General features: G+C 40.8%; 3 protein-coding genes and 1 long non-coding RNA gene across 8 annotated transcripts; 1 reads left to right on the top strand and 3 right to left on the bottom strand.

Annotated features, from left to right (window-relative positions):
• Window positions 1–4208: 4208 nt before the first annotated feature.
• RPF2 (ribosome production factor 2 homolog) lies at window positions 4209–15117 on the bottom strand. 3 transcript variants are annotated; one of them, XM_056486332.1, is made up of 10 exons: window positions 15051–15117; window positions 13855–13987; window positions 13066–13103; window positions 12441–12480; window positions 10587–10668; window positions 10419–10495; window positions 10007–10106; window positions 5966–6068; window positions 4901–5045; window positions 4209–4602 (listed from the first exon to the last, which is right to left on the bottom strand). In XM_056486332.1, the coding sequence occupies exons 1-10, from the start codon at window positions 15071–15073 to the stop codon at window positions 4423–4425; spliced, it is 921 nt and encodes a 306-aa protein (XP_056342307.1). In that variant the 5' UTR covers window positions 15074–15117; the 3' UTR covers window positions 4209–4422. The 3 variants fall into 3 exon arrangements, with proteins under 3 accessions (XP_056342307.1, XP_056342308.1, XP_056342309.1); XM_056486333.1 differs by having other exon boundaries at window positions 13855–13983; window positions 15051–15105; XM_056486334.1 differs by lacking the exon at window positions 15051–15117 and adding an exon at window positions 14951–15034.
• Window positions 15118–17035: 1918 nt separating this feature from the next.
• On the bottom strand, window positions 17036–23491 carry GTF3C6 (general transcription factor IIIC subunit 6). Of its 2 annotated transcripts, none has more exons than XM_056486335.1 (6): window positions 23360–23491; window positions 22319–22399; window positions 20034–20097; window positions 19443–19487; window positions 19195–19308; window positions 17036–17678 (listed from the first exon to the last, which is right to left on the bottom strand). In XM_056486335.1, exons 1-6 carry the CDS (start codon window positions 23423–23425, stop codon window positions 17383–17385), a joined length of 666 nt encoding a protein of 221 aa, XP_056342310.1. In that variant the 5' UTR covers window positions 23426–23491; the 3' UTR covers window positions 17036–17382. The 2 variants fall into 2 exon arrangements, with proteins under 2 accessions (XP_056342310.1, XP_056342311.1); XM_056486336.1 differs by having other exon boundaries at window positions 19195–19305.
• A 38-nt stretch (window positions 23492–23529) lies between these two features.
• LOC130250559 (uncharacterized) lies at window positions 23530–44540 on the top strand. 2 transcript variants are annotated; one of them, XR_008840002.1, is made up of 3 exons: window positions 23530–23615; window positions 33671–33863; window positions 44154–44540. It is a non-coding gene; the product is annotated as an uncharacterized LOC130250559 (long non-coding RNA). The 2 variants fall into 2 exon arrangements; XR_008840003.1 differs by lacking the exon at window positions 44154–44540 and adding an exon at window positions 34382–35641.
• Window positions 40510–58013, bottom strand: AMD1 (adenosylmethionine decarboxylase 1). The gene is made up of 9 exons (XM_056486331.1): window positions 57449–58013; window positions 47470–47556; window positions 46490–46616; window positions 45933–46035; window positions 45133–45175; window positions 44903–45047; window positions 43830–43922; window positions 43589–43744; window positions 40510–42659 (listed from the first exon to the last, which is right to left on the bottom strand). Exons 1-9 carry the CDS (start codon window positions 57577–57579, stop codon window positions 42519–42521), a joined length of 1026 nt encoding a protein of 341 aa, XP_056342306.1. The 5' UTR covers window positions 57580–58013; the 3' UTR covers window positions 40510–42518.
• Between the last annotated feature and the right edge of the window lie 1755 nt (window positions 58014–59768).

Here is a 59768-nt window from a genome sequence, read left to right as displayed (position 1 = left end):
ATGCCTCAGAAATTTCTTGATCAGAGAACATTTGCTGTGTTCACTGATCACTATGATAGATGAGGCCCATGTTATTTAGGACAAATTTTAATCCCAGATCACCTACAAATTTTTCACTATGTTCTGTATAGCTGTGTGACAGGAAATCTGTTCTTCCTATATAGTGCTAGTCATATTGCTAACTTGGAACATTCATCCATTTAGAAAGGCAATCCTACAGAGACTTCACATTCAGAAGTCTCATGTCTCTTTTCCTTGTACATTTTTAGGAAACCTGACTTCTGATGCAACTGACCTATTTCTCAGCTATGTTTTTGGATTGCATCTGGGATGTGTCAGTACTGCTAGAGGCACTTTAGCAAAGTTCAAAGGGAGGAGATAAATTGTACTGGGAGACAGGGCAGAACTCTCTGCACCATGTGTAATACACATGTTAACATGTTTTATGTATGGCTATGTTATATAGATTATGCACAGCTAACATTTTCCACTTTCTTCTCTTTAATAATGAAACTATCTCTAACAGAGTTCTGCTCTAGTCCCTTACCCCAATCCCCTGCTCTGTCATGTTAGATAGCATCCAGAATAAGCCTTTTTTCCCCTGGCTGAAGGATGCAGCAGTCAGTGTGACACCCAATGTGGCTGCCATGTCCTCTTTTCATGCTCTTTTCTAACCCTCCTCAGCCAGTGGTGGAGGGAAACCCTCACAATCAAACCCAGAAAGCACTTACTGAAAACAAATAAGGTTGCTAAGGAACTGTAAAGATAAGCTCAAACCTACCAAATCCAGGAATAAGAAGAGAGTTCATATGCTCTTTTCAAATACATACCTCTCATTGCTCTCAGTGCTCAGTCTGTCACATTATACTAGCACAGAGCTAAGGCTGTGATTATGTGCACCCAGGACAGATACCCAAAAATGTGGGAATCCCCAGAACCTAGCAGGTTTCAGCACTCAGTATCTACCTCTCTTCCTACGTTTTATAATTCCACCACACCTAAAAAGAGTCAAGAAGACTTAAATCGCACGTAGGCTGTATATTATATGTGTATCATAAGTTACCTATAATGACAGGAGCCTGGTTAATAGTAGCAGTAAAGCCACCAGCAGCACAACATCAGAGGCAGCATCAGCATAGAGACCAAGGGTCTACAGAAGGCACAAACTGTACCCTTCTTGCCCTTGCCATCCTGCCAGTTAGACTAAAGAGAGTGTGGGCTTGACTGCCTATTTGCATCTTCACCTCTGTTTACCTGCACAGGCACAGCCTCAGAAGCCACGCTTTGCCCACGGGTATTTTCTTCAAACCAAAGTTGTTACTAGGCTCAACCCATAAATAAAGCTAACGCCTCTGTGTTGGGAGGTAAGTAGATGAAAGCCAGAGGAAAGAGATGAACATGGCAGTTATGCCTTGCCTATGCCAGGCAACCCCTAGAGCCATGTTTATGTGTTTTCAGAGCCTGGTGAACTCTGGAAGCAAGGAGCAATTGAGGTGGGGCAAGCCCCTTTCAGCAGCTGCTCTTTGAGTACTGCACATCCTGTTCCCCATGCACACAGCTACAGACAAATTTACCTACTCTTTGAAAGGCACAGGGAAATAAGAACATTCCACTAGAAAGGTTATATTTAGCCCTCCTATCACCATTCACCTTGATCAGATACTCGGAATGCAGCCATTGCCCACGGAGCAGATGTGTGCTTGTACCTGCTGTACCCCTGAAATCACACCAGCCACCAGCCTTGTGGCTTTATCAGTGCTTCATAGCAAGGCTGAAACTTCTCTGGAGGGCATGAGGTGGTCTCATTTGTTAACTCAGCGTCATCCTATCTCGTCATACAGAGATCAGAGCACCTCATTTCTGCTGTGAAAAACAAGAGAGCATTTCCACTTTACACTCAAGAATTTGCACCAAAATGGCAATGCTTTGAGTACTACTACAAAGTATTTATCAGAAATACAGTAATTTTTAATCCTTGCTAACAACATAACCTGAAAGTAACTGGCCTGAAAAAGCATAACCTAAATATCCTTACAGTATGTTCAAAAGAATTTATCCTTGTCTCACATATCTAATACATTTTGTCCACCACATAGCTGTATTTATCAGTAAAAAAAGCTACATATAAAAGATTATTCACAGAAACAGCCACAGGTGAGGGACATCAGGCACTTCAAATCTCATCTGCAAAGGGCAAATAAATGCACCTGGGTTCTCCCCACTGGCTGATTTTCCATGCTCAAGGACTTCTCACCTACTGAAGCTTTAAGTAACCATACTCAGGTCTTGGAAAGTGAAGTAGCCCTAACCTGTTCAAAACTCCCCTACATAGAAGAAGCTAATCAGCAGCAGCATTTAAAAAAAAAAAAAAACATACTAGAACGCAACAGCTTCTCTCTGAGGGCTCCTACTAAACATCTGGTTCACTTTTTATGTTAAGAGGTAACAGGATTTTAGATGGTCTACATTACTGGTAAGAAGTTAAGTTTTAAAACCCAAATTAAGCACCAAAATTAGCTTCCAAATTAGGAAAATCTTGAAAATTAGTCTTTTAATCTTTGGGCATGCTTTCATGAGTTTACAGTATTTTGCTATTACTTTTACAACTCAAACCTTGTAAAAGACAGCATTGCCTGCTAGTATGTTCTTTTACAGCTTTCAGACAAAACCCTAGTGATTTTTACTTCAGAAAGATACAACGGGAAATACAAATCTGAAGAACTTTATGGAATCATCAATTTCTCAAACATAAGGTTATAGATTAGAGAAAAGGGTTTGGAGAGAGCCATGCAAATACATTGATGATAAATATGTTGTGCCCCCAAAATGAACCCAAACTTTTAAAGTCCTTCCTTTTTCACATTACAAATTTTATCAAATAAGCACTGCAAGAATGTCATGGGTGGCATTTGTACAGCTCCAGCTCAGACCTCCCATAAGGAAAGCAAAGCCGCCCAACAGCTTCCATCCAGGATGCAGAAGACAATTGAAAATAACAAACCACCAATTTCTGATGTGACACTTCAGCTGATTAGAAAACTAGCAAGAAAATTATTAAAAACATAAGTAAGACGAGCAAGCTTGCTGTGTTCATGTATATAGTTCTATAACAATTATGATTAAAGGGCAGAGAAACAGCTTCCAAAGAGACAGGAAGATTTAAAAAACTGAGGTTTTTCAATGTGTCCTAAAACAGAGCACCACACCAAAGTCTTACTAAACTCTTCAATGCTCACCCCCTTTATGCAAGTCTAGCTGAGTAACTCATGAGCACAAACTTGGGAGGAAAGCAGGGTAAGAAGAAAAAATATCTGAAAAAATGGACCTTTAGTGGTTGCTTCACATACTCCCATTCTGGGCACAGATCAAGCAGCAAAGATTGAAATTCAACCTGTAAAGGTTTCATTTATACCTAAAGTAAATATCAGGTACTTTGCTACCATGGTGATGAACACAGTAAAAACACCTTAAGCACTCCCACTTCTGCCAGTGCAAAGCAAGACCTGGTGCAATAGTCAGAAGCAAAGCCTGGCCATCACACATGTATTGAGCTCACACTTTAGAAAATGGCTTAAAGTTTGAGTGCAGCAGTTGTGCAAAATCTGAAATACATAAACAATAAATGAACAGAGCTGTGCATATTATGCACATTCATTGCTCTGGTCATGCACAGAATATGTAAGAACTGACTGATTAAGGGCTCCCAACAAAACAGCAATAAAACTAAAGTTTCTGGGGGAAGGGAACCTAAATCCATCCCACTCTGATTTGATGCCAGCAAGAGATGCCCAAAGCCTGGAGAGGGACTGCAGGTCAACAGGAGAGCACCTGAAGGGCAGCACAGAGAAATTTAGGCCTCTCCCACCAGCAAGTTGCTTCATTGGAGACACAATTTAAATGCCTCTATGCTGAAAGAACAAAGCATGGGGGACATTAGGAAGAAATTCTTTGGAGTGAAGGCACTGGAACAAGTTGCCCAGAGAAGCTGGGGATGCCCCAGAGGAGGTGTTCAAGACCGTGCTGGATGGAGCCTTGGGGAGCCTGGTGTAGTAGAAAGTGTCCCTCCTCATGGCAAGGAGGTTGGAACCAGATGATCTTTAAAGTCCCTTCCAATTCACTCTGTGAAACTGTCCAGGAAATGAGTCACCTGTTTGACTCCCATAAATTGCTAATACCCAGAAACAAACGCTCAGTTTTGGAAAACTAAGAAAGTTTTATCATGTTTTTTATTTTAAATAACCAAGCTCCATGTTAAAGCTCAATACCCCAATGTTCCCTTTAAAATGACAAATGATCAAAAAGTTTTTTTGTTACAAAACTAAAGCTAACAGCAGCTCAGTCTTTTATGTATGACAATTTATATTACAACATATATTCTAAATTTGAAAGTACAAAGAGTTTTCAAAGCTGTTTCAAAGACTGTCAAGCAGACTTTAATTTTTTGGGAGTAGCCCCACCATCTTCAGCTGACTTCTCTGCTGGCCTCTTTTTTAAGCCTTTCATTTTCCGTGTCTGCAGTTTGCTAAGATCTTGCTTCTGCATGTGGATTCGACCATAAGTTGTACCAAACACATCATGGGAGATATTCTTTTTCTTCTTAGGCTGCAAGAGAAGAACAATGTTAATATTTCTGAGTACAGTCCCAGGAGCTCTGGTGAGAATGAAGTGTCCAAAAGCAAGATCTCATACATTGGTTGGAGTTTAGAGACTAAGATCTGTGCTATGTGTGCTTTCAGAGAAGAGCCTGGATGCCAGCTGAGCACCACAGAAGAGCTGTGGGCCCAGGACTGTCAGTTGGCCTTGATGAAAGTGAGCTCTGGTCAAACACACAAGTTATTCTTCAGCCTTTGCTCTTCTTCACAGAGAGATCTGAAAGCAATGCCCTTTCCAAGGTACATACCTTCAGGCCTTTTGGCTGTTTCAAAGACAGCTTATAAAGGTCATCTGAGGCTAAATGTGTCCTCCTCATAACCAGATCTAATGAAGGTCCCATCTCTTCCAGCTCAATTCTGGGTATTTTACAGCCAGATTTCTTCAGAAGCACTCTAGGAGGAGAAAACCAACCAAAGTCAACATTGTCCCCTGTGCTAGAGATTTATCCATCTTCCTTAAGAATAGGTTCAATCCTGCAGTTCAAAATACAATTAAATCAACTCCTACCACTAACTCTAAAATTGAAAAGGCATCCATTAATAACAATTTATAAGCAATCAGTCCCATTACAATTTGAACACATCTAAAATATGATGTGGCTAATATAATTTTTTTTTTTTTAACAAGATCAGTATAATCAGTATCACTTTTAAAACTCAGCCCCAGTACCCTGAAAGCCATATCACTTTTCAAATTCAAAACAGCACCCTGGGTATTATTAGACATGAAAAATATTCACTATAATTTACAGCAAAATAACCTGAGCACTTATCTGAGAAAGTGTTTTGGTTCTTTGTTTTTAAGAATGAGGCTGATTAAAATGATTTTGTATTAAGAGAAATCCAAATCACATGGAACACAAGCTATGAATGTTCACAGCCTCCTAAGGCAGGGAGTGACTGTGAGGGTGAACACGAATGCTACAAGAAAGATTTCCCTATCCTGCCTTGTGCATCTCTGTCTGCAGCCTATTCCCTGTTGTGCCCTGGCAAACACCTAAGTGAGGAGAGTCACAGAAATCAGCCTGTGAACAGACTAAGTCCACCAAGTCTAAGACAGTACACAGAATTCACACCACATTTCTAAGCAAGCCATATGGAAGAGCAATCCTCTGAGCCAGGAGAAGCTCAACAAGGCAGGAGGCAGCAGACCTACAGCTCAAGTGTTTTCCTTCTGCTGTACAAATTACACTGGAGCACCTCTACACATTGCACATTCTAAATGCAGCCCAAGCCAGTTCAATTTCACAACTACAGATTAAAGTTGACAAGTGTACCAAACCCCCAGACAAATAGATAAAACACATACTCACTTGTAGCTTCTCATGTAAATTTTCCCATCTACAGCTGTGAAATGCAGAACATACTCCAAACCAGCCAGACGAATACTGGGTACAGTGGGACCTCTGAAGAAATCTGAGAGAGTATTCAAAAGGAGTAAATGCCAGGTTTCTTGGCTGAAAATAAAGCCAACAGATGCCTGTAACAAATTGGCAATGTAGGCCCGTTTCACAATAGGAATCTCACAAAATAGCCACTACTTAAAAGTGCATCCTGGCCAATACACAGGACAGAAATTTAACATTGCACATGTAGTGTGCACTGGTAAATCCAAATGTGTGTGGATACATATATATATATAACCTATACATAAGTGTACAGAAAAGAGCAAATACACTTCCAGAGCAGTAATTTAGCATTATTGAGCTAATGTGAATAATTGCATTGTCTATTCTTTTGAATATTCACCTCTAAAATTATCATATTTGGTGTTTAGGGCAGTCAAAGTGCTCAGACAAACACAGATCTGTACAGAGAAGCCATTTCCTCAAGTATCTGTTTAAAGACATCATTCAAACCTAATACTTAAATCTTAATCATAGCCAGATTTGGAACACTAGAAAGAGGGATCAAAACCAGTACACAGCAGATCAAAACTGCACCTTGTTCACTCTTACCTACATTTTTTCTCTCTGACTCTGGGAAAAAGTTTAGATATATAATTTCTTTCATATCTCCCTCACAACAATGCACTTCTGTCCTCTAGGTAAAGCAATATTTGTCTATTAATAAGCAACACATTTATGAAAATAAGACACTTCAAATCCTTGCCCAGTTTGCAAAGAGAATACTGAAATACAGGTTAAATACAAAATGAGCTGCCTCTAGCAAGGTTCTTATATCAGGCTATGAAAATATACTGTGCAATCAGAGAGCCTGCAATGAGCACAGCAAACTGTCCAACATATGCAGAAGGTGGAGAAAGAATGTGACCTTGACCACAGGAACAAGGTGTGCTAATAAACATGACAGGGCAATGCTGAAACATAGGACTGCTAACGTGCAAAACACATCACCCTTTTCTGCTCTGTCCTGTTTTCAGATCCTCTGGCTACTTGCCTTTTCCTTCACTACCTTTTTGCAAGAGTATCAGCACTGGAAATAATTTGGCTGGCAAATACCAGATGGAGTCAACCCAGGAAACTTTCTTGGTCAATTAAATACTCTCTTATTTCGAGTCTAACTTGCAGTTAGGGGAAAAGTTGCAAATAAAACATTCTGTTTGCTTGTGGCATATTTTTTTCCCCTTCAATTAGTTCTCTGCAAGTACACAAGCTTACATTCAGTGATTTTATTGGCAACACCTCCCTTTCATATTTTCCTGTGGCATCATACATCTTTTTACCCACATCTCTTCCAATAAACGCAGGTGGTCAGGAATTTGTTTCCTGGCAACGCTGAACAGCTGCAGAAACCTTACACTTCAGTACACCCAGAGAGTTGAAGTTTTTTTAACATACCCTTTATTTACAACTCTTGCTTTGGTTGGACTAGAGACTTGCTTTCTCCTTTCTTTCCATTCCTAGTTCTCTTTCCACCTTGTCCTCAAACATGTTTCCAGAAAGTCTAATATACTCTTTCCTACAGAGAGCTTTTCAGAACCTTTCTATTTCCAGATTAAATTCCTAATTGATTTTGGAATGTAACTCTTTCTGTGTCAATTCATATCCAAAAGCTGGTAACACTGTATTCTATGTAGCTTTGGTTAGCATGAATTCAGTTCAAACATTTCCCAGCCACCCCCTTTCCTTGCCAGAAAAAGCCCTCAAATCTTTTCAAACACTCAAAAAGAGTCTGTGTGAGGAAGGCTGTTTGAAGACCAAGGTGACAGCCAATCTAACACTGTGGAGATCTGCAAACCAACGTTTTAGAAAGTGTATAAGCAAGCCCTATAGCGACCTGGCCATTTTTAGGATAAAATAGATGTGCAATAACAGAACTAACAACAAGCAGGCAGTGTTGTAAGAGTTGAAACATCTTATAGAAACAGGCACAAAAGATTATTAGAATTTCATTAGATGCATTCCAAGACTTAGATCAATTAAATGAATGACACTACCATGTTGGATAGCAATAAAAACCAAAAGAAAAAAAGTAGCATGTTTTTGTCTTCCAGGTCTCCAAAGAAAATGCATCTGTCATTTATATCTCCTAAACAGCTTCTTCCACTTCATAGTTTAACCAGACTATAGAATTTGGTTACCACAAAGACAATAATTCACTCTTGCCTTTAATTTTACCAAGAAACTGCTGTAAGATGATTATCCAAACATGCATAAGCCCTTGTGATATCACAAAAGCCAAAGTGAAAGCTTGGTTGCTCCTCAGCATCACTGGCATCACACTGCTTTGGCAACAAGAAAGTGTCAGCTATCTGATATTCCCTCTGGGATCCCAACAATACTGGTACAGCAACAAAATATTTGCAGCTCCTGTTATAAAGACATTCTCCTATCTTTCTTAGCAAAAGTAGCAGCTTAAGGGTACTTTCTTTTTCAGAAATAGACAAATCACTTCTTCCTTATTGGTTAAGGACAGTTTAGAAGCAGGTGAGATTAATATCCAAACGATTTTAATTTGTTAGTGATACCATCAAGCCTTTATTCTCCTTAATCTTTTTCTTTGTCTATTGTTTTGCATCTGAGTATTTCACAGAGCTCAGCAGAACAATTAAGACCTGGAGTACCTGGCATATGTTCAAGAAGAAAGACTGGGTGTGGAGTACAGTTGACTGCCAAGTCATTAATGGCTTATTAATAGGAGAGGAGAAAGGGCAGGCGAACATCAAGAGAAATAGGAAGGACTACTAGGTTTGGCAACTATCTTCCTATGCATGTCTCCCATTCCAGCTGTTTGATCATGGGGTGTTTGAGCACATCTAGATACCTATCATTGTGCAGATGCCTGAAAAGATACACTTCAGCAAATGTCCCTGCCTCCTGTGTAAATACTCATTTACAGTGACACAAACATGCAGCAGTAAAACTCACTCAGTTACCACCCTTTCACCCATCCCCAAGAACCAATCAATTGCATTGAGAGGATGAAAATTTGCTCCTCTCCTGCTCCCTTACAGTCTCATTCCAGATGAAACATCTTGCTTTAAGGAATAATACTAAGGAAAAAAAAATGTCACTTTAAGCGTTTTTCTAAAGAGCAATCATTTACCCGTTTGCTTTGAAACCTAAGAATGGAACTGAAAGAACGAGATTGTTCTTATTGGGCCAGGTTCACTATTTTCCCAGAACTTAAAAAAAAAAAAAAAAAGTAATCTACTTTTAGGAAAACTACTACAGAGAAAAATCACTCTGCCCTACTTACTAGATCTAGTTTTGCCAAGCGAAAGACATTTTTTAAGTGTCAAGAGACACAATATCCTGTATATTCTATAATGCTACAATGTGCTTTATCTTCCAGAGCCTCCAACTATAAGATAGTAAAAAACTTCAGCCAGTTTGTTTCCTAAACTCCAAGCCTGCCTTAAGGTTAGGGAACAACTTACAGCTGATTTTACTCTCTCCAAGTATCCTAAGCAACAGCATGCTTGTTAGAATTGGTGGAATTTCCAACAAAAAATGCTTTCATTACAAAAACAGAAGCTGAATTAGACTGATTTGACTTTTCTGTAAGTAAAAATACCCCACTCTCTGAACTTAATCCACTGACTTCAATTTAGATACTTCAAAACATTATTTGGTTAAAAAAGTGATGACCCACGAAGGCCAAGACATTTTGGAAAATGACAGTTTTTCCACACTCAAAGTAATGAACTCTAGTGAACATGAAGTTTCATCGTCAGAGTATTTGAGGACATTCTTTTTTCCTCCCTTTACAAGTCATCATGATTAGTTAACTTTAGTTGTATGTGACGTGAAACCTACAAGTGCTCATTCTTGTTTTCCTTCTGTGCTGAATATAAGCAAGCATTTATTGACAAACTATCTTTTCCCTTATTACTATCACATTACTACAGATCCATGCAATCCTACTGTCCAAATAATCAATGTACCGACCAATAAGAAGGCTCTTCAGTCTTCTGTATTCTTCATTCACATCAAACATGTCACCAGCAAATATCAACATGGGTTTTGTTCCCTCAGGACACTTACTGTTCTGTGGAATAAGAATTTTAAAACAACAAAAATTCAGACAGTTAGGGAACATATCATTGACTTAACAGGTGGCCAGCCATGAAAGAAAAACTGCTGTGACCTGTGATCAAAAGGGACAGAACAGACCAAGCAAACTAAATTAAAAAGTGGAGCATAAAATTAACATTCTGGAGTACACAAATTACCAATCCTCATATACTGCATGAAACGCTTTTTCAAACAATTTAATTCATTTCAGGGCACAGAAAAAAGTGCAACAAAAAAAAAATCCACCAGTAGGTGTCACTGAAATACTGAATTAGCAATTCCTTACCTTGATCTCTTTCAAGGATACAAACTTCTCAACACCCAGTTCAATCATATCTAGCACGTGGTAGTCAAACATGCAACCTGTGAGAGTAAAAAAGACAATCCAGGTATTCAAATATTCACTGAAAACTACACCTGTCATCCCAATAAAAACCCAAGTGAGACTTATTACCTATTACCAGGTTGTTAGGTCGCTTCTTGTTATGAGAGCCAAAGAGAAACAGAGAACAATCTGATTTCTTGGAAAAAAACTCCTGCAATTGAAGAAAAGAATCAAACTTCTAAGTTGCAGTTCACAGGGTTTAAAATATTCTGCAAAGGCACATGGCACAAGCACATGAGTTTAGGAGCTGCTTAATGAGAAGAGCAACTGCACTTACCAGAAGAGTTTTGAGCATGTCATGAGTGTTTTTCAGCTTATACGCTAAAACTGTTAGCTGGATTCAAGATTCAAATAATTTCTTTTTTAACTTACTATTGCATCTCAAAATACAAGTCAGGAAATTTTTTTCTTGCCATTTTATCTTTACTACCCTTTCTTGTAATTCCTGATTATTTGGTTTTACACAAAATACTTTCAACCACTTCTCCTTGCGTGATGAGTAAGTATTGGCAAGCTGGCTGCTGTTGTAATGTCTCATCGTAGTTTCCCAACTAAGCTTTATGCAGCATACTGGCTTTGCCTGACAGCTTCTGAACAGCTATCTGCACATGGCTATAGTAGGACAAGAATCATATTACAGAACAACTTCATGTCAAATTTATTATTTTAGACTAAGATGCTGCCTAAAACCAAGCCGGTGGTGACTATCACAGACCTTTTCTCCAGTAGGAACAGATTAGAGAACCTATTATGGTACAATGTCCAGAGCCAACATTACAGCAGTTCTTTCTAAAGATGTCTTTTTATGCACTTCTGCCTCCAAGGCAGCTCCTCATCTTGTGTATCAACAGTGGCTCCATGATGTACCCACACACAACTTATCCAGTGCGTCCCACAAGAATATATCTGCACTTGGAAGTTGTGAAGCACAGAAAGACACTTCATCTCCCACCCCTGCGACAGCAGCAGCTCAGAGAGGACATTGCAGCTCTGCCCCCCTGGGAGGTCAGAAAGACACTTGGAGAGGCTGGACTAATTGCATGTACAAATCACAGAGCTCAGCATCAAGTTTTACCACCAGATCCCTGAGAAATGCTGACTCTAGACAGGCCAAGAACAGATCAGGCCAAGAAGTCCACGTGCTCCTACAGCTCTGGTAATCACTGTGTTGTTGATATCTGTACACTCTCTAATAGCTGTATACTTTATTAAAAAGATGTAAAAAACTCAAATGCTTCAAACATGCCCTACATACACCACAACAACACATATATTACGAAATTGTCCTTTAAAAAAATGTCTCTAGCCAGTCAGCCAGGACTGCTGCTGAATGATTGAAAGGGGTTTGGTGAACTTTTCCACCAGCTCCCTAAGCACCCTTGATGGATCCCATGGAGCTACAAAGACGTGTGTGTCTAAGTGGTGCAGCATGCCATCAACCATTTCTTCCTGCATTACAGGGGCTTCATTCTGCTCCCTGTCTTCCAGCTCAGGGTACCCAGAGAGCAACTGGTGCTATTATAGACTGAGGCAAAGAAGGCATTAAGTACCTCAGCATTTTTCTTGGCCTTTTTCCCTGTGTTTCCCTCTGCATCCAGTAAAGGATGGAGATTCTCTTTAGCCCTCATTTTGTTGGTGATGTAATTGCAAAAACATTTCTTATTGTCTTTTATGGCAGTAACCAGATTAAGTTCTAGATGGACTTGGGCCCTTCTAATTTTCTCCCTGCCTATCCTCACAACATCTTTGTGGTCCTCCTGAGTGGCCTGCCTCTTCCAAAAGTGATATACTCTCTTTTTACCCCTTGGTTCCAGCCAAAACTCTATTCAGACAGACTATTCTTCTTTCCTGATGGTTCATCTTCTGGCACACAAGGATAGCATGCTCAAAATTGTTGTAAGAGAAAAGATTGTTTATACTTACCAATGATGTTTGGTCCTCAAAAGGCCTGGTAATATTTTTCCTGAGAGAAGGAGTAAAAAACAAGTTTTAAAAAAAAACTAGAAAAAACTAAAAAGAACAGGCCCAGACAGCCACTTCTTATTAATTCTCTGATAATAAAAAGTTTTGCATTTTACCAGAAACTCCAGCTCAGTTTGTGATCAAATCACAAGTTATATTACTACTGCCAGGAACGCCTTAGTGCCCTCATTGCCATTCTAAGTACTTTCCTCCAAATTTCCTGTCTCCTGGGGCCTGATCTGCAGAAGACCACCATTGCCTATTTATTCACTAAATTTAGCTATTACAGTTTTTTCTGCATTACATTCATACAGAAGGGTTCTCATTTGAGCAATAGGTTCCCATTTTGAACAAGACTTGGAGCTGAATCCTGCTCCGTACTACCTGCTACAGAACAGGGCTCAGCACCAATGCTGACTACACCTAGCTTGTTTCCAGTCTACTGAAAATTATGATCAGTCATCTTCTGCACCCTGGTCATTGCTCAAGCCCCCCACACTAGCCTGCATCTCTATTCATGCCCTGAAACTACCAAAAGCTGTCTGTGTGTCAGAAGACTCAAAGACATCAAAGTGAGATCACTTACTTTTTATACAGTACAGCAAAAGGCTTCTTCACAGCATACTGCAAAACACCAAGTTTAACACATGTCATCTCTAAAACATGCACTACACTGTTGTTTTTACAATCCAATACCTTACAGGATCACATGAAACAGTAACTATGCAGAGAAGGCATCTCAAAAGGCCTGCCCACAGTAATACCCTTTGAGCTGGTGACAATCTTGTTTCCAAATTAATTGAATAAGAAATTATTGCAGAAATAAGAAATAAAAATTAACTGAGAAATAGCTGAAATCAAAGCCATGTAATGCAATCCCTCTGCTTCTAAGGGGCATAAAACAGGGAGGGAACAACAACTTGATTATAAAAAGCATATAAGAATAGGAAAGCAGCGAAGCAAAGAGAAAAATGAATGTAGGAACAGCTATAATATTTTGAGCTATGGAGTTAGGACACAAGATTGGTAACTTAGTTTTAGGAGAGGCTGAAAGCTCCCTATCAATACACACAGTCATCTTACAGAATTCTGGGGTATGACTGAGCTGTGTGATACAGTCCCAGTTCTAATCCACTTGTTTTCAAACAGACTTGGCAACACTTCACCACATATACTAGACAATTGTGAGGAAATAAGAGAGTAAGCTTAAAACTTCTGACAAAGAAGAAACTGGAAGAAAACAATCTCCATTAAGAAGTACTGGTCATTCCGAGATTTGGGGTACAGGGAGAGTATGAAAATACTGATAGTGCAGCAGAGAAGGCAAATTGTAAGAAAGAGAGAGGAAGGTTGCATGTTATGTCCAACAACTTACAATGTCTTTAAGCACTTCAGTCACTGTTAAATTTGCATTTCCTCCTTTTATGAGCATAGCATTTTTTGTATTTTCATTTAGCTTGGGTTCTCTCTTCTCAAGAAATCTTTTTGCTCTCTTAGTTTTAGGCTTTCTGCAACAATAAATTAAAAGTTAAGAGCTTCATATATGTAATATATTAATATATGTAACAAGACACTACAGCAAACAGTGAAGTCAAACAAGAATTGGAATAAACCATGTTCAAGTAATTTGTTTCAATGACTCAAACTAATCCCACCCTGCAGAATTACAATCAGTGCCAAAAGTCCTGTCTCAGGTGAATGTATTTTTACTGCCACTCCTCTTCCTCTCTGTCCCCCCAAATTAGCAGGGGTGATTTTACTGAAGAATTCTCCTCACACCAGCTCCCTCAACAAGCCAGGAACTTGCTTATGAGAAGAAAACAAAGTTCCTCAAAGACCACCAACAGCCACCAAAATAAAAGCACAGGTACAGCACATTGTCAGGAGCCAGTGAGCAGTGCTGGGCACTATGCAGGTGAAATACCACAGCCTTTGCAGGGGCACAGACCTTATACATGTCAGTGGCTACTTGGCTTAAGAATTACAGTTCTCGAACAGATTATCGTCTCAGTGAAGCATTAATTTTATGTTCTTCTAAAACAAACAATACCCGCCCACACACAGAGGTATCACAGCATCGTCAGGGGTGGAAAGGATCCCTGGAGATCATTGAGTCCAACCTCTCTGCCAAGGCAGGGTCACCTGGCACAGGGATGAGTCCAGATGGGTTTGGACTGTCTGCAGAGAGAAACACTCCAGGATCTCCCTGGGCAGCCTGTTACCCTTCATGTAAAGAAGCTCCTCCTCATGTTGAGGTGGGACTTTTTGTGTTTTAGTTTATGGCAAGTGCTCCCCATGCTGTCACTGGGCATCACTGAAACTTCAGAAATGAAAATAATTTTCTCAGGTGTACGGAAACACACAAATTCAACACCAGCTGGTCAACGCGGTTACTTTAAGCTACCAACTGAGTAAGGGCTGTTCGGCCACCACTAAATATACGGCAGCGCTCGGTTTCCTGTTTCGCGCACGTTTTCCATAAGGCTCTGGTCTCTGCTGGCTCCCCCACTGCAAGCCGCCCCGGGCGCCGCCCGCTCGCGTTTCCCGGTGCGGAATCCCCCCGGCACTCACACGACCCGGTCCAGCGCATCCATCGCTGCCCTCACGTGCGGGAGCCGCCGTGCTGCGTCACATCCGCCGGGACGGCGGGGCTGGCGCGGCGCATGCGCGGGGCGGGAGCGGCCGCGCAGCCGGGCCGAAGGGCGTGAGGGGAGCCCGCGCAGGGAGCGGCTGAGCGCGCTCGGGCTCTTCAGCCTGGAGAGAGGAGACCGAGGGGAGACCTCATGGCAGTCTGCGGCTTCCTCCTCAGGGCAAGAGGAGGGGCAGGCACTGATCTCTCTGGTGACCAGTGCCAGGACCCGAGGGAATGGTCTGAAGTTGTGTCAAGGGAGGGTTAGGTTGGATATCAGGGAAAGGTTCTTCACCCAGAGATTGTATGGTTGCAAAAGTTAGGGTTAATAATAATAGAAACAAAACTTCGATCATTGGAAATAACATTTAAAATATTTTAAAAACCCAACATTATTATGAATGTACTCATCGTGTATGACATACATAAAATGTTTTCCAAAAATACTGATTACCAGATGAACTAGAACAAAGAAACAGCTTCACTGTAGCACTGAAAAACCAGTGCTGCTGGAATCCTCCTTGTACATAGGGAGAAAACTTCACACACATAGTGCCAGACTAAGTAACCTGTTAAGAAAAGATGAAAGAGTCGCTGTGTCCGCATTCTCAAACTCTTGAGGCGCCTCTGTGTTCTCTCTGGAGCAGCCATAGGCAGAGCCCTCTCTGCAGGACGCTCCGCTGCCACCAAGGGCACCGCAAACCCTCCCTCCGGCACGCGAGAGCCTGCGTATTCCCAGGATCGTTATTCCACTTATAATTGTCCTCTATCTATCAGCACCACACAAATCAAGCGTGAATGATGTTTTCAAACTTCCATGGTTGCAGTTAAATCCGGAGGGATGGCTGTGCGGTATTCTTGAAACCTCAAATGCAACACTACCGTGTGAAAGATCCACAGCCAGGCTGCAGGCATGCAGAATATGTTCCCCTTTTTTCCTCTCCCTGCCTCCCTTTCTGCTAGGATTCACGTTGCTTCTACACAGGGGAAAAAAAAAATTAAAAAAAAGAAAAAGAAAAAAAGAGAGAGAGAGAGAGAATAATGGGATTGATTGTTTGAAACTGTTGCCGTTTTAATGACTTCTCTTTACTGACGCTGTGCTGTGAACAATGCTGTGGGTGAGCTTCTCCTCTGATCATTACTAATTAAAGTATTACATAATTATGCTGGGATTAATTAGGTGTTCCCATCCTCACAGCACTGTTGCAGTTACAGTGTTTTGAGGGAGGCAGAGAAAGGTAGGAAAGAAGAAGGGTCTGAGAGAAATGTTTTATGTTTTAAAATTGTTGTGCTTTTGAAAACATTATCCTGAGTGCACCACACACTCAACTGTGATACAGAACAGTGTGTGGCAGTATAAATAATGTAGCAGTATCAACCCACAGACTAGCTAGGCACCACAATACAGTCACATGGACTAGTCTGGGAACCACTGATGCATGGTACAGGACCTTAAGTATAAAACGCTTCAGAAAAATACCAGAGAGGAAGATTAGAGCCAAGAAGTTACTATGAGGAAAAAGAAAAACAGGATGGCTACACTTCCTTTTGGATAACACACATTATATTATACAGAAAATGGTGGTAGCAACATGACAGATGCCTCTTTGAGACCTGGATTTAATTTGCTGACAAGTTTGCAGGGGTTTTCAAGACTTGAGTGGACAAAGCCCTGACAACTTGCCCTGAATTTCAGTGTTGACCCTATTTTACATAGGAAGCTAGATAAGAGAGTCTCTTCCAACATGAAACACTTCTAAAGCCCATCAAGGAGACAAAGGACACTAGAGAGAATCTAAACCAAGCAGTTTGGTGAGTATTCAAACAGTCAATAAAAGCCACACTTATTTGATTTCTTTTCTTTCAATAATTGCAGTACAAGAGCAGACAAAGTATGTGTCTGAATACGACACACAAGGTGAAGCTATACTTGAAAAGTTCAGAACTTTATTTTAAACAATGGTGTTTCTTTGTTTTTACAAAATGTTTGAGATTGTACAATATATCAACATTTTTGTAAGGTAGGAGTTTCTTTAATTATGTAACCATTTCCACTTGTTCAGTTTTGAGGTAGGGATACATACATTTCCAGTCAGTAATTTTAAAAAACACTTAAGTCCTTCCCACTATAACTCAAACACAAAAGCATAGCACAAGAACATAATGTCTGTTTTTCCACTATTCATTTTTCAGATAAAGTGGAAACCATGTCATGGCCTATAAAAGTTGGCCCATTAGTTCCATGAAGAAACCCTGAAAAGATCAGAGCTAATATCATGGAGGTACATCCTCTGAGGCAGCATTTCCAGAAGGAGATTCCTCTGCCCCAGAAGCAGAGCTGTCAGGCAGAGGAAGAGGGGCATCTATTTCCAAGGTGTGCTGCTTTTCCAGGTCACAGTTCATGTCAGAATTTCCTTTGCTGCTCACCTCTCCCTCTGACTCTTCAGTCAATTTATCTTGGGCCTGAGCTGACTCCTCAGAATCATCCTTTTCAGGCAAAAAACTGCAAATCATATTAAGCCTGCTGTAGGAAAAATCTCTGTCCTTGATCTGCAACCACTCTACTCCACCTGATGTAAAGAAGGAAAATTCTATTAGTGACAAAAGGAGTTAATAGGAGTTTTTTCTTAGTTTAAGTTCATTGTTATTAAGGCTGAGTCTGACCAAGGTCTTACCAAGTGGTAAAAGAATCACTTTGAAATGAAAGATGTGCATATCCCTCTCCTATTACTTTTCACATATCCATTTAGTACTTTTCATAGTCAGAAAATACAATGCATCTAAAAAGATCTTTCCTCTTATCCAGTGTGGCAGTTCCTGTTGTATTTAGCTGTCAGATACCACCCTTAGGCTCTTAAAGTAACTTAAACATAAATCAAAATGCAGAAAAAATATTTAATGAATGCAATGAAGAAAACAGAATATTTGTTCACCTAAATATTAGATATTCTGGCAGTAGGTAATGGCATCAGAGACAGGACACAAGTTCTTGCACTCTCTTTAACTCAAGTGTAACAACAAGTTGGAACAGGTTGAAACCAACCCCAAATAGAAATGGGATTCCACTCCCATTTTGATTTTTACTCAGTACATGTTTTCAATTCACAAGTTACTTGTTATGCACAAATTAAATTCCTGTCACAGTACAGAAACAAAGTGGTTTTCAGTACTTATCATCAGTATTGCCAATCCAGAATAAAAAAGGCCTTTGTAATAAGCAAAATACTCTCTAGTCTCAATTTAATATTACGTATACTATCACAATAATAGTTTCAGTTTAGTATTACATAATTCTATAGAGAGAAGTGGTACTTGGTGTTGATATGAATGTTAATATTTGATTAGATTCTAGATGATATTTCATTTTATGCTTCCTACGGCCAGTGTCCAGCTGACTGCTCATATTTAAGGTAAAATGTCTATATATATGTCTATATATTCTTAAAATATGAAGCAGTAAAACTTGAGCAAAAAAATAACCCAGCTAAAAGCAGTAGGACAGTTCTAATTGTATACTGCTACATATTAAATATACATATAACTCAGTGTTTAACCTGGTAGAAGTAATGGCTTTTGTACAAAAAAACATAAATGAAGCAAACATATGAACCCCAAGTTCTGCATGCAGAATATAAATGATCTTCTAGGTATGTCTTAGCAAGTAATTTAAATTAATTTCCTTTCAATTGTAAATTGAGTAAGTACAATTCAGTTCTTCTCAACAATTAAAGAGACTCAGAAAGTCATTAGAAAAAAGTATGGAAGCAGGAAAAAAAAAAATCAACAAAGAACTAAGCAGCACCTCTGATTTTGAAACTTTTAGATGAGAAAAGAAGGTACCAGGGAGCATCAGTATACGTTTGCCCTGCTCTTACAGTTCTTCATAGTGATCTCCTAATAGCCATTACTGGAGGCAGCACTTGTCAGAAACATATTTAATTTTTAAATTTAAATATACATATATGATGCCTAAAGAAGAAAGTTCTTTTGACTTCCTGCACACTCTTGAATCAAACACTTAATAAATGCTGACACTCCCAAGCATAATCCACTCATATGCACATGCATAAGAGCAGAATCACTCACCAACATTCTCTTCTCCTTCCTTCTTTTCTGTCAGAAGGGTCCGTGTCATGTTCAACTTCTTCACTGTGTGGCACTTGTATTTCAGCTGCACTTTTTGGTTGCCTTCTGCATCTGCTAAGAAGAGAGGAGAAAAAACAATACCCAAGCCCCAATCGTTATAGTGAATTCCACTAGCAACTGAAATACGATAAATATTTTTAACCTCCCCAGCTACTGAAACAAACAGAACATCATATCACAATTATTACCTTGCTCTGTGTTTTCTTCAAAAACCACACAGGTTCCCAAGGTATCTATGAAAAACAAAGTGAGAAAGTTTGAGAGACTAATTTATATCAGCTGCAGATAATGCACCCACTGGCCAGGCTGTGGGAATGTTCTGACTTCCAGCCCCTCACAGCACTGGTAAGGAACTCAGGAACAGGCAGGAGTACCATAGTCATTGGAAAACATTGTGAGGGAGGATCCCAGACCATTTTCTTCCAGACCAGTATTGTCACCATAGGGCAAATTAGAGAACTACAGATTGCACAACGTATCAGTTCTGCTTACACAGGAGACAACAGCACTTTAAGGCATTTTATATCCCACATTTTTGTCTGCAGTGATACTATCTAGTGCACCCCAGAGTCAGCTTCCAGACATACTTTCCTGGAAGTACCGTGGATGCATGGTTAATTTAGCAGTGAACTCAGAGCAGCAGCAGTCTACATGGTATTACACAGCTACCCACAACTTCAGAGTCTCACAGGACCAATCTCAGTAAAACCATCTCATGTTAAGAAAATTCCTTGGGTCATGTGAAAAGGGAGAAATTGTATTCATATTAGTTTTCCTACCTTCATATTCTCCTGCAAATACGTATCTGTCCACTTGTAAAATGGGCCTCTCTGTCTCTATTCCCTATGTAAAGAAGGATAAAATTGCATAATGTCAGGTTTGTATTAGTGAAGGTGAATTTCTCACTGTAAGACCAGCAAAGACAGACATAGCAGAATCCAGATTATAGCAATTCCTCATCATACATGTTCATTTAAGTATATTAAATACAAAAAAACCCAGATAATTATCTTTTTGCCACCATAATAAAGCCTAGTATAAAACTGTATGGAAAATGCTCTAGAATATTACAATAAATTTAGATCAAACTGTTATCAACAGTCTATATACGTTAAAGAGCTGTTATATCCTCTAGGAAATTATTGTAACCTTCATTTCAAATTAACAAAAATGTAAGTGTTTGCATGAAGATGATGTTATTTTCTAAGCTTCAATTAATACAAGTTCTAGAAAGTGGAATAACTTTCAAATTGGAAAATACACAGGGTGAAGAAGCCCAGATAAGGCATTACATGAGCATGAGAAGAGCCACTGCAAGACCACAGAAATTACTGTGATTACTGTGTATCTATATTGTGAAGGAGTTGGAAATTGTTGCTGTTTTATTTTTTTAAACAAGGAGTGGAATAGTAAGGAAGCGTTTCTATCAGCTCATTCCGTTCCTCTAGAGTGCAGGTTTTACACACACACAAGCCAGCATCCCATTTTTCTTGTACAAGATATACCTATATATTGTATTTTTATAAAAATCAATCAGAACACACTAATTAAGACAAAATTACTTTGAATAATACCTTGTGAACATCAGAATTATTCAGGACATGAAGACAAGCACACGCTAAAAGTTTTGAAGATAAGGCATTATGTGGTAAATTGCATAAAATACAGAATATCACACAGGTTAATATGAATTTGTGCAACTATCCTCTTAGATATTTCTATGTTTCAAAAGTACAAGATCAACAAGATTTAAGCTCTGGGATTCTCTTTCTTCTGCATAAATTGAGAACACCAATAACAGCAAACTAACATATTGAACATATTTTTGTAGGTTTTTTTCCTTCTACAATAAATAAATAAAAATAATAACACATCAATACTAAGCAATAGCATTGTGGGGGTTTTACATTCAAAACTTAGTTTCTTTGGCTGATTTGCATTCCTTTGTGGACTTTATGTGACAAGCATCACAGAAAACTTGTTAAACAGAGTAACACAGAACAAACTCTTTAATTAAAACTTTAACAAAAGTTGTCCCTTATGAAAAGTCTCAAGGAGTGTTTACTCTGTGGAGCTAAGGCAAGTAGACGTGGATACAAGCAGGACACAGTATGGATACTTTAACCTTTTACTAGTAAAATTACAAGGGAATCTCCAAAGCACAACATTTAAAAGAATCCCACCAGCTGTACTGAAGGATCTGTTACCATTCAGCCATCAATATGAATTATACATGTAACAAATTTCAAGAGAATTAGATCAGATCAAGGAAGGAAACCTGCTTAGAAAAGCATATCCATCCAAAGACTAATATTTTATTAATTTTGATTGTATTTCTACTTCTGAGACATTCAGAATTGACTTTACCGCTCACATATATTGTGGTCAGTGGCACACTCAGATGTTCTCTTTCCATCTTTTCAGAATATAACAAAGGTCTACTTTCAGAAAGTATTTGTAAATCAGTAGTATTTGTACTACCTATACAGCTCTCATAGTCTACACCGGTTTTGAAGGGCAAATAAAATCTATAGTCCTATACAGATAAAGTGATTCCTGAAAATGAACAGGACAGGGAAACTAGATTCCTACAATAACCTCTCAGTGAAGCAAACAACATCTAAAACCACTTAACGGTTTATCAAATGCTTAATACTCAGTCCTTTATAAGACTTGAACTTGCCAGGACACATCTGCAAAAAACCCCATTGTAAATACAGTGCAAATCCTAAATGTTTTGCTTTACCTCTCTGCTGTATTCCAGTCATTTGAAGAAGTGTGATTAACAATTTTTTTAAATGTATGAAATACATAATTTAAACTACATAACTTGAAATCAGAGCAGATACTGGCCCAAGCTTATATATATGTCTGAAAAAGTTTCCTTATATTTAAGCAATAATAGATTCAGACTTTATGCTGCTTCTGAAAGAGAGCCCACAACATGCAGCCAAGTACAGCACACATAATTCTCTATCAATGTCAAGAAATTTAGAAGCATCCTCACTCCCTTGTTCACATCCATAATAACTTACCCCTTTCCTATTGTGCTGTAATCACTCACCAAAATCTTGCACTTGTTTTCACATTTTTCTAAGAAGTCTGAATCAATAATTCCTGATAGCTCGACCATGACCAGTTGCTCCTACAAGAAAAGTTGATAAAGTACAGCTATAACAGAATATAACAGAACTCAGCGGGGAAAAAAAAAGCCCCAACCAAAAGCAATCTACACCAATAAGAACTGCATACAGAGATACAGCCTTTCAGGATAAATAGACTCCTAACTGGAGTTTATGCTGCATTTTGTCAAGAGACAGAACTCTTGTAATACCCAGGGAAATTTAGTGACCCACTACTCCGTAAGACACTTGTTTCATACTCGAATTTTCTGGCCTTTCCTTCCTAGCGAGCAATGGGAGAGCACCCTTGAAAAATAAGCATCAGTATTGCTCTGTATTGCTTCAATACAGCACCTTCCAGTACCTAACGAGGGCCTATAAGAGAGTAGGAGGGGGCCTGTAGTGACAGGATAAGGGGTAACATTTAAATTGAGAGTGGGTTTAGATTAGATATTGAAATTTTTATTAATGATTTTTTTTTTTTTTTTTTTTTTTTTTTTTACTGAGGGGGTGTTGTGGCACTGGAACAGATTGCCCAGAGAATCTGTGGATGCCCCATCCCTGGAAGTGTTCAAGACTAAGCTGGATGAGGCTTTAAGTACCCTGGTCTAGTGGAAGGTCCCTGCCCATGGCAGGGCATTGGATGGAAGTAGGTGATTTTAAAGGCCCTTGCAACCCAAACCATTCTCTGATTCTGTGATTTTATGGCGATACGAAGCAACAGAAACTGGAAGCTCGCTCTCTGACCGCGCCGTTTTCCGGGAAGCCCGAGGAAGAACAGCCAGAACCACACAGCTCTTGGGGACGGGACCGCTGTGGGGACTGAGACACCCGGCCGGCCCCCTGGAAACGCGCTCGGTCCGCGACCGGCTCCTCTCCCTGTCTGCCCCGCCGGCCGGGCGGAGCGGGGCCGGGCCACGCCCCGCGGGAGGCCGGACCCTTCCCCCAGGCCTGCGAGCGCCCCGGTGTTGGCATCCACCGACCTCCACCTCGTCGTCCTCCGCTCCGTCGCTCCTCCCGCCCTCGCTGCCCGCCGCCGCCGCCGCCATGTCACCAGCGCCCGCCCCGCGCCCGCCTCAGCGCGCACCACGTGGGGCCCGCGCCGCCATCTTAGAGCGGAGCGGCCCCGCCCTCCCTCGGAGCCGCAGCGAGCGCGCCGCGCCGGCGGTGCTGGAAAACAAAATCGCGGGCTGCTTTTCGGCACTCCCGAACGCTCGGCGAGCTCTTCTTGAGTCTCAGGTGTGGTACTGGAAATGGAAATCCCTAAAAGAACATCCTTCTTTTTTTTTTTTCTTCCCCAAAACAAGGGGGCTACCAGACTCATCTTATTATTAACACAAATAATGTCCTTCTTCTGGTACAGACCATTCGTTTAGAAAGCTTTTGTCCGATAGTGAAATATGTAGTTCCTTCCTACCACTCGTGTCCTTTGCATGATGCTTTCTAGTTATCTTGCCAGCTTCAAATATATCGAATACATCCTTCTGAGATAATGTGTTAATTTATCAATGCAGCATGTTGGTGTCCACAAAAATCGGATTTGTTTCCCAGTGTGCAACAGTAATTGCAGTATAAACCAATAATTACACACGTGAGAGAGACATTGATTATTTTATTTCAGAGTTCTGCAAGCCTGGGTGCCCAGTGGAATTCCACAAATCAAGCCGAACAACTATCAACTTTTTTTTTGCTATTTATACATGTCAGCAAACAGGAATTAGTGTTCGTTTGCTACAAGTTTCATAGTTCTCATATTAATTAGTGTTCTGTTTTCTGTTGGTTAATGATTCGCTTCTCATGCTAATCAGTCCCACGGTGTTTCTCTTCTTTTGGCCCGATGGGTTTCTGGGCCAATGATCCCTGAGTCGGTGGTCGGGATCTCCCCTGCAGAATTCCCTTCTACCCAGCCACAGCTGACCCAGCACAGTTCCTGGGTAAGGTTTATTAGTTTCTTCCTTACCTTGGGGCTTCTGCTCAGTGTCCTTGTGGCCCATAAATTCTGCATTCTTTGTGTTCTGCTGTCAGTGGTACATCCTTATTCCCAATTTTAACCTCCCTCTGGGTGTGAGATCACTGAAACCTGTCAGGCCCTAAAGCTTAACAAAAAAAGCTTAGCAATTCTGCCAACCAGTAATTTGTCTTTCTAAAACCTGGGCATCACTTAGAGCTAGTGGGCTGCTGTCTGTTTCAATCTCTCATCTTGTTGATAAGGCTTGAAAGTATACAAAGATCAAACATTACAGAACATCCTTTCTTGAGAAAGTTTTGCATATTCCACACTTTGCTACATTATAATTCTAGGTCTAATTCTAGGTTTTGTAATTTTCCCGTTTTCTTTCCAGATACTGTATTTCTTATTTTGTATCAAAAGTGTCTCCCTACTCATTGTGTTGAAGTCATTAGTTAAAATGTTAAATAAAAACTGTTTGCAAGGGAAATTGCTGAAAATTTGCTTCCAGCCTCTCCTTAACTTCCATAAAATAGACATAAATATCTGCATTGCACCATATCAAGTGTTTAACTATGTCCAGATAGCTGTGATGTAGTGCATTTCTCCTTTTCCTAGAAAAATTGCAGATCTTAATAATATAGCAGGGTTTTTCTTTGGCTTTAGGTTTTTTCTTACTTTCTGTTAAGCTTCACATTTTTAATTAGTTTTTCTTAGGTCTTGTTTTGGAATATTGCATACTACTGTGGTAAAAACAGCCTATAAATCTGTATTTATTCTAAATACAGAAAAAGATGCTGGGTCATGTTACCTTTTCACCAGGCAAATTGCAAAGGCTTGAATTTTGACTGCAGGGAATAAAAGCTGTGGAACAGATGTTTGGAATACTACAAGTGTTGATATTCAGATATTTTAAAATAACATTTTATATCATTGTCTGTATTTAGCTTTAATTTTTGCACCAGATCTTCTTTACTTTAGATAAAACTTTTGTTGTAAAAAGAAGTTCTACCTCAATAAAGCAGAATCAACTCTATTTTGAATAATTTTCTTTAAAATTAATTGTCATAACTGACAGTGCTTCTGTAATGTTACATTAATAACGTCCTTCTCTTTTTATAGCTGGGTGGAGGTGAAGTGATACAGTTAAAAACTACAGAAAGCCCTTGCAGGAATGTAAATGTGTGCCAGATCAGCCTGTGTTAATCAGACTGGCATGAACTGCTGTGAAGGAGCAAGCACATTTATTTGCTTTTAAATCAGCCTCAGTGTCATGTAGAATCCGGGTTCATCTGAGTCTCCCAGTTATGGTGATTCAGGGCGTGCAGTTGGATGACGGGACATTTTTGGTGCATTAGTGCCAAAGGTATTTTAGAAGAGATTATCGTGTTGTCAGGCTAAATTTGCCGTGGGCATTAGTGGTTTACCTTGGTCTTTCCCATCCTGGCAGGAGTATTTCCACAACTTATCTCTTAAAGGAGACTGCCCTTGGAGTCTGCCAGCAAGATTGAACTGCCTGATGAGATAAATATGGAAATACACATCTTGAGGACCCAGATTTTGGGTTTCTGAGGCCTCAGCTAACAGTCCTGTCAGTGCTTGAACAGATTTGTGTGCATGCTGCCAGAGGCCAGTTCCTTGGTGGCACTTACGTAATTCTGAGTCAGTGAGAACTAAATGGTCAATTTAAAATAAATGCTCATGTTTGAGATATAGGTTCGTAATATGAATACAATGGTTTCCATGGGCTCACCTCCAATTTAAGCATGTTAATATGTATTTTATTTTGGGCAATGTAGTTTGCAAATTTCGCTTGTGGAAGTTGAGAGATCAGAGGCTTGGACTATCTGTTTAGCAAATGGGCATTGTTGCAGTTAAGGTACATTACAGGAAATCAGAGAAAATTCACTGAAACACAGTGAACAAATTCTGGCTTACTACCTTGTCTCATTTTTCCATTTTATTTTGATTTTTATCTCCATGTTTGAAATTCTTTCTCAATCCTTTTGCAGAAGGAAAGTGCCCTTTCTCCATTCCCTCCTGAACACATTACTTTCTCTGTGAGGCCCTGGCACTAGTCTATCCAAGTAAAAGGTTAAATGTTTTGTAAAAGCACAGAGTAAGATAAGAGTCTTTGTTTAAGCTCTTGTGGTTTTTTCTGTCTGTTTAGATAGTGAGTTAAAAGCCTTTTGTATTATGTGGTGAAAAAACATAGGATTTAGCATTCAAAAAATTATAATAGATCATGTGTGTGCAGATATACACATAGAACTTGTACTTAATCTTTGTATCTGTGCTATTTGCTGAATTGACAGCCTCGGGAGAAGGGCATTGTAGTTCCTAGGATTATTTTCAGTTGGAAATGGAACTAAAAGCAATGATGACAGAAGGCGATTGCCTGTGGATGTCAGAAGAGACTCTCAGTAAAATGCTACCATGTGAAACATCTAAATGCCATAATACAGCATTGCAAGGTACAGAGAGATGCAGGAGAAAGCTTGTAAGAGTCTAGTGTGTGTTTCTGGCTGTAGCTGGGGTTGCAAAAGGTAAGTCAGCCCCCAGGACAAAAGTAATTTGCTGATGGTATTACAGAAGATGATTTCCATTTCTCTGCAGCTACATTGCTGAGCCTCTTCAGCTAGGAATTTGCAAGCCAAAACAGCTCACAGGTATTGACAAAAAAAAGCAAACCAAAAAACCCCCACCAAAACACCACCTGCTTGTTTCCTTTGCATATGTGCCTTTGTCTTTTCCAGAACTCCTTAAACATTATGTAAGGAAATCCTAGGAATTCTATTAAACAAAATAAAGAAGGGTAGGTACAGTAAGGGGTACAGGTTCTATTTACTATGTCTAGTCTAAAATAGTGGAATGAGATTGTATAGTAGGAAGGGGAGGGGGAGCAGTGAGCTCACATTTTCCCCAGTCTTTCGTTTGTCCCCTCCAGAAGCACTTCTTATTGTCTTTGACATCCAGCTGGCTTCAGTTCCAGCTGGGCTTTAACTTTCAGGACTTCACCCCTGCACACCTGAACAGTGTCTCTCTAGTCCTCACAGGTTACCTGTCCTTGATTCCACCTTCTCTATGCTTCCTTTTTGTATTTGAGTTTGGATGTGCTCCTTGTTCAGCCAAGGAGGGCTCCTGGCATTTTTGCCTGACTTCCTACACATTTCCTGTGCTCCATCTTCCCTTCAGGGTCTTATTCTATGGGGGTCCTGCAGAAGTCTTAGAAGAGACACATTTTGTCTTGTCTTTCTTAGGGGAAAAGAGCTGGGCTGTTAAAAGTAATGAATGCTGCCTCCTGTATGCAGCCAGCTCAGAGTTCAAATGCTCCTTCCTTGGAAACACCCTGAAGAAACTTGGTGCTCTGTCCGCATGTGGAAGGGATGCATCTGCATGTCTATGTGTGATAGGTCAGGAGGAGAGTGGTCTGGCACAGCTGAGAACTGCTACAGTGTTCTTAATGGAGTTCTGAAACAGGGATCCCTCTCAGTAAAATTTGGCAGGTGACAATCTTCTGAAGCAGGTGGTAACAGATAGGGAGTAAATTAAATTACTTGTTATCCAGCTGGATCAGAAGGGGATGTCTATATATAGAGCTGACTGCTAAGATATGAAATGTCAAAGTTTGGGATCTTTTACAGGATCTCAGATAATCTGGCATCAGCTATTTGAGACACCAGGATGAAAATTCTTACTCTTGTTGGGTTGAAAGCAGCTGAAAACCCTTGACCAAAATTCACCAGGAATAATTATTATTCAGGGCCAAGCTCGTATATATTCCTAGCTGACCTCTCTGTATTTTGTAGAATCAGAGAATGGCTTGGGATGGAAAGGACCTTAAAGATTACCTGGTTCCAACCCCCTTGCCATGGGGCACCTTGCACTGGACTGACTTGCTCAGAGCCCCATCCAGCCTGGCCTTGAACACTCCCAGGGACTGTGCATCCACAATTTCTCTGGGCAACCTGTTTCAGTGCCTAACCGTCCTCACAATAAAGAATTTCTTCCTAATATCTAATCTAAACTTGCCTTCTTTCAGTTTAAAGCCATTCCCCCTTGTCTTATCACCTCATTCTCTTTAAAAAAAACCTCTTCAGCTTTTTTGTAGCCCTCTTTATGTACTGGGATGTTGCTCAAAGGTACCTCTGGAACTTTCTCTTTTTCAGGCTGAACAGCTACAAATATCTCAGCTTTTTCTCATAGGAGAGTATTTGTTTAAAATGTAATTTAAACAAACTGATATAAATGACTCTTGGAACTTTTTTGCATACAATGATGTAAAATCAGGAAGTTATTTCTCTTTCATATTTATTCACTGATTTTAATCAATGTTCCCATTGCTTACAACTTATTGAAGTGAAATATTTTTATTTAATTGTGTTTTGGTTTCCATCTACATGAACACCTTTTGCTTGTTAGTGAAGTGCTGTTAAAAGCAATTTTTACACACCTCAAGAGCTGCCAGAGTGATTTGCAGTGCAGGAAATAAAAATCAGTTATTAATCAATCTGCATCAGAAGCATTAGAGTCTTGATTTAGTAGGCTTTTATTGAGATGTAACTTGGCAGCAATTTTGAATTTCTGGTAGTTTAATGCTTGTGTGGTTATGCCCACTGACCTGCAGAAATCGTATCTGACACAGCACAAAATATAAAGAATCATATTGTTGAAGCCTGGGGGTCAATACTGTATGTATTGTTTTTTCTTACTGTGATATTACTACAAGGTGTAAGAAGGTTACTTTTCCAGTGTTAGTTCATATTGTGAAATCATAAATGCATTCTGTGTCTCCAAAGAATAAGGACAGAAGTGCCAAAAGTGAGGCAGGATAGAGTGGAGTAGCCCAATAAGTAAGTCCAGTCGTATAGCAAAAAAACGATGCACTGACTCAGTTATCTGTATCTCCTTAATTACTAAAAATGTATTGCTCCATAAACATCAAAACCACCAAAACCAGAAAAGGAGACTAAGAAAAGCTGATTTAATTTGGGATAGTGTGATACTGTGCATTTGAGACACTGGATGGAAGGAGAATAAACACCAGGTATAAATTATGTAGAAAAGATGAAAAGAGCCCTTTACGCTACCAAAGGATGTTGAGATGAATCAGAGTTAAAATGAATTCCAAATAAGAAATACATCTTGTTAGGACTGTAGTATCTAAATGGTTGCAAACACTTCCTGAAAAGGAAAATCAGGAACTGTAAAAACAGAAAAGATTTTCTGTGTACTCTTGAGTGTTGTAGGTAAATGTCATATTGATCAGAGTAATGAGACTAAAATCTTTGGTGTCATAAATTTTAGGCTTATTGGCCTGGACTTGATTTTCAATTACCATCATGCATGGTCTGCTTCAAACTGTTTTTATAGAAGAACCATTCTGAAAAAGTGATCTTGTTGTACTTGCAGTTGATGCACTTGCATAAAGAAAAAATCTGTTTGCGTAACAGATTACAGTGAACTGTGGCTCTTAAAAGAAACTAAACTGCCAAAGAATAAGTTGTTGATACAGGGTAGGAGAAAATGGTCTGTTTTTAAAATGAAAGGTAACTATTTTGTATTTTCATAGAAATTTGAACTATGAAATATATTTCTAAATTATTTGTTGAGAAAAACTTCTTAAAATAATCAAAGATGGAAAGTGAGGCAAGGAAGTTAGATGATGGTAGTGTATTTTTGGGGTTCTAAAAATGAAAGCCTACTGTGAGATGTAACACACGACTGGACAGTAGAAGGGTAGGTGAATTGCAACCATTCTCTGTCTCAGGAACTCCTGAGATAAAGATTGCTGAAGAATGAGGAAATACCTTTGCATGCTAGTCCTACCTGTTCTGCTGCTTTTTCCAGGCATTCACTGTGGGCTAATTTAGGTGACAAGGGTACTGGCTAGGTGGATCTTTGACCTGTCTTGTCTGTATGGCTGGCTGTTCTAGGCTCTCAAATTTGGTTCAGAATGACAAACCAAAAAGCTGGCAAACTTGTTACATTCCTTTCCAGAATTCAGAAAGGCAAAATTTTATATGAACTCCATGCTCAATGGGAGACTGGACAAGTACTTGAAGGAGGGATCCACTGGGAATAATAACATAGGCAAATCCTATTAGGCCAAGGACGTAACTGAGCTGACAGCTGGGAGCACACCACATGTACTTGTGTTCTTCACTTCATGGCCACTGCTGCAGACAATGTGCTGAGTGAGCTATGCCCAAAAGGTGAAACCTTTTATGAGCAATAAATTGTGTTTAGTGGCTTTATTTTTAATTCCAGATATTTAATTCCACTGTCTCTTGTACAGAGAAGTACAGGAATATAACAGAGTAGATAAATGACAGCAGATGAAAACCCAAGAAGTGGAAATCCCTGTGAAGTTCCCATTGTCACTTAACATACCATGACATTTGTTATGCCTACAATTACTGCTTTTACTCATTAAGGGATCAGTACTTGGAAAAAGCTGTTATTGGGATCTTTAGGAATTCTATGTAGGAAGGCTGTGAAAAGTATTGTGAGTGACTTTTAAGGCTTTAAAGCTACTGGAAAAAGTAATTTTGAGGAGTTGTGTGCAAAGCCAGTGCACTGACCCAGTGACAGTATGTCTTGCCTATATTTTCAAGAGGAAGGAAGAGTAATGAATGGTGAAAAAGGACCTGAATCTATACCAAAGCACACTTACCATTTACACTGACTAAGGAGTATCATTCAGAAACACCAAACAAAAAGTGGAAAGAAGGACACTGTCACAGTTGATCACATTCTTTCAGTAGTCCTTGCTTCCTGACTCACCTTATTGTTAGATAATGTGTTTGGAAAACAAGGACAGAAATTCAACGTGATAATCTTTCCCATGACAGTTTGATCTCTCAAAATGTTTTATATTTGTATGAATTTGTTTGGCTTTTTAAAGTTAGTTAATAGACCAGCTTAGGTACCACACTGTTGTGGTGATGTTGACAAAAATTCACATTACCATATCCTGTAAGATTTCATTACTCCATTTCTAGTACAGTTTGTATTATGCAATTAAAGTGCAATTAATTGGAGAACCAATTCCTAAAACTAGCTTTTGTTAGAGCACACAGTGCCTAGGGTCATCTGAGGGTACATCCACATGGATGGATGCAGACAGTGCCAGGTTCACTCTGCCTGTGCCCTGAGCCAGAGCAGCAGCTGTGTAGCTGTGATTTGTGTGTTGCTGAACCTGAGTTAATAAGGCTGGCTGAGAGCAGGATGCATTAGCTTGGGCTCAGAACTGTGCTAATGTGGCCACATGATTTCTGGAAAGAAGCTGGTCTTATGTCCAGCTGGCTCAAAGCATGAATAGAGCAAAGAAATTACTGTCTCTGTAAACTAGTCAGAAATGCAGGTCAGGACATGAAGTGGGAAAGAGTTCATCTATACTTTTATAGTTGCTGTGAATGAAATCTTCACTTTTATGTAAGAAAATAAACTCACTGCTGACAATTGTCTCATTTAGCTTGCAGTAAGCTCATGGTATTTTCAATATGTATGAATGTACACTTTTGACTTCTAACCTGTATCAGGACAGATTCTTTTTTAAAAATAATAATTTTAATTTGCTGGGGGCTTTTTCCCCTTGAAAAGCAGGTAGGCAATTTCAAAAAAAACCGGAGATCTATTACCTTTAAGGCTTGAAGACCTTACTATCCTTTATTACTTACATTTGCAGTGAAGCATCACTGTTTGTTTTTCCCAGAAACCAATCAAGAGGGAGATACAATTGTCAGCTCAAATTCCAAATTGGACCTAGGCAGCTCTGGAGGGAGTTCTTAGCTGTCTGAAAATGCCTCAGCAGCACTTACTGCTGAAGTGATTTTTTTTTTCCATAGAGATCTGCTCTTACAGGAGAATAATTTATATTTTCTCATATGTATTTCCAAATGGTGGATAGACTTGAGGCACTTTATACAAGTCTATAATGAAAATGGAAAATATTGAATTCTGATGGCATTGACTTTTTTAGCTCTCATTATTTGCTGTCTTGGAGATTCTGAAGTCAAGTTGTTTACACTAAGGATCATCTTTTACAGTCAGTAGCAAAACAAAAACACACTCTACACATAATTAATTCAGGACTTTCTGTTCCTATTTCTGCTCTTACAAGCATGTGCTGTATTTGTACTAGGTCCCTAGAGCATCACCTTCTAACACCTTCCTTTGTAACCAATTTCATAACTTTTTTTTGCAGTTCTTGCATTCTGAGTAGCTTGTACTGATTAAAATGTTATTGATTGAATAGTGACTGATAATAAAATACATAAATCTGAACATGTATACATGAGGTTTTTTTAAAGAAGATTGCTATTAAGTACTGCTTAATCTGACAGGGTCCTCATACTGCAATTAAGCATCAAAATTATAGGAGATGAAAGAAGATGGTCATAAATTTATAGTAATATCTGTATTTTAATCCAATATTTTTGCTTTATCCTCTTTAAAGGATTGAACATGACATCCAAATGGCAGACTTGAACATCTTAGCCATAAGCTCAATCATTAATATCTATCATGAGCTCAGAATCCCCTTGCAAAGAAGACAAACAGAAGTTTATGTTGCCATTTAGATATATATATCCTTATGAAAAAAACACCAGGTACCAATTTTATGCTATAAAAATACTTTATTTTTGGAGACGATACTTATTCAGAAGGTATTATGGTAAAACCCAAAACTTTCTGTCTTCAAGTAATAGTTATATAATCTTGTACACTTCCACTATGCATGAAAGCATGCCTAGTCTCTTGGAAGCAGGAGAGTTTTAGGAGAGTTTTTCCCCTTGTAGAAGCTACAGATTAACACCCTAGACTTGCTCTCCCTTACATTCAGTGTGTTAATACACATAATGATGTGTAACTGGCACCATTTCAGCTCCTTTAAGCTTATCCACCGTGCTGGAAACCAGAAAAGGCAAGGCAAGCATTACAAGCATTACAAATACCCTTCTGTCATCTTCATTTTGGGAGCAATCCAGATGGAAAGATACTGCTGGAAAGACCAGCTTTGGATCAGTCTGGGCAAGGCATTGTGTGCTTGGCAAGAGCTACAGAATAGCCAGATCTGGCATTGCTGACAGGAGCAGTGGTCACTTGCCAACATCTCTCTTTTCCTTCAGTTTCTCTAATCAGCTCAGAATTAACAGGCAACAGCCCTGAATTTGTGACTAAAAGCAACAAATAATTTTCTCTCTTTCCTTCTTCTATGCTCTTCCAATCAGCTCTTTCCCTCATATTAGCAGATACAAAAAGTGACCAGCAGTAAATGATTCATTTACTTGGCTTTGCTGCTTCTCTGGAATTCCTGAACTGCATATTTTTTTCTTTTTAGGAAGTGTGCTCAAGCATTTTAGGAAATACTAAACGAATCCTAATGTACCCCTGAAACAAGAGATACTATGATGAGTACCTTCACTGCTGGTGACAGAAGAAACTTCAAAAAATATTCAACTTCTACACTATTCAATCTTTATACTGGTGTCTTTAATCAGTGAATCAGTGTCATTTTGGTTACTCAGAAGAGGGTGAGTAGTTCAAATCCCTTGACCTGATTTAGAATATATATATATATATATATATATATATATTCTTATGAAGTCTTAAGATTGTCTCATCAAAAGAATCCTCATAATATTTTGGATTTAGGGTAACTACCAATGAAAGATCATTGCACTCAGCCTCCATCTTACCACCTTTTCTAACATTCTAGTTGCCACCGATCTCTGTGAAATGAAGTAAATACCTTTATTTCCATACTATATAACTGGTTTATAGGATTGTAAGAAGATTTAGCACTTCCATTCCTGCATGCAGTCCTCATGACTCACTAGAAGGCCAAATCTCAAGATGAAGACCTATAGGTCATAGTCCTTCCCAATTGATCCTTAAAGCATTTAAAGAGGCAGTTGTTCTGTCTTCCTGTGTGGTTTCAAATTACATGAGATTTAAGTGTATTCCAGTATTCCAGTACACTTACAGTGTACTTACAGTACAGTAAAATCCTGCTGCTTTTTTTTTTTTTTTTTTTTTTTAATGGAAACAGAACATCCTTTTAAGGGAGAGATGCATGTGACATTTCTAGTCTCCTCAGCATGCAAGCAACCATTCCTCTGATTCCAACAGGGTCCCTGAGGCAGTAGAAGGAATGATCCAGCATCTGCAAAAAGACCTGCCTTAAAATCTTCCCATTTCACCCCAGAATGCATTAAAATATATCTTTCTGAATATGGATAGAGGTCCATTAAGAAATTGTATGGGATGTATAGTTCTCAGAACAACAGAAACTTCCCACACACACTGAGGTCTCAGACCTCAGGCTCCACTGCTAGAGTGCAATTTGGTTAGATTTGCAGACAGAGCAATCAAAATAATTCAAAGTGCCTACAGAGTATTAAACAATCTTTAAAATACAGGATTCCAAAATAATAAAACTTGAGGAACTGAGGAACTGCTACAAAAATGGTAGTTTAGAACTGCTTATATTTTAGGTGTCATTTATAGTTTTCCATATTTATATATATAAATATATACCAGTGTATACCAGTATCTAAAATGTGTATTACACATGGAACACAGAGATTATAAAAATTTCTTGAGTCACCATCACATAAACTAAAAAAACCTGAATATTTTGAGATATTCACTATGGACTGAACATGTGTTTCTGTAACCATTTATTTTTTGTCTATTAATTCACTTTGACTATTACAGGAAATTGGGCTGTGGCTCAATGAGATGGCAGTTAACCAAATTCAGTAAGAATAGCTAGGATTACGATTCTTTAAGAAGGAGTTAAGACAGTTTTATTAAAGCTGGTTTAGATGTGATTTCTCTGTGTCTCTGGACTATTCTCTTTGTGAAAAATCAAACTGGATAGTTTTTTCGAGTAGTTGATCCATTTCTTACTAACTCCTTGACATAGTAACATGAGCAGTTGAAGAGAAATTTACTGGTTTGAAACATCTTGTCTGCTGAGCCCTTCTGGGTGGTCTGCATAGTTTAAATATTTCAGGAATGAAGTGTTTAACAAATTACAATGTTAAGAGAGCAGGTAATCAGAAAATATATCTTTCTGTTCTGTAGAAGCACACTAAATGGAAGAACTGAAAGGCACAAATGTAAACTGTTCAGCTTTTTCACGTCATGGCACTTAACAACAGAGTACAACTACAAATAAACTTTTTACCCTACTTAAAACTAGAATATTAAAACCTATGAATTTACAGTTGATCATCTGCCTAAAACCAGTGCAAGAACAGCTGAACCAATGCAATACTGACATTAAAACCAATATTAATCAAGAGCACAGAAAATTACAACACTGGCTGTTTGTTTTTTTGCTTTACTGCTTTTACTAGCCCCATCAGGTTCATGCTCAGTATCCTTCAGTTGAAGGTACTGTAGCTTCAGCAATTATGCCCTGAAGCCTTTGCAGCTTTATCTTGTTGTTATATATGCCAGCTTTTGCTACAGCACACTAGGGAAAATATAATTTCTGTAAGGGGAATGAGTAATTTTCTTATTTTTCTGTCCTCCTCCTCTAAGCCCCCCTATATTACACAACTGTTTAGGGGAATAAATAAACCAGGCCTTTATTTAATCAGCAACTTCATCAACACCTTTGGTTTTATACCAGATTTTCACTCTCAGTAAGATTTTAAGATTTGAGAATTAGAAACAATTAAATATTATATCATCAAATAAGATGAAAAAACCTCTGCACCATCTGAAAAATACATGTCTGCAATAACCCTTAAAACTGTGAGGGAGATGGTTTGGATAGAGTGTCCTACCTATAACATAGCTGATAATGTGGGTTTAGGAAAAAGCTCAAGTCTCCAGGCTTAAGCAAGTGAACTTAGAATGAGTAGACCTGATGACACATGCATTGCAGTATATTGTAAAAGTATTGAGGATGTTTTAATTATTTTATAAATACACATTCTTCCCTCTCCTCTCAGATAGTGCTGTCACATTACCTTGGCTTTAGAACAGCACCATGAAATAAAAACAGGAGAGAAGCATCTTTAACAAAAAGAAGAGAGTTTGGAGAAGGTTACCATTAGAGAAGTCCTCAAGGATTAGCCCCTCTGGTTAGTTTTAAGTTTGATCCATACTGAAACAGTATGGAATACGTGTTATTGCTGTCTAAGCTGTTAGGGGTTCTGGCTGTAAAATGTCACAGCGAGCTAAGAAATAATCTTTTAGTTAAGTACAGTCTAGTTTAATCTACCCTTTTACAGCTTGGATTCTTTGTATTTGAAATCTGACCTTGTATTTGTATTTGGCTAAGTATTTCCTTACTTTTAAGGTCAGTGCTGTTAAACATGAATCTAGTGAAGCTGACAGGTATGTAGCAAGTTCCTCTGAAAGAAACAAGTCCAAATTTAGGAACTGGAGCTGGCTGTAAAGCTACAGTGGCTGCTGTGTAGATGGAGCTGTCATATGGTGTGTTTCAATAAATAATCTCTGGCAGGCACAGAGGTCAGTGCCTCTTATGGAAGAAGCAGATGATGAAGAGGCATCAAATTGCTCCAAGTTTCTGAGCAAGAACAATGGATTTGGAACATTTTGTCTTGTTCTGTTACATCTGTGTAATTCCTGTCCACACAGAGAGGAAGCTGAAACTTAGTCCTATAACTGCAATTTACGACTCTGTTCAATCCTATGCAGGCTTTTCCTTGTCTCTCTATGGCTTTGTTGGTGCAGCAGGTTTAATAGTGTAAAACAAGTACCAAATACTTACTTCTGCCCATAAAGTAAGGCAATGAAATTGAAGATGGAAATTAGACTGTGGAGCCAGAAGTCCATTTCTAGTGGAAATAAGAGTAGAAAGTTCCATTTCTCTGGCTACCTCACCAACTCAAGCAAGAACTTTACACCTTTCTAATGAAGAGGACAATACTGGGGTGTCCATACTGGGGCCAGTGCTATTTAATAAATATCTTCTTTAATGACTTCTTTAATGGATGAAGGGATTGAGTGTACTCCTTGTAAAATTGCAGGTGACACAAAACTGAGTGGTGGAGTTGATACATCTGAAGGATGGGATGCCATCCAGAGGGAGCTGGACAAGCCTGAGAAATGGGAATCTTGTGAGCTTTTACAAGATCGAGTGCAAGGTGCTACACCTGTGTCACAGCAACTCTCATATCAATCCAGGCTGGAGGATGAACAGATCAAGAGCAGTCCTCCCAGAATGACTTGGGGGTGCTGGTGGATGGGAGGCTGGGCATGACCCAGCCATGGGCACTCCCAGCCCAGAGAGCCAAACGTGTCCTGGGCTACACCCAAAGCAGCGTGGGCAGCAGGGCAGGGAGGGGATTCTGTCCCTCTGCTCTGCTCTGGTGAGACCCCACCTGCAGGGCTGCATCAGCTCTGGGCTCCCAGCACAGGAAGGACTTGGACCTGTTGGAGTGAGTCCAGAGGAGGGACACCAAGTTGATTAGTGATGTGTCACCTCTCCTGTGTGGCAGAGCTGAGAAAATTTGCATTTTATGCCTGGATAAGAGGCTTTGAGTGACCTAACTGCAGCCTTCCAGGACCTGAAGGGAATGTGCCAGGATGGGGAGAAACTCCTTACAAGAGCATGTAGTGACAGGACAAGGGGTAATGGTTTAAAATGAATGAGCAAAGGTGTAGATTAGGTATTAGGAAGGAATTCTTTAAGGATGGTGAGACACTGGAACAAGTTGCCCAGAGAAGCTGAGTGTTCAAGGCCAGGCTGGAAGGAGCTTTGAGCAAGTCAGTCTAGTGAAAGGTGCCCCTGCCCATGGCCTTTCCAACCCAAACAATTCTGTGATTCTATGTCTTTAAGTGGGCAGATGACTTACGTGCTATTTTGAAATCCTAGTATTTAAGAAAAATTTAAGAGTAATGGACCAAGAGGATAAATACAATCTAGAAAAAGATGTCGGGAAAGTAACAGGAAGGCTATAAACAACATAGAGCCAGGGACTAGGTAAAGCACCTGCATTAGGAATTACACGATATGTGCTCATGTTCTGGCTAATCCGGGAGTGAAAAATGCTGAGCTTATGGTATTCATGTGTCTGGTCTTGCTTCTAAAAGTGACTGTACATATTTAACTACATACACATATGTTTGAAATAAATAGCACTTGCCAAAGGCAGAACTAAGCATGTTATAGAGAATGTAAAATTTATATAAAGATATGCCTTTCAGGCAGCTGCAGAAGCAAAACTCTCTAGGGCCTGCTTAATTTTTAAAAATATAACAGCAGCTCCAGTATTGCAAGTACAGTGTATAACAAGCAGTAGAAGAAAATGTAACAGTAAATTTGAAATACCTTGGGAGAACTCCACACCTTGGAAGCATATCCCAGCATTATTCCCAAGCCTTGTGCACTTAGATATTGGTGGCATTGCTTTTGGGATTATCACTAGGGAAACCCGAGTTTACACACCAGTTGGCAAGCTTCAACACTTCCACCAACACATTATCCTGCACCACCAAAGCAGCAGCCAGATCAGCAGCCAGATTAACAGCCAGTACCTGTTTCTAGAGCCATCCCATGCAGGTAAGTAGCAGAGCAGTGTCATCTCTTTGTCATCAGCACCCCACAGTAAAGGTCTAGGATTGAAAACCACTGGTTTTTAATGCCTATTCAAGTGGCTTGGTACTAGCACCAGTGTCAGCATCTCCCTTTCTGCCCTATGTTGGAAGGACATGAGTGCTCAGGCACAGAACTCCCTTGTCCTCTTTCCTGCCCTAATCATGCCACCATTGGTCTGCCTATCCCTTTCAGTCTAATACAGAATCATAGAATGGTTTGGATTGGGAGGAACCTTAAAGATGGCCCCTGCCACTGGATGAGACACCCCCAGCTTTGCAACCACAATACTGAGCCCTGGGGAACACCAGCTGGATGTGGTACCACTCACCCCCTTCTCTGAGTCTGATGACCCAGCCAGTTTTTTTCATAGCAAACAGTGCACCCAGTTTCTCCAGCATGTTGTGACACAGCATCTAAGGATTTACTGAAGTCCAGACGGACACCATCCACCTTTCCCTCATCCACTGAGTGGGTCAGCTGGCCATAGATGGAGATCTAGTTGGTCAATCAAGACCTGTCTTTCACAGGCATGTGCTGTGTGACAGTGCTCAGTATCATGTGCTCCATAACCTTCTCTGGCAACAAGGTCAGGTTGCCAGATCCTCCTTGTGGCCCTTTTTGTAGATGGGTATCACATTTGCTACCCCTCCAGCCAACTGGGAACTTTTCAGTTAACCAGGAAGCTGCTAAATAATTAAAAGTGGCTTGACAAGCTCCTTCACCAGCTCCTTCAGTACCCTTCACACATAGTTTACTGCTAATTTGTCATGGCTGAGATTGTTAAAACAGGATCTCTTGATGCTGCAAATTGGAATTTCTTATTTTCATAGTTTGTTGGGCATTTTAATGTCTTAAGTACTTGAAATAACTGCAAGTTCCTATTTACAATCCAGAACACCATTAGAGATATGTAACATCACAGATAAGATTCTGGGTGCCTACTGAAACCTGTATTCAGAACTAAGCAATTTAAAGGTTTTAGGCCTCCAATACCAACACAATACTTAGGTGACTTTGGGGGATATCAGCACTGCTGAAGCTCTGCAAGTATGATTAAACTGCAGCTGTTCTTCCTATAGGATTTAACACATGAAGTCAAGGAATTTTCAATTGTGCTGGCTGCATCTGCTTAGCACTGGCATTCCTAGCCACTAGCTTATGGATCTAAGTTACTATCTAGATTAGGTACCTGCCTACTTTACCTTAAGAGATAAATCTCACCTTGAACTCTCAAAGGCAGTCTAAGCTTAAGTACATAAATGTATGCCAATTTGTTACTTAGAAGCAGCTGTCTTAATTCAGAAGGCTTTTTAGAATATTTAACGCTCAAGAAAAAATTATACAGGTTGAACATATACAACAAATTTTTGTGTTCATTTAGAGAAACAGTTTTAGCTTCATGAACAGCATAACATTTTCACTTGGCTTCATTTCACATGCTGCCTCATTTTAAACTGCCAGTGTGTTGATATGCATCCCCTACAGGAGCAGTGCAAATTAGGACAGTAAGGACATAAATCTATTTCAGAATTAAACCATTTGGTACCAAAAAGCATGAAGATAGTGAAGGATAGAATAGCTGGATCATCACTACAAACAATTTAAGCGAACTTTTATTGAAGCGTTAAGTTGTGGTACAGATATTTTTTAAATGATCAAAGTCTAACACCACAGAAATTATAAACACCATACTCCCCCCATCCTGATCACCCAGACAGTTCAATAACCCATTCAACATCTTTCATTTTCATAGACGAGGCTTATGTTTCTTTTTGTAAGATGCATTCTTTCAGTATTACTTGAAAAGGGATCTTCAGTCTACTTAAAGGACCTCAAGCCAAAAAATGTCAGAACAATTGGGACAATGCAAGAACAAAGAAACCCCTATTGAAATATTGGTCCTCAATATTAACACCAAAAAGCATTAGTGCCATTTACAGCATGTAATTGATAACATTGGTAAAGAACATCAATAATATGCTTAAAATAAAATAAAAAAAAAAATCAAAATGTTCCAACCACTTGATTTCTAACCAAGCAGAACTTTAGTTTAGAAGCACTGAAAAAGCACTTCATTTATAAATACGGAAGGAACAAAAGAACCATTGCATCAAACCAGAAAGAGTTAAAACATTGCAAGGACAAGAGGGGAAAAATAATCTCAATTTTGTTGTTAATATGTTGGTCTCACAGCTGTTAAAATCCCAGTATTTGCAAACAAACATAACTGAAAGTGTGCCAGCTTTTCAAAGCCTGCATTTTAGTCAATACTCATTAAAGTGACTTTGAATTACACACTTATTCATGCTCCATGAATAGCATTCTACTTCACTTCTGTCCAGGTGGCCCAGACAGTTCATGTTCTATACCTTCACTTAATGCCCTCAAGTCACAGTAAGAGGAACCACCTTAGCAATTAGGAGGAAAAAACAGATGAAGTCACAACACTCAAGTACAACATAAGTCACATGCACAACAATGTCACAGGACTGTCACAAGACAGAGGCATTAGCTTTGCTTGGAACAACAAAATGAAGTGACACTGGACCAGTTTAGAAGCACTCTTTACAGTCCAAAGTGGCAGGTCACAGGTTTGACTGAGAATACTCCAAACCAAACCCCACACCTGCACTAGCCCTACCTGCCAGTGCTCAGGAGCACCAGCTTCCTGTTCCAACATAACAGGTGATTAGGACAGAAGGTGCCTGCTGCCAATACGAACTTGCACTTTGCAAAGCTGTCACACAATTATGCCAAAGCACTTGAAGCCTGGCTCAGCTCTTCCCCTGTCAAGTCTTGGACCTTCATCAAATTCTGCCATTGCATAGCGGTGTGACAGCTTGGGGATGCGGACAGACAAATGACCATTAAGGTGAGACAAAATTTAGCTTGCACTAGTACCGATACCCAAGTTACTAAAGGTGAAAGACTGATGCATCAGCCCAGTTCTACAGGAGAGCTGAGCAAATTCCTAGAAGTTTTATTAGAGCATGAAAAGTCAGTCTGATTTAAAAATAAATCAACCACCACCTGTAGTAGCAAAACAATTTGTAACTTTTTTAAGAACTTTCTCCAAACATGAAAGTGTTTATTAGAAATCAGTTTCATTAGAAATTATAGAAGTTCATCAAAAACTGTTTTAGACTGAAATCACAACATAGATTTAAAAAAAAAGAGTGACAATTTAACAGAGAATTGTCCCCAGTGAGTAGGTTGAGGCTGAAGTCTAATGAGGACGAAAGCCTTGTCTGTGGGGAATTTTTGGTGATACTTGGAGAAAAACTATACTGTGTGTAATTCTACCTGAATCATTTTTACACGTGTTGTAAAGTTTCATACAGTAAGATTTTTCTACATGCACTTCAATTTCACAGCAAGAGTGGCATAGAGTACCTAAACACAGAAGAGAGCATTCATGCAAGATATCTAACTCCTTGATATAATAATGCATACAATTCAAAATGGTTATACTATGATTACACCTAGGGCTTTCCACAACTACAAGGTGGTGGGAGTGGAAAGCATGGCCCCCTGAATCATTAACTAGAAAGCAACCACCACCTTCTATATTGGATTTCTTTTTGCGCTTTTTCTTCATTCTTAATCAACTGTGCTGTTGCTGGCGATTTTTTGTAAAACTGGTAAAAACAAAATTATAATCACTGAATTGGGCAATCTGGTGATCAAGACGTTTAAACCCCTCAATCTTCTGGGCAGAGGAAAACACTGTGCGACATTTAGAGCTCTAGAAAACAAACAAAAAAAGGAAGTTACTTTTAAAACTGTAATTTAGAGATGGATTAACACACTGCATTTCAGATATGGTTCTTTCCAACAAGTTTTAAAACTCTTCCTGACAGTGGTGCAGAAAGCTTCATTCCCAAGCAGTGATTCTGCTTCCTACATATGGTACTGCTGTTCTGTGAACAATTGAGGGGGGTGGAGCACCTCTCTTATGGACACTGAGAGCCTGAGAGAATTGGGTTGTTCAGACTGGAGAAAACTCTGGGGAGACCTTAGAGTATCTTCCAGTACCTAAAGGGGGCTGCAAGAGAGCTAGAGAGGGACTTTTTGCCAGAGTGGTGGAACAAGTGGTAACAGATCTAAACTGAAAGAGGGTGGTTTTACATTAGATATTAGGAAAAAAAAAAAAAAAAAAATCTTCATTGTAAAGGTGGTGAGACACTGGAATAGGCGGCCCAGAGAAGCTGTGCCCCATCCCTGGCAGTGTTCAAGGCCAGGCTGGATGCGGCTCTGAGCAATCTGCTCTAGTGGAAAGTGTCCCTGCCCACAGCAGGGCGTTGGAACTAGATGATCTTTAAGATCGCTTCCAACCCAAATCATTTTGTGGTTTTATGATTAGCTGAGAGCAACACCATTTACAGCAGTTCAGGCAAACCCAGAAAAATGCCAAAGCAAGAAATTATGCCTATACAGAATTACATAGGAAGTCATTAAAATTCTGGGACTGGGATGCTACATCTTACAGTTCCTGAAGATCAGATTTAGTACATGCCAAAGCACGACTGAAAAGCATTTTTACTTTCCAAAGAAACTACCACACAATTATGAGGCAAACTGGAAACTGTTAATCTCCAGTAAAAATCTCAAGCTTTGCTCCATTTGTGTCTATGCATATTTCATCAGCTGATAAACTAATGCATGAAAACTCACCTGATTAACAAAGAGAGTTGTCACAAATTTTCCTGGCTTGAAGACCTCTACAACTTTTCTAATCAGGTCATCATAAGAGGTCTGACTTATGTTTGTTTCAAAACTAACATAAGAAAATTCTGGTTCTGGAGTGATGTGAATAGTCCAGTAAGTTCCCTGAAAAAAAAAAAAGTATTATTACCACCAAATATTTGTTTACTTTTATTTACCAATGTTTATTAATAATGAGTATAAAACTTACATCCGATTTCATCCCATTCATTGAATACCCACAAGGATTGAACATTGTAGCATCAATAACAGAACCTGGTATCAGGTCACGAATTCCACTCATCTGAAACAAAGTTAAACAACTCTGTTTATCATGCATCCTTACACTTGTTTAGATTTAACTCAAAGGCCAAATGAACATCTATTTCACAAAGAATTCTCCAGATAACCAGAATTCTCCCAATAACAAGTCAGTCTGATTATGTGTACTGCTGTAGTGACCTTGGTTTGCATCCTGTCACTGCATCAATGGCAATGACAAGCTGCATGCAAACTATCACTCTGCCTCTTACAGAGCCCAGCTGCATCCATCCAAGACAAGGAAACAGCTTAGAACTCCAAAACGTATTTGCTTTTGCTGCTGAAATGGCTTCTCTTCAACCACTAAGTGAAGACTGTTTACATTTACTCCAGAGTATGAATATACTACTTTATACCCTAGGAAGAAGTGCAATCCCAAGTGTTTTGATTTACCACACAGTACCTGAGCTACAGCCAAATCTCAATAGCAAATACAGTATGAGAATCAAAGCCTAAGATGGAAAACAAGATGAAGTCAGTGTACTTGTCAGGAAAACTTGTTCATGTCACATGACCTCCCCATCTGGGAAAAGGAGGCAAACCCATCAAGTTATGCTTAGACCCCAAATCTGCCCTTCCCCTCATCCAAATGGCTCCCTGATTTAACATCTAACCTTTGCATTCCTTAGCTCCAGTCTAAGCCTTACTCCTTGTAATCTACATCCTTGAAAGTTACTCAAATTGTGGTTTTATTCCTATTTCTATATTCTTCAGAGTAAAAGCTTCCAGTCACCCAAATATCTGCATATTGCTGCTTTCACTAAAAGACATTGAAAACATGAAGTTATATTCCCCAAAACGTTCTTGAGCTAAATCCATTTTCCTCCCAAAGTATTAACTTCACACTTTGTACGACATCTCTCCTACCACAAAATAAACCTTGTATTAAAAGTTAAGTGAATTAAGCATTTTGTTGCCCAATTTCCACTGTTCCCAAAATGCTCAGTTTTCAAGCAAACATACACGAGTGACATCATTTGCAGTAACACCATCTTTCATGTAGAACTGGTCCATAACTACTGGGTCAAGCTCACTCATCAGAATTTCCAGTGTCTGATCAGGCTGATTGGATATCCGACTCTCTGGGAAATCCAGGGTGTACAGGTACCTACATAAAGCACAAGTCAAATATGTAACACTTATTGACAACATCAAGTTCTACTGTAAAGACTTCTAACTCTTCATATACATACCAGCAATCAGAGTTCATACGCCCCATGCAATAAGCTGCTCCATCTAGACAAGATAAAAAGCCCCCAGTTAATGTACCACAGCTGAACATTTATGTAAAACATTATATTCATTTCTTATTTAAAGACAGGGCTTTCACAGAACCCCACGAGGCTCACTGATGCAGTCAGCAGCTGTATCAAATAACCAGGCATTTAACTTCAGGAATGCAAAGTTAATATTCAGAAAAGCAAGCTTCCTCAGAAGTGGGTCTGGACACCCCAGTTGAGAAGCTACTATCAGGAAATTGATATTACAGCTTTAGCTATGCACAGAGAAATCGTGCTACTCTTAAAGCCTCTATTAAATGCACTTATGAGCACCACAGCTTCCTTGTTTCATCAAAAACCTGTCACTTTAGAATTTAAGATTCTGCTTGTAAGTCTTAAACTGTACTAAATGTTTAAATTCAGTTTTTAGCATAGTAAGTTCTCTGAGAAAAGCCCACATTTTTCTTCAGTGTATTGCTTACTTTAAATTACTATCCTAACTTTTCAATAGGGCTTTCAGAATTCTGCAGAATGATTGGAAGCCTGAAGATGACCTCAGTTAAGACAAGGGCTAAATGTCAAGCTTAGTTTGATTTAGAATTTGGACCTTGGCAAGCTAGTAACAGAAATTCAGAAAATAAGCATTTATAGCTTTTGATTTTTATGCAAGGACTGCTGAATTTTTGGCCTGGCAGCCTGTAGCTATTGTATGGCTCATCATTTCTCATGTATCATCAACCCTTCATCCAACTGCTGAAGTTTCATCAACTTACTTGGGAAAATTTCATTAAGAAACTCTACTTCTTCCTGGAAATTCCTATGTGGGTACTCCTGGTGGGAAGGCTTCATGAAATTCTTACGTGAATAAAAGAAGCTCTGAAAAAATAAAGGCACATCTTAGGTATTGAGTATATCCATCCATCTTGAATCTAAGAATTTAGAAAATGCAAGCATTTATCATGGACTCTCACAGGACCTAAGTTTTTATTGTCAAAACACTACTACCTGTACTCCCATTTCAGAAGCACACAGTTGTTCCTATCCTAATTTCTAAGCTTCAGGAGACAGTTTACTTACAAACTTGTTTTCCACTAGACAGCATGGGCACAGTTACTCTTAAGTAACTCAGCTCAATAGCATTTGTTAATCAGCACCCACTAAGAGACAAATAAAAGGGCAACTGATACAGCAGAGCAATCTTACATTACAATCTTCTCATTATGGGAATTACACAAATGTCCAAGTTTTGGAATATTTATTGGAAAGAGTGAATTTGAAATAGTAGCAAAAAGCTTTTTGAACATTCCAAGGAAGATTTTTGACACCTTACCTGAATTGAGTCAAACCCACTGTACTCCCTAGCAAGCTCCAACAGGGGAACCAGTGCTTGCAGTAAGAGGGTGGTACCACACGTCTTCAAAATGAAACGTCTCTTGGAGACAAACATGCTACTCTCACTGAAAAAGAGGTGTTAAGAATATATTAAGTGTTCTACATAAAACAATCCAGGAGGGAGCTGTTAGGTCTTGGTCCTTATCCCAACCAAATGCATTACTCTAAGTGAACATTCAGCATATGGCACAAACATACTTAGCAAATAGATCAAATCAACAGAATGCAGCTAACATTTGAGAGCTGTTATGATTTCCCAAAACAAACACCTGCTCCAAGTGTGGTATTACAGGAAAAGGCACACACCTTAGACACCCTCAAACTACCTGAGAAATACAAACATGCTGTGAAGTGGGTACACAGGCACAGCTATATGATATGCTTCACAAGTACAATACAGAAATTAACTATATATAAACCAAGTCAGATATGTAACTACAGCCCAGCTGAACAGGAGATAGGCCTGCAGCACAACAAAAACTCCAGGGTTCCAGGAAACCTACAGTTTTACAGATACCCTTAGATCAGCTGCAAGAGTCATTCCACTTGATTGTATTATGTGCTGTTAAAGCTGATCTACCAAAAAAGGTTTTTTTGGTAATCAGTGACACCTATAGCCTATTCTGCCGAAGTAACACTGAAATTCTGTATCGGGGACGTTTCTTTACCCATGGGCAAAATTCAGTGATGAGGTGCAAACCCACCACAACTCTGTCGATCCTTTTGGTTAAAGGAAAAAAGAATCAACTATGAAGAGATTTGCACCTCTGAGCAGGAGATGCCTGCAAGTTGTAGCCATCAACTTGCCATTAACCCAAGATTGGATTCTCAGCCAAGTGAATCACATATGACACTTTTATACACATATTATCACTTTTTTTCCCTCCTGGAGACTAAAAGAATGAACCAGTGCCTTACCTGAGTACATAAGCTTCCTGCTTGTCAGTTTTTGTCACACTTATGATCAAACAATGCACATTCTCCAGAAGTTTGTCCCACTCAATCCTGTGAAGAAATTATAGAAGAGCACAAACAACAGGTTAAACAAACCAAAGCTTGCTGGAGCCCTGGGTAAAAATCCCAAACAAGACTAGAGTCTTGAGTTACTGGATCCACAAAATGGGAAGAGTTTTCATACAAGGACTGTCTCTCACAATACAGTAACACTTCATTCGTTGCTCTTAATGGTTCAGTAGTCCTCAAAATCTGTTACCATGATCTGCTGCATGCAGACAACTGCTGAACATCAACCTTAAACTTCTAACCAGGTGAGTCAGGATAACCTGCATCCCCCATGTTGGTAACTTAATGTATGCTTTAGGTTGAACCTCTATGCACTTCAACCACAGTTGTCATTGGCAATTACTGCAGTAATAAACCAAGTTATTATTAAGATGTTTTAATTGACCAGTTTAGAGTCAAGTTTGTAATTGAACTGAAAAGCAAAAACCTAATAAATTTCAATGGCCTGAATTCCTCTTGACCAAGTAGGATCACAGAACTCCTTCATACTGTGCAAATTGTAGCTATGGTGGTAGAATTCAGTATGGTGGTAGAAGTTTAATATTTCAATTCTTTACAAACATTACTCATTCTACAAGGAGTATAAAAAATATAAATATAAAAAATATAAAAACCAAGGGCTCAAATTAAGCTGAGACTTTCAAGTACTCAAGAGAAATGATGGACTTGGAAAAAAATTACTCTGATTGTCACTTCAGACTTATGTCTACACCAGATTAGGAGAATTCAATACAGTCAATTTCGCTATAAATAAGACAGGAACAGATACAGCTTCCTGACGTCACAAAATTACAAGACTGCCAGCTGTCCTACTTCTCCCTTCCCTCAGCATATTCCACCTGCAGGTTTGTGCTGGCTCTTGTCCTCAGAGATGTCATGATCCAAGAGATTTACTAACCCAGCATAAAACTAAGCTGCCCATCAGTAGAGCCAGAATAACTGCAGGAGCTAGGAGCATGAAAAAATTGCCAATTTTTCATCGCTGAGCAAGCTCAGCTTGCCGATATAAAACTGTCAACCTAATCCTTCTTCAGGAGGCAGACCTCTCACCCTTTACTGACACTGCAAAAGCCCTGTGGCTGTACTCCAGGACAGAGCACACACTGTTAATTCCATTAACACACTTTCTCCCCCAGCCACCAGTCTTTCCCCTTAGAAAACTGGTCAGTTTGTGAAGTTGGAAGTTTTAGATTCTGTTGTATGTATAATTAAAACATTCACATAGTCTTTAGCCTTTCTAAACAGTCAGCAAATAAATGCCTTAACTTCTCCCTCAATTAATTCATTCAGAATGCCTTTTGAAATGGAGTTCTGCACCTTTACTAATACTTAAGGATTTTCCCATATAAAGTACATATTACACCCGAATAATTATATTTATATATATATATGATTCAACCAGAACATACATTAAGAAAATCCTATCCATTTAAAAATCCCTCATAACCAATCTGATTAATTCAGAAATTCAGTGATATAACTGGATACTTAAAATCAAAGTGAGGTTTATCACAGTTAGTGACCATTGATGAAATGCTCGACATGTCTTGACATGTCTGTGCATGACAGCACGGACACTCAGATCTCCATGTCAAATTAAAAAGGTTATTTTGAATGCTCAGCTCAAGTCCCACACATTTACTCAGGTCTATGCTAATGTCATTGACTGGATTTAGCTCTGTTCCTAAAACTCAAGTGTACGTGAAAAGGCAGGGGGCTGCTCACCTCAAAAAGACTGGTAAATGCAAAGAGCGAAAAAAATATAAAATAAAGTATCTTCTAAATGCTCCTAGAAAAATAATACTATTTTGCTAGTAACAATACTATCGAATTTAGCTTTCTCTGGCTACAGCACAACAGCATAAGTTTGCCAGCCACTCTTCCTATAAATTGAACTAGGTAATGTCTTAGATTGTTCAAACCATTCCAGCATCCCTACTGACATTTTATCTGCCATTAAATAAACACCCAGAGTCTGACATTGCATTTGGGAAAGGTGAGGAAGAGTTCCCTGATGCTGAGCTGTACTAACCCCATTTGTACATTACTACAAATCTGATTTTGTACTTGTCCAAGTATTAATGGGCATGTAACTATCTTAGGCTTTGCAAGAGCATACGTCTCAGCCTCAACAAGCTTCTTACTGGGTCAGACAGTCAAAACCTCAGCCTGATGCAGGCAAGTGACATTTTTCTTCAATATCACTGTAGTGCAGTTCTGTGCACACATTGCAGAGAAATGTCTCATCCAGGTTTCAGACACATATTAGCAGAGGAAGATGTAACAAGTTTGGTAGCTCAGTGAGGGGTCAGTATAGCACCAACAACACACTACTGTGTGTTAAGTGCAAAGTGAGTCCTGTTATGCTTGTTGGTACTACATTTGGTATTTAGGTACTATGGCTGAAATCTGCAGTTATATGAGACCTTTGTGTATCATAGCTATGCTCAAGTTCTCACTACATAGCTAAGCATACACTAACTATGATGTTCAGCCTTCACAGAAATAAAGGGCAAGGTTATAATTTGATCTGTCTAGAGCAGCATTAAGGAAAAACCCTACAACTTTAGAAAGAGACAGGATGCCAGGCTTGCTCTAGAAGCATACATACACTAACAAAGGGTTGCAGCACCCAGGATAAAATTTGGCCACATTAGGGAGAAGTTCTGCAGGGATACTGGACTGTATCTATTCACATTTTAAAGTTAAGTATGGAAAACTAAAGAAAGGCTGGATTTGATCCAACATAATCTATTTAAACAAGATGACCTTAGTATTTGGCATGTTCTATTGTTTAAAGCTCAGCTAAGGAAGAACATCTGGGACTACTTTGTACCAAGTAGATTAAGTTCACTACAGCTATAACTCTTGTATTTCTTCCCCTTTTGTTTTTTTGATCTGTATAATTGTCACTAGTTGAAACTATCGACCCACACTTGAATGAAGAAACAAAATCAACCTTAAAAGTAGTATTTCAATGGTTATCAATGGTTATTGCAGCTATTCAATACTAAGGAAAAAGCTACTGCGTTAGTAATCTAAGTATTTGAGAACACTACTAATTTCATAACTGAGTTAAGTTTTAACTTGGAAGCAAAGCCTGCAATTGAAAAAGGGTACCCAAGTAAGACTTGATCCACAATTAAGTGCCATCATGGACTTCTGCTCTTCAAAACTCCCCTTCAATGATCAATGTGCAAGGCATTATTATTTCCTAAATTGTTTCCCATAGCCAGACATCAGGAAAAAGCCAGTTTGGAAACTGCTTTCCTATACTCAAGCATAGTAGAATATGATCCATGAGTCATTGGCAGCTCTTACTGGAAGCAAGTTCTGCAGCAGACCTGCAGACACCAACTAGAGACTGACTCCTCACTTATTGACCACTTCATTCAAAATTGTAGGACCCCCTTTCTGAATTTTCAAATAACTGCTACTTATCCAGAATCAAATTAGTTTCTTGAATGGGCAAGCACGATGCTCCTTAAGTGACTGCGCCTTCTCAGAGAATAGCAAATGAAAATAGAATACATCTACTCAAGTGTGAAGGACTATCCTTGTTTGAATGGTAAAAAGCTATTTGTTCTACACCTGACTAGCAGAATATCCCAAAAATGAAAAAGAAAAAAAAAAAATCAAGTTTAACAATCTACACCTATACCTGTGTTGGAATATTTAGTGCCTTATCAACAGACTCATTACCAGAGTACAAATAACTTCCATTCAACTGCCAACCAGGTATGTCAGTAGGGAAAAGCTATAATAACTAAGAAGTAGCTTAATTTTAGGAAGTATGCTTCATAAATAGTCCACAGTTCATCTCAACCAAGTTCCAAAGCATCATATTTGCTTCTTTATTTCAGAAGGAAGTTTTCCTTGACAGATAAAACCATGATTTTGAATACAAGTTATTGACCTCTTCTGAGCCTTTACCTTCAGGGGTAAAACACATTCTTTAACAAGAGTCAAGCATACCAGGCACAATACTGCTGTTTCAGGCCAACTGGGAATGTGTTAACAGCAATTTGAAGACATTTAGAACTACATCAAGAACTTGTTCCTATCAGCCACCAACAGCCTCCTCTACCACACCATCCCAGTAACAGGGCCTTCCTAAGGCAGCCAGAAAGCACTGTGAAGAAAAGCTCTACTGCACTAGGGCAGGAATTCTAAGGAAACAAATCATATGGAACTCCTAAAGACAGCTTAAGACATATACATGCTCTTCATAGCTTTTCATTAGAATAGAACAGCTGACAATTCTACAGTACCATAAGGAATAAGCATTTTAATCTTGACTATGTAAGATCTTGTTCTAATGTCAAGCATTCAACTGCAGAACAACCTTTTATCCCCTCACCTGTTACCTACTAAGTGTTTTTAGGAGGCACATAAGTATCAGTTACCTCATTAGCAGGCTACAGTTAAATAGGCAAATTCCTACCAATACCATGATCAAAACAGCATAAAACTGTCTCTAAACTGCCTACGCAGAGGAGATTGAGCCAAGACACACAAAAGTTGCTAAACATCACTGTCAGCAGAGCTGGAACATTGCTTTTGAGCATCCCAAAACAGATAGGACAGTACAGACCACACAAAAGTCACACGCATTTTCAAGCACCTCTCAGCAGCTCGTGCATTTCTCTGCAGACAGTGGCATGTGAATTACTTCCTATTATAAATATAACTTATTTTATAAATTGCTGTTTAAGATAGGTTACCTTGAACCATTTACACAGCACGAGTTTAGGCTCAAGGTGCTTGCAACTTGATTAAGTTTACATAGGCAATATCTGTGGGGTGCATAAAAGTGTCACACCCTCTAGATTCTCTGAGCACAGATATACAGAGACTGTCCACATCTCCCTTATCTTAAACCTAAGTAGCCCTTCAGGGATATGCACTTAATCTTGAGAGACAGGCACCTGGGTGGAAAATTGCATCCACATCGATGCAATACTGCTCACAAAATCCTTCTTACCTAGAAAGTCCCAAGCCAACTACTAAGAGCATCAACCCAAATGAAACCAAGATATTTCAGCAATGGCACAAAGATGGCCACAGCTGGGGCTCTGAAGGCTGCATATTTCTCCTGTTGCAGGCTTTACATCATTATTGCAGTTACACAGAATGGGACTCCATCCTTTACATCCGAAGATATTCAATAGGCATTCCCAAGTCTCTCGTATCCAAGGACATCCAAAGTGTTTGAGGGAGCATGAGCCCCAGCAGGACTTACAATAAAAAAATCAGGGCAAATTTGGGTGCAACTTTCTCCAGAAAGAACATACTGTAAGGCAGCAAGTATCTACTAAAGCCCCAAGTTTTTCTGTTCTCCTGGCTAAGCACACAACCATTAGGAAAGTCCCTTGAGGAATACACCAATAGCTCATTTGCTTTTTACAGAGTCTCACTAAGGGCCCAGACCTCTGACAGAAAGTAATTACCCAAATGCTTCAGCACTTTTAGTGGTAAGGCAGGAAAATGTCAGAAAGTCTTAAACAAGTCTTCACTTCCTGCAAGCAGTATCAGAACCAGTAGTAGTGAGAATAAAAGGGCTCATTTCCATTGTATGAAACCATGCTTTATTACAATTTTGAGTTAAGAGAAAAAATTTTTCCTATAGTTTCGAGTCTGATCTAAAAATCTAGTTGATTAATATCCATTCTGATGAGGGGAAGACTGAACTCTTACATAAAGTTCTCCAGACAACCTTGCATCACCCATAAAAAAGCCCCACAAGTACACCGGGACGGAAGCCCTTGTCTTAGCACAGCCCTGCCTTCTTTCCAGAGTCCCTTCAGTTCTGCTCCAAAGCATTACAGGAGTAGGGCTCCTGCAGGAGTAGCCCTGCAGAGCAGGGCTCATGGCCCAGCTTCCCTGTACCTCCAGTGTTTGAGGAAACAGGCAGGTAACACTGCCCAGGGCTGGGGAAAGGGGAGAGATGCAGCAGCACTGCAGCAGTGAGCTGACTCAGGCTACAGGGTGCAGTACACAGCAAGGATTCAAATCCTTCTATCGAACCCTTGACTGTATCAAAGCTTGGGAGCTTCTGTGTAGCACAGGACCAGAGTGTTGTATCACTGTTACTCCATATGCCTCATTGCTGCAGTTTTCTCCAGCTTGTGCCTCCACATAATATAGATAAATAGGAAGCAGATTAAAAGTCCATAAATAAGCTCAATTTCAGAGTATTCCTCAGGGCAGTATGCTTGAGATATGAGCTTTTGACACTGGCATCATTTATTTATGGTTTCAAACTTCTGTACATTCAAGATCCTGATAGCTCTAGAGATGGAAAATGCATAGCTGCACATCATCTGAAGGAATAAATAGCCTATTTTACTGTGGGGATAGTGAATGCACTACACAGTCACCATGGAAATTGAGGGCTTGCAGCAAGTTCATCATGATTTCAGCAAACCCTCTGTCTTCTATACATAGTTTAAGGCTATTTTTAGGGGAAAAAAAAAAAAAAAGCATGTGTTACAAAGCAGAGTGAGAACAAGCAATAAAATTAAAGCAAATTATTTTGAGACCACAAAAACATTAACTTCATTCCACTGCTGGATATAAGCAGGGTAGGCATATTTAGATGCTTGCCAGTAACTATTTCAACCACAAGATCTTTCTGCATAATTCATTAACAAGTGAGCAAAAACACCCCAAAACTTCACAACGAAGTAAAACTCAAGTTCCATACTTCTTAGTTGAGACCTTTATTGAATGTACTAAAATGACAAGAGATATTTTCTGAAATATGTTACACATAATCCAAACTTTTATCCAGAAAGCAGGTTTACACATAGGAGAGAATAAAGTGGAAAAAAAAAAAGTCTTAATTGCATCAGCTCAAGAACCTTTTTGCTGATGATATCCTGCAAAGATGTTAAAATATCCAATCCCTAACAAGCACGAACAACATGGAAATTTTTAGCTTTGAACACCAGCTTAGTCATTCAGTAGATGAATGGTTCACATTTCACTACTAAGCAGGTATTACAATACAAAAGGCAAGCTCAACTGGTTTGCAACTTGATTCTAATTTAGCTATTGTTCTACAGTTTCAGCTTTGATTTCAAGTCCTGTTCAACATAAACTAGCTAATTCAATCACCATTACAGAATTAGCACAGCAGGATAGATGTAAATGAAAGTCTTGAATACAATGTATCAGCTGCAACAGGTAATTTAATTGTGACAGTTTTCCAAAAGAGAATGTTTGTAGAAGGTCATTTCATGCTAAAAACACAGTATCATTGATAATTACAACGGGACTCAGGTTAATAGCACTTTCAGACATGTCACAGCTTCCCACCAAAGAAAGTAAGCAACTTCGATTAACATGTTGTATTAAGAGCCAATTAACACAAAAGTCTTCAAAGCCTGCTCACAGCTCTGACACTGTGTTAAAGGCCACACGTTCAACAGTTAACAGTTTTTATCCACTCTATTAAAACTTTACAGCCATATCTAAACCACACAAAGGAACTGTCCCAGTACCCACACTGCAGTTACATTAAATACTCTGGGAGCAGTTTAAAAGTTAAGTTTGCAGTTTTGCAAACACGAGTCTGAGCTGACAAATGGAACACCAGAGAGCATGAATGTGTCAGTGAGGAAAGCATTTGCAGAATGCCTTCTCTAAACTACATCAGCATATCAACACGAAGTCAAACGAGTACTTTTAGAATCTTTCACATTTTAAGTCAAACACACAGACTCCTCCAGCACCAAAGCAGACACATCATCTGCAAGTATTTCAGCTAGGACATTCCTTCCAGGATTGCCTGGACATTAACTATATAAGCTGTTACCCTGTATCTGCTAAACCACTAAGCCTCAAAGAGCTATAAAATGACACCTGATGCTCATCATCAGGTTGGAGGTAAAAAAGTATTCTGCAATGTTTCTGGTACAGCAGAAATGAAGCTTTACTAACCGCGAGCATTCAGACACGCACACACATGGGCTATTCATTACTTTAAAAAATGGCAGTTATCTGCTCACTGCCAATTCAGACCTTGACTAGCTAATTCTACCGATTTTTACACACGGGAAGTTTGTTGAAAAATAACAAAACAAAGATAAAGACAGAGAGGATATATCTCTGAATGGAGATCAGCAGCATATTCCAAACATTAAATACACTATGACAAGCTCTCTTGCTCGAACTCCCTGACCAGAGACCACTGGGTAACAGTGATATGCAGAAGCAGATTGGCTACACCAAGAGCCAGATTCTCCAGCAACCACCCGAACCTGAAAAGCTGAACAGCTGAGCATGTTGAAAGTGAACCACTCACGTGAGTATAACCTTCAGATTTGCCCTGTTTGCTTAGGACAAGCCTACCTTTTCCAACTATGTCAGCTGCCCCCACCTACAGATATACCATTTCAGTTGTCCCTGCAAGCTCATCCACAGTTCTGCAGATTTTGCTTTGTACTTCAAGCTTAGATCTACCATTTTCTGACACTTCCAGGCGGCGATTTTTTGTGGATCTACAGCTGGACCCTTGCAGTCACAAGTCTAAGTATTCCATAGAATCCTAGAATGGTTCGGGTTGGAAGGTGTCTCAAAGATCACCCAACTCCAGTGTTTCTACGCAGTCCCGCTCCAAAACAGGGTACTGGCGATGTGCAGCACAGACGGGCCGTGCCCGCCTGGCCCAGCTCGCTCCAGAGCCGCCCCGTGCGCCGGCAGGTGGCCACGGGCTCCTGCGCTAACAAAGGCGGCGCGGGCACATTCCCGGGCGGCGGCGGGAGCGGCGGGAGCCGGTGCCGAACACGTGCGCCGGGAGCGGCGCGGAGCGCAGCGGGCCCCGGGCCTTCCTTCCCCCGCCCCGGGCGGCGCCGAGCGCGGCGCCAGCGCATTCCCCACATGCCCATTGGGTGACGGGCGCGGCCCGGCCCTCCGCGCCGGCCCGCTCCCATTGGCCTCGGCTCCTCAATGGGGAGAGCGACGGCAGCGGCGGCGCGGCCCGGGAGCGCGGCCAGGACACTCACGTGTAAGCCGCGGCTCCGGCCACACTTCTGGGGGAGGAGGGGGCACCCCCTTTCCCGCTGCCTCCCTCGCTCCGGTGGCACCGCACCGCTGGGAGCCACGGGAAGGGTCCCCGGGTACCGCCCGCTTCCCTCGGCGGGAGCCGCTCACTGGACCTGTCCGGCTGCGCAGTGCCGAAGGTCGCCGCCACAGCGGCCATGTGAGAGGGAACCATCAACCCTCGCCGCGACACCGCAGACATCTCCTTTTCCAGCTCGCATTAACGGGGAGGGAGATTCCTGAGCTCTCGCTCTCCGCACTACGGCAGCGGCAGGGACTTCCCGAGCCTTCTCATCCCGAAACTGGCCGCAGGAGCGGGACGAGCCGCCGCAGAGGGGTGGGCGCCGCTGCCGTGCCCCGGCCGCCAGCAGCACTGCGACACGGCGCCCGCTCCCCCCGCGGCGCTCCCGGCCGGCGCGGCACACGCCCGGCTCCGCTCCGCCGCCGCCGCCACATGTTGCCAGCGGGAACCGCGCGGGGCTGCACGAGGTGGCGGCGCGGAATGGCTTCCGTCCCCTCACCGCCACCTCCCGCCCGCCGGAGAGCGGAGCCTCCTTGCCCGGGGGTCTCTGGAGGGCGGCGGAAGGTCACCCCCGGGGTTGATGCCGGGGCTGTCACCTGGGGAGCGGGAAGGCGCCGGCAGCGCGGGAGCCCAGCCCCCACCGACGGCCACCCCGGAACCTGCCTTCCCCCGGCGCGGCCGCCATCGCCCCCCGAAGCGCCGCCACACCCGGGCATTCAGGGACCCTCCCGCTCGGCCGGCCGCCCCCCAAGGGCAGCGCTGCCCCCGCCGCCGCCTCTCCCGCTCCGACCCCACCCGTGCTCGGACCTGGGTATGGTGCGGAGGTCGCCGGACCCCTTGCTCTGGTGCGGCTCCTGCTGCGCGGGCTGCTGCCGGGCGAACCACACCTCCAACAGCTTCTCGGTCCCTTCGAAGAAGTGTGCACCGCTCTCCTTCATGGTGAGACAACTCGGCAACCAACAACCACAGAAATTAAACGACAACCAAACTGCCGCCCCCGGCCGCCACCGTTCGCTGCTGCTGCACGGGCCGCGCTGCTGCCGCCGCCGGGTCCCAGTCCGTCCCGGGCGGGTTTCACCTTCTGGGGGGTTTGCGTAATATTAATTAAAAAAAAAAATAAGAAGAAGAATAAGTAGAAGAGAAAAGATTTTTTTTTTTTTTTAAACGGGCGAAAACCACCCGGAGTGCGCGGCGGCAGATGCGGCGTGAGCGTGTGTGAGCGGGTTACAGTCCGAGCGGGGGTGCGGGCGGGCGATGCGGTTCGGTTCCTTGTAGTCCGTGTGTTCCCCTGTTACAGAGAAGAGCGTTGAGCGAGCGCTAGCTAATGTCGCCGGCCATACTGTGTAAGCGAGGGACCAGTGCGCACGCAGCCGCCTTTATACGCCCGCAGGTACCCGCATCACGCCTGGTCGCGCTGCACATTGGGCGGCCGCCGCTCCGGCCCGCCCTCCCCCGCTTCCCATTGGGCGGCGGCGACGCCTGTCCAGGCATATGCCGGTTCCTCTGGCCCCTCCCGCTGCAGCCCGCCCGCCCGCCCGCCCTCAGGGAGCGGGAGAGGGAGCGGGAGATGGAGCGCGGGCGGCGGCGGGGCTGGGGCAGCGCTCGGGGCCGCGGTGTGGCGGCCGCACCGGGGTCGGACCGCGCCGCCCCCAGCAGGGGTGCGAAACACGGGCTGAGGGCGGCAGGGAGCCGTGCCAGGGGGAACAGGGCTGAACGGGGCCTAGAGACGGCGGGGGAGCATCTCCCGAAACCATTCTGCGCGTAGCGAGGGGCGAGCCCGAGAATCGCGGCTCTTCCGGGGCCGCGGCGGCAGCGCTGCGCCCGCGCCCGGCGCTCCTTCCCTCTGCGCCCGCCGAAAGGCGCTTCCCTCGTAAGAGCGGCTCAGCCGAGCGTTCAGGCGTAGTTCCCGCTCCCTTCGCCCCCTCCAGGAGCCCAGCGTGTGTGACCGAGAAATGGAGAGTCACTACGCGGCTGTGTGGCACAAGGAGCAGTGACCGGGCAGGGCATGTGCGTCCGTGGGCGCGCACCAGGGACCGCGGATCTGTGTGCGCGGGTCATTGGTTGACAACCTGCTACTCTCTTTTGCTAATACCTAGAAGAAATTGTTGGAAACCATATAGATCAATGGTCACCTAAAGCATTTTCTTAGCTTACTGTTACAGATTATAAAACTCAGTGTTGCAATACTCCGTAGTCTGAGGAAAGGCTCGCAACTGACCAAATGTAGAACAGAAGATCCCGTCTTCCCCGATGAGCCTACGGTACTTGCACTACATGGGACAGGCAGCAGCAGATGGCTGGAGACAGATGAATGAGTCCCTACTAGGAGACAGTGAGACAGTATCGGGCGGCATAATAGGCAGTGGGCTCTGTCCACCAGCGGAGCAGTGAGTCACTGAGCCAGTGAGTCATTGCCAAGGCAGCTGGACGTGAATCATTCCCTAGGTGGCTGGTTGCTGGCAGCTGTATGCTGCCATGGCACAGCCTTAATAGCTGGCAGAGAACCACGTTCTCCAGTGCTGGGGCTTCACTGGTTTTTATTAACTAGGTATGAGTTGTGACAACTCTAAAAAAAAGGTTTTCCTTTCTCAGCCATTTGTCTGTACCTCCTTGCTGCCTCCTTCCTTGTGCCAGTACGAGCACTTCAATGGCTGTGTAGTGCACCGCATAAGGTTTAATGCTGGTTACTTAGCTTTAATGATGGTTAATAGTTTTTAATTGTGATCAGCTTTAATTTGCATCAGTTTCCCAAGCCAGTTCATGTCCCAGCTACATAGATGCTTGTATTGGTACAGATAAGAAGCTTTGCTTGGACATGCACATGAAATTATGGATGGGGAATGCAGGATCACTAGTTTCAGTAGTCACAATGGATTAAATCTGCTTAAAGTGCTAATTGAACTGCATCTGAGAGTTTGTGGACTTAGTCCAGCCATATTTCACATTTACTTTTAATACCAGTCCACCCATCCTTCTTTCTAGATGTGCAGCGCTAGTTCCTAGTTCTATCTTCTGTTGATTTAAAGTTTTGTTTAGTTTTCGGTCAGGTATTTGATCCTACTTGCTGTTTGCAAGTGATTTGTGTGACGTTGCTCCAGATATGTGATTTTCTTGTCATGGATCCTGT

Source organism: Oenanthe melanoleuca, chromosome 3, assembly GCF_029582105.1.
Source record: "Oenanthe melanoleuca isolate GR-GAL-2019-014 chromosome 3, OMel1.0, whole genome shotgun sequence".
In the NCBI taxonomy this organism is placed as follows: Eukaryota; Metazoa; Chordata; class Aves; order Passeriformes; family Muscicapidae; genus Oenanthe; species Oenanthe melanoleuca.
Note: the sequence above shows the minus strand (reverse complement) of the source record. Positions and strands in the feature narration are given on the sequence as shown.

Bases quoted from the DNA above. Each gene is read 5' to 3' on its own strand.
- RPF2 (XM_056486332.1), bottom strand. From the start codon at position 15,073: ATGGATGCGCTGGACCGGGTCGT. The intron at 10,669-12,440 runs GTAAGTATAAAC...CTTCAATTGCAG, and splicing joins TTGAGGACCAAACATCATTG to GAGTTTTTTTCCAAGAAATC. The intron at 10,107-10,418 runs GTAAGGAATTGC...CTTATTCCACAG, and splicing joins TATCCTTGAAAGAGATCAAG to AACAGTAAGTGTCCTGAGGG.
- AMD1 (XM_056486331.1), bottom strand. From the start codon at position 57,579: ATGAAGGAGAGCGGTGCACACTTCTTCGAAGGGACCGAGAAGCTGTTG. The intron at 47,557-57,448 runs GTCCGAGCACGG...ATTTCTTCACAG, and splicing joins GACCTCCGCACCATACCCAG to GATTGAGTGGGACAAACTTC. The intron at 46,036-46,489 runs GTAAGGTGTCAA...TTATTTTTTCAG, and splicing joins GTGGGTTTGACTCAATTCAG to AGCTTCTTTTATTCACGTAA.
- GTF3C6 (XM_056486335.1), bottom strand. From the start codon at position 23,425: ATGGCGGCGGCGGCGGCGGGCAGCGAGGGCGGGAGGAGCGACGGAGCG. The intron at 19,488-20,033 runs GTAGGAAAACTA...TGTTTTTCATAG, and splicing joins ATTTGCAGGAGAATATGAAG to ATACCTTGGGAACCTGTGTG. The intron at 19,309-19,442 runs GTAATAATTGTG...CTCTCTTCTTAG, and splicing joins TGAAGAAAACACAGAGCAAG to CAGATGCAGAAGGCAACCAA.